The sequence below is a fragment of the Salminus brasiliensis genome, chromosome 25, assembly GCF_030463535.1.
Source record: "Salminus brasiliensis chromosome 25, fSalBra1.hap2, whole genome shotgun sequence".
Taxonomy (NCBI): Eukaryota; Metazoa; Chordata; class Actinopteri; order Characiformes; family Bryconidae; genus Salminus; species Salminus brasiliensis.
In genome coordinates this window covers 4,615,243-4,687,331 of record NC_132902.1, presented here as the reverse complement: position 1 = coordinate 4,687,331, position 72,089 = coordinate 4,615,243, and the positions used below count along the sequence as shown (strand labels likewise).

The 72,089-nt window shown below is 43.1% G+C and overlaps 2 protein-coding genes, 1 long non-coding RNA gene and 1 pseudogene across 4 annotated transcripts; 3 read left to right on the top strand and 1 right to left on the bottom strand.

The window, feature by feature from the left end:
* Positions 1 to 11,648: 11,648 nt before the first annotated feature.
* LOC140547866 (cholesterol 25-hydroxylase-like protein 1, member 1) lies at positions 11,649 to 12,503 on the bottom strand. Its single transcript, XM_072671116.1, has one exon. The coding sequence runs from the start codon at positions 12,501 to 12,503 to the stop codon at positions 11,649 to 11,651; it is 855 nt and encodes a 284-aa protein (XP_072527217.1).
* A 26,985-nt stretch (positions 12,504 to 39,488) lies between these two features.
* On the top strand, positions 39,489 to 40,313 carry LOC140547875 (uncharacterized). 2 transcript variants are annotated; one of them, XR_011978523.1, is made up of 3 exons: positions 39,489 to 39,568; positions 39,815 to 40,147; positions 40,228 to 40,313. It is a non-coding gene; the product is annotated as an uncharacterized lncRNA (long non-coding RNA). The 2 variants fall into 2 exon arrangements; XR_011978522.1 differs by lacking the exon at positions 39,489 to 39,568 and adding an exon at positions 39,580 to 39,666.
* Positions 40,314 to 40,541: 228 nt separating this feature from the next.
* LOC140547755 (B-cell receptor CD22-like) lies at positions 40,542 to 42,310 on the top strand (the record flags this gene model as incomplete). Its single annotated transcript, XM_072670891.1, has 6 exons — positions 40,542 to 40,815; positions 40,926 to 41,025; positions 41,176 to 41,212; positions 41,301 to 41,378; positions 41,458 to 41,535; positions 41,682 to 42,310. Coding segments are annotated over 6 exons (585 nt in total), but the record flags the coding sequence as incomplete, so codon positions are not given.
* An 8,349-nt stretch (positions 42,311 to 50,659) lies between these two features.
* Positions 50,660 to 70,157, top strand: LOC140547754 (sialoadhesin-like; annotated as a pseudogene).
* The last annotated feature ends 1,932 nt before the right edge of the window (positions 70,158 to 72,089 follow it).

Genomic DNA, 72,089 nt, shown 5'->3' with positions numbered 1-72,089 from the left:
CCCTGGTCTAGTTGATGAAATTAAAGATAGGGGCCACAATGACACTTACTATCCACTAGGGGTTAGATTGATATTTTTTTTTCTTTCTTTCTTTTTTCTGAGTGATGTGCTGAGCTGTAGCAGCATTGCTATGGTCTAGCATGCGAGCTGCATAAGGCATGTTGGGTTCCAAATGTGCATGATGAGCTATGAGCGGGTTTGTACGTGTTGTCACTGGGACAATAGTTGGGCTTCTTAAATAAGCCCCATCATTGCAATCCCTATTACGTCCCATCTAGACCTTCTGGTTCCCAGTTGGACTACCCAAACAGGCCCCACATGGGCATGTTATTTGGGAGATGCTCATTAGCAAATAGATCATAATAATAATCTGTTACCTCCTAAAGCACAGGAATACTGGAGAGCATCCTCACTGCTCGCTGAGTTCAGGTACAGCTTATTGTCTCTGCTGGGTTTGTTAGTTACAGGCTGTCCGTTCTTGTACCAGATGCAAGTGGGGTTGTTTGGCAGAGTGCAGGTGCTGCTACAGGTCAGTGTTACTGTCTGTCCATCTGATGAAGCTGTGTTGGAACTCACTCTCCCCTGGTGTGTGTGTGTGTGTGTGTGTGTGTGTGTGTGTGTGTGTGTGTGTGTGTGTTCTTTATAGTTCTACTGTGTACCAGTCTTCAGATACAGACATCTCTACCTGTCCACTCTCCCAGCTCTGTTCCTATATAGTCACTACGTAAGTCATGAAACTGTGGCTTCTACACTCAAGTAGTGTCTAAATGTTAAACAGAGAGTCACACAACCTATAGCTGAATATAAAAGCCTTTCTATTAGACCTATAACACACTACTTGGGTGTAGAAGCCGTAACTTCATGACTACATAGTGCACTACATAGGGAGCAGAGAGTCATTTGAGATATGGCTCAAGTAACCGGTTCTCTTTATTATTGATCATGTGATTAGCAATAAAAGCTCATAGTAAATAGAAATGATTTCTGTTTCTCCAAAATGATCTGATCTAATTTCCTTCTTTGCTGCTGGAAACTGAAGAGAATTATATACGTACTTTTGGGCTTCAAGGGAAAACTGTTTTTTGACTGAACTGTTCTTTCAAGACTGTTCTATTCTATTGATGAGAGAGAGACTGATGTAGTTTCATTAGAGTTTATTAGATGTTGCTGTTTCCTGCAGAATGAAATGGTTAAGATGTAAACAGAGTCATTCAGAGTGGTTTGGTGTGAAATGCTCTGTTCTAGAGAAACTTACAGAGTCAGAGCTGTTCACAGTGGAGGTGATAGAAACCAGACGTCTGAAGGGTGGTATGAGTGGTGCCTACAGGAGAAACAGAGCCAAGGACTGCAACAACACAGAGAAGGGATATTGCTGCTGCTGCATGTGGTCCAAGGACCTGGAGCACGCAGACAATGATCCACACCCGGCCCTGCCTGAACCTTCAACTGCCGTGGGACCCGGGACAGAGCACACTGGGTCTCCGTGGCAACCATGTCACTCAGTGACACCACCTCCCTTCACCGGACTCCCCAGTGGGTGCAGTACTCTAAGAGGGGGACTGTGGTGAGAGGAAGGTGGGGTTGCTGGGTCGCCTGACCGTTCATGCTGGGTTCTCTACCTCTGATCACAGACAGCTGCTGCTTGTTCAGGAAGGAGCACCCGCAGCATAAGCTCAGCTCTCGTCGGCACGGGAGAGAGGACACTCGCTGATGGAGCTTTTAGAGGCATTCCACTCTTCAGACGTCTGGTTCCCATCACCTCCACTGTGAACAGTTCTGACTCTGTAAGTTTCTCTAGAACAGAGCATTTCACACCAAACCACTCTGAATGACTTTACTTACATCTCAACCACTGAATTCTGCAGAAATGTTAGAAATGATGGACGTCTCTGTTGATCATCACTGGAGCATCAGTTCTTCATTATTCTGCTGGTTTCACCTGAATATTTAAAAAAGGAGACACAAAAACCTCATTAATAATCAAACTCATTAATAATAAAGTCTTTGATCATCATAAAGTGTATTTTTCATTTGTTTAAAGATCACTTTCTTCTTCTTACCTGCTCTTGGTGATGATGTCCATGATGGATCTTTTGTCCCTTGATGACACAAATCTGTCCACCATCTTCACACAGTCCTCATGGCTCCCCAGAAATCTCAGGGTGTTTCGAGCATGGAGTCTGTGGAGGAAGAATGATAAAAGGTCATTTTCAGTGCTGGCTGGTGAAGAAAACATGCTGATGGGTTCCGTTCTGACCCAATAGGTGTAAAAACAAGCAACTGCTTACCTCACTCCCTGTGCGGAGTCCAGGGCCAGTTTGCTGATGGCGGTCAGGAACCTGCTGGTGAATTCCTTCTTGCTGGTCAGCACACGAGAAGCCCCCAACTTGTGAGAGAGCTTCTCCAGATGCAGTGCAGTGCACCTTCTCACTGCTGCATTTCTGTGGCTGGAAAGAGGAGAGTGAACACAGTAAGATACACATCCAGCGTTTACACGCAGGTGAACTCTAGACTCACCTTCTAGCAAGATCTTCTCCAAAATGTAGGAAGAGACTCAGCCGTACATCAGTGCTGCCAGTTTGTACTGTGGCTTTAGAATGACCACTGATATTGATCACATGACCACTACATTTAGTTTACAGTTCAAATCTATTAATGAATATGGAATGTGATGTTTACCTGAATCCACCAGCCAGTAGAGCGTGCAGGACCCGGCCAGGCGAGCAGGTCTGCACCATTGTGCTGAGGGCCACCTCTACGTCCTCTCGGATGAAGTGGCTGGACTCCCCAGCCTTGTGCAGAAGGACACAGCCAGTGCCCTCCACCTCCTTGTCCATCTTCCGCTGCAGGTGGGCGTATAGGTGGGACAGGGTGGTCATGGCGGCACGAGACACCATGGAGCGCAGGTTCTTCACCTGAGACAGTGGAGACAAAAGAAGCACAGTGAGCCTCTGTCTCTAACTCAACCACTGACACTTGCTTTAGCATTAATTAGAATAATGTCATTACAGAAGCTGTTGTCCAGAGTGTGTATGAAGTGTGGGTCTTACCTCCTTGATGAGGGCCAAGCAGACATCATGTAGCTCAGGCAGAAGAACCTCGGCATGGTGTTCCGCCAGAGCGCGCAGCACTTTCAGCCCCTCCATCTTCCTCTCCCTGTGTCAAAAGCAAGACATTAGAATGAGGTGAACACGTCTGGAAGGTGGTGTTATTACAGTAGGAATGAAAAAGACTGATTCAGTCAATACACTGAACATTTAACAGCAGAGGAGCAGCAGTAGATGGAGATCATTGGGAATTCTCTTCAGACACTTTATAGACTCTGATGTTTAGAAGATTCCATCACTAATTTTATCTGGATACTCTAAAGCATTTTAGTTGTATATTCTCAGGTAACTTCAGCTATTCTAACTCTAGTCTGAGCACTACTCTAAAACACATCACTGCTCCATTAGAACTGGATCAGTGGAAGGGTGGTGGGTCTACTCCAGCTCACTGAAGACATACCATTCCTCATCCTGCAGCAGGCTAAATGCCTGGCCGAGTGCCAGCTCAGGCCTGTCAAGGGGCTGCTCGCTAGTCAGGGCTGGGATCTCCAGCACCTCTCCTCTTCCCTGACTACCTTCAGCAAGGTGTGGAGCAGCCCTGTTGTTGACAGGCTCCTTTCTGGTTTCTGCTTCCCTGATCTGTCTAACCACGGACACATCTGGAGCAGCTGTTTGTCCTGCAGTGTCCATCTGGCATCCTATCCTCCTCTCCTGCCTAAGTCCAGCCTCATTCCTACCTAGGCCTACCCACCTGGGGATCTTGCTACCTGTGATTAAATAAACCTGGTTAGAGCACCTAAACTATTTTAATTCATTTTCATCATAAAATCATGAGAACAGGATTTTTCTAAGGTTAATTATCTTTCCATTCCTTATTAAATATGACTTACATATGTTTCTAATTTGTAATATAGAGTTTCTGATATATTGTGTTTCTGAGCTATAGGAAGTTTGTGAAGATGATACATGAGACTCCTGAGATGTAAATACTCTAGGTTAAAGACTATTTTTTTCAGTACTGGAACTCACCTGGTGCATCATAGGCCTTGGACCCTTTCTTATCCACCGTAGGTTGGGCAGCAGCAGGTGGAGGAACAGGTGTGTGGACCAAGGGCCGTGAAAGGAACTCCTCCAGAGTAATGGAGTTCCCATTGGTCTTGTTGCCATTGTTGTTCTCCATGTTCAGCCCCCTCAGTCTGGGAAATCTGCTGGTTTTGGCAGCAGCAGGTGGAGGGACAGGTGTGTGGACCAGGGGGCGTGAAAGGAACTCCTGAAGTGAAAAAGAGTTCCCATAGGCCCTGCTCCTGGACTTGGCAGCAGCAGGTGGAGGGACAGGGGTGTGGAGAACAGGAAATTTCAGGTCCTCTTCCACCCTGAAGGGAGACCTTCCCTGTTCTTTCACCACCTTTGGGGTCTGAACTCTGACCCTCTGCCTTATAGGAGGCAAACTGCAGGGTGGTGAAGGGTCCATGCGGGACTCCTGAACGTCTACATTTGGGTCGTCCATCATGAGTCTCATTTTCTCCATGTATTCCTGCCGCTTCCTCCTGATGCTCCCTCGAAGGGAGGGGGCAAGAATAATGGGTCCATCTTCCTCTTCCATCTTCTGTAGATCCTGATGAGAAGTTTTCTGAGATGTGCTCTCCTCCACAGTCACACATCTACTGATTACAGTACTGAGAGACCAGCCATTAAATATGGAACGTTATGTGGGCGTGACTCTATTATGACGTCACACACGGGGGCGTGGTTCTCTGCTGCCTCCACACTATTAGGAGTGAAATATTAGGAGTGTATCATCCAGGGTTGGCTGGAAACACAATGCATGTAACAGTTTTCTGTAATCAGGATAGAAAAAAGTCCAGTTCCAGAGGAAAAAGGCAGTAATCAGATTCCAGCTCCATTCTAAAAACAGTGGGATTACTAACAGAACTACAGTAAACACTCATCACTCTGCTGATTCTCTTGTCTTTCTTCATATCTAGGAGCTAAATTTGGGGCTTAAATGCAGATTTTGCTGAGATTTGATTTCTTTAATGAGAGTTTAGCACTTTCCACAGCGCGCTGTCTCCCTTCAAGCCCCGCCTTATTTTCTTAACCCCCCAATCACTGCTTAGCAACCGTTGTTCTGCAGGACTCCTTCAGCGCTGTTCAGCTCGAGCTCCTGTTTCCGCGGATAGAGTTTGAAGGTGAAGCTCCAGTTCTAGTCATAAGATGCTGCTTTTACAACATTATTTATAAAGATACAAAACCTATCCCTTTCAACTCTGACCTCATATTTACTCTGATTCAGTGATTTACTGTCCAGATATCCTCCCTGTACTTCTGCTGGGAGCTTTCTATGATCGTATGCTTTAGTCTTCTTAATGATCTCAGCTGCTGGTTCATTTAGGCATCTTTACCCATAAATGCTTCGACAGGGAAGCACAAACCGACAGGACACCAGACGCATTTCTTACATCCCAAAAAGAATATCTGGGGAAGAAAGAGGAGGTATGGTCACAACTTGATCTTGTTGTGTTTCTCTAAACTTATGAAGCTTATAAGAGGTTAAAAGACCAGTGATCAGTCCAGTGGTGAAGGTGCTGGATCTGTAAGTAATGGACCGGCTCTGCCCCCTGCTGGCACTGGTACTTACTGAGCTTAGGACCCAGAAACTCTAGCATATCTTAGAGTAGTTAGTACTGCTTACCTGTGCTTTACTGTCATTTTATCAGAGCTTATTTAAAATAGTAAAATCATGAACAGAGAAACTGTTGGAGCTTCAATTTTATTTTAAATGATAGTACAATATAATAATAATATAATTATTATTACAATATAATAATTATATAATAATAAAATAATGTAATAACCATAAACACAGCTGACATGACAAATATATCAAATATTGTGTTAACATTACAGGAAATAATAATTGTTATTATTATTATTATTAATAATAATAATAATAATCTCAACCTACCCGGGTTGTTTGGCTAGAATTTAAAGGTTCAGCCTACACTGCATGTGGACAGTATAGAGAACTGGACACCTTAATCTTTATGCATTTCTCTGTAGCAAATTTGTGTCTGATAAGTTACTCCATATAAATGCATATAGCTCCTTAACTCCATTCTGTTCAAATATACAATCAATATATAATCCAATATATATGAAATATAAATGTATTCAACACGTACATACTGTTGTTCTTTTGAAATCTGCACATCGCTCTTGTGTAAATATGTTGTGATCGTGTACATGTTGTGATTGTGTAAATATTTGTGATGTTGTAAGTGTGTAAGAGAGAAGCAGTGAGATGTAAAGGAATGATCTGACCACCTGACACTAGGCAGCATGTAAATACAATGTGGTGATGTCACAAATATGTGAATTAGCAGCTGGGATGCAACATGTAACTGAAGGTGTGTGTGTGTGTGTGTGTGTGTGATAAGTGTGATTAATGGTAATCAGTCAGATATGATCTAATGTTATCAGCAGTATTTGCAGGGACGTAGCTAACCCATTTTTACAGACAGATCAGATCTGACTTGATACCAGGAAAATGCCTTTTCTTTCTCTTAACACACACACACACACACACACACACACACACACACACACACACACACACACACACACACACACCTTCAGTTTTAAAGGAGTGAGAGAAGCTGCTGTGGCATTGGTTGGCCTGTGTGTAAAAGAGTAGTGCTGTCTGTATGTGTAATAACTAATTAATGTTGCAGAATGATCAGATATGAAGAGATGATATTATAACGTAACTGTGTGTGTGTGTGTGGTCAGCCAGTCAGCTATGAATATTCAATTCTTTTTCCAGAAAAAAGAGGCAGGTTCAGGTGAGAGTCTAAGGCCAACATGATCTTGATCATACGCTCAGAATCTGTTGATAATCATAATAATATTGAAAACTGATTATTAGAATTGGTGTGTCTGATCTACATTATTATAATGATTCTGTCAGGACACAGTCTCATGCCCTGAATCTCTCTCACTCTCATCTGGTCACCCTAGCCCACAGAAGCTCAATATTCAATAAGTAAAATGTGTCAAACTGATATGGATCTATTTATTTTTCTCTGAGATGAAATACTCATTGTTTGTTTGTTGTATTTGATAATTGGTTAGCAGCTCAAAGAGGGAGAAATGAGAATAGAGAGAGAGAGAGAGGAGAGAAAGAGCAGGATAATATAGTGTTAAAGTTATAGTGTAAAGTGTAAGAAACCTCCAACATCTCTTCTGTGTCTGATCTACTTGAACCAGCACAACACACACTAACACACCACCACCACATCAGTGTCACTGCAGTGCTGAGAATGATCCACCATCTGATCATCGAAGAACAGGTAATATATATATATAGAGAGAGAGAGAGAGAGAGAGTTTATCCTTTATTATATTTTACTTTTAATAAAATGTCTTAATACATTTGTAAACTAAGTTTTGTGAACTATTCTGATTGATAGTCCGAAATGACTTTGTCATGTAGTTTTTATGAGCTGTTCTCATTTGGTTACTCAGCACCCCTAAACCTCTAAGCCTACAATCGCCCCTGTAAAACACTACAATTATTAATGAAATAATTACCATATACAATCATTTAAAACATTTGATTTACTGTTCTCGTGCTATGATATAATAAAATAATTACAAAGAAAAAAAGTCAAAGTGCATACCAGAGCCAGTAGTCTCCAACTTGTGCCTTTGCTAAGGGGTGGGAGGTGGTGCCTTTATTGTGGTTAATAATTATTATGGATATTATTATGGTTAATAATCACTAATAATTATTATGGTTAATAATCACTACAATCTACTCACCCACTACACTGCAAACTGTACCAGATACACACCTTCCTTCCTATGTTTCTGTTTATAATCCGATCAGCAACACTTTCACCAGTCGTTACACATTTAACTACACGAAAATTACAATTTATTGTTATTATGATTAATTATTATAATAATTATTCATTATAAATAATAATAACAATTTACTAACTGTAACAATACTTGAATAGCTGTAACTTTAACACGATAAATCTATAAATAAAAATACTACATATATTAAATATTTGCTGTGTTTGTGCTATAAGATTATTAAATGACTTTCTAATATTTATTCAAAAACAATTATTTATATTCTTACAATATCAAACATATCGATATTTAAATGATATAAATACAAATTATTATTATTACTATTATTATTATTAAGATTATTAAATGACTTACTAATTATTATTTAATAATAATCACATCACCTACAAACCGGTATTATTCAGATATTACTTGTTATAGGATTCAGCTCCAGAGGGTCCTACTGATCTCCACATTTGCTAGCTAGTGAACAGCGGATCACCATGATCTGTACCAGTAACATTAGCTTGCTAGCTGACATCAGTCTAACGTTAAAGTGACCTTCATACCGTTACAGTGAGCATCTACAGCTCTATTACTGTAAATACTGCTGTCCTTCTAAACCTACATGAAGCTGAAACAGCACTATGTTCTCCGGCTGATCCTGGGGACTGGCTGTTTCTCTCTTTTTCAAATATCTCGTGATGTCCATGGTGTTCACGTTACTGTCGACTGACAGCGCGACGAGGGCATGAAGGAGGAGAAATGGGCTGTGTCCCAAATACCATGTTTAAAAACACGCGCTCTGAAGGGCTCCTGACTTATTGCTCTGCTCGCTGTTGATACTAAAAAGAGTAGACTTTGAGGAGAACTGCAGAGTGTAGGGTGTGATTTGGGACTGGGCTATGGTGACCTATAGGAGTGTAAGAGTGCAACTGCTAACATGTGAAGTGCACAGAGTGAGAAGCAGCGCTAAAGGATCTGCATCCTCCCCTCAACCCCCGCGGAGTCGCCTATGGTCAGTGCAGTCCGTGCAGCAGGTCTGAGTGTTTTAGCACGAATCTATAAATATAATAAATATATATAATCGATCTATATCGATATTTAAATAATATAAACATGAATTATTATCCGTTGTGCTCGTGCTATAAGATTATTTCTATATAATTAGATCATCTACAAACAGTTAATCAGGTGTTACTTGTTATAGGATACAGCGCTTATAAACCTTATAAGGAATAAAATGATGTCACAGTCGGCGCCGCCCGTCAGCCCAGTGGTGAAGGTGCAGGACCTGGAAGTAATGGAGCCACGAGTCGTGGGCTCGACTCCCGGCTCTGCCCCCTCCTGACACTGGTAAGCGTATACACTAGGCAAAGGTTTACGAGTTTGGACGCAAGAACCCTGCCTTAGAGAATCTAGTGTCGCTTACCTGTGCCAGTAGGGGGCGCAGTCCACAGCTTCCCTCCTGCGCCTTTGCTAAGGGGTGGGCGGTGCCGCTTTTTGATGAAACCTTTTACTATTATTTTTATCATTTAAAAAAACAATAACTACATATTAAAAGAACAACACTAATATTTATTATATAATAATAATAATAATTCATTACTTTTATATCATTGGTTGTAAGATTGTAAGGCTGTAAGATTAACATGATAACTCAATATAATCAACAAAACTAACATTTCAGATCTGTACTGTTATTTAGTCGGAGCTTATTTAAAATAGTGAAACTGGGTGTTGATATTTCAGAGCTGATCTTGTTAAAGGCAGAGAGAGTAGATGTAACCCTGTGGAGAGTGAAGCTGCTCTAATGGTGGAGTTAAAGAGAGTGTAAAGCTCTGCAGACATGCAGTGAATATTCTGCTCTACAGAGGAGAAATACGCGCCTCTATGCTGTGCTGTGCTCCTGGAAGTTCTGCTGGCTGATGGATCATTTTGTAAAACGGCTTTAAAGAGCTGACACTGTCTGGTAAGTAAGTTTACTGTGTTCTAAACAGCAAACAGCATTTTTTTCAACCCGACATCATTTCAGAGTTAAAACAGTGTTAGCTCCTTAGCTAACGATGCTGCTAGCAGCTCCACCCTAAACTGAGGCTTTCATAATGGGAGCGTTAGCATGGTGGCTAAGTGGGTAGGAGCCCATAGTGTTAACTAGTTCTCTGACTGCATGATGGGTCTGTTTAACATGGCTTAACTCAGGACTCTGAAACATGAGCCAGCATCAACTTTGTTGAGTCCTGAGTGAATTTGCCATGTTTACAGAAGCTGGAGTGATGTTAGACAGTTAGGGAGAGCTCAGTAACTCGCTGTATTTTGAGAAGTGCAGGGTGGATTATATGAAGGGCAGTTGGCTCCTAACGGGACAAGGTGTCTGCTTTGCTCATAATAACTGGATGCTCTCTTTAAAGAAGGTGTGTACACAGATCAGCCATATCATTAATACCACTTGTCTAATATGAGTTGGTCCCCCTTGTGCTGCATTAACAGATTTGAGCATTAGAGGCATGAACTCTACAAGACCTCTGAAGGGTTTCTGTGTTCTCTGGCACCAAAACATAATCAGCAGATCTTTTACATTCTGTAAGTTGTGAGATGGGGCCTCAATAGACACCCATCAATGAGCCTCAGGTGCCAATGACCCTGTTGCTGAAGAGTCACCTGGAACCTTCTGGGTCACTGGGTGAAATGAAGAAGGCTGAGAGCACTGCCTGTGTTCTCCTGCACAAGACTCAGGAATTCAGCCACTTCATCAGAGAGGACGTGAAGGTGGCATGGTGCAGAACTGCTCTCCTGGCCTGGTCCTGCGCGCTCTACTGTCTGGTGGATTCAGGTAAACATCACATTCCATATTCATTAATAGATTTAAACTGTAAACTAAATGAAGTGGTCATGTGATCAATATCAGTGGTCATTCTAAAGACACAGTACAAACTGGCAAGAACTTGGAGAGTGTAGAAGGAGTTCTTCAGTCTGAACACTAATCCCACAGTTCCCTAGCTAACACACTGTAATCCGGTTAGCTGCATAATATTATGTCCTTTATTTACAAGGGATGTAAACTACTGTAATGTTAATCATAGGGCTGCTGTATTACACCTAGTGACCAGTGCCAGCTCAGAAGGAATGAGTGGTGTAGCAGATGTAGGTGATCAGTATGAAACTTTTGGTGAGTCTAAATCAGCGAGATTAATAACAGAGACTAAAGTCAGAAATGACATTTGGGCTCCATCCAGTTCTTATCACTGCCAACCAGAATCACTGCTATCATGAAAACTAGGTGGATGTGCAGCACCACAGCCAGGCTCCTCATCATCACATCCTAGTCCTAGTTCCTGTTCTGCACCAGACACCTACTGCAGTGTGTAACACAGGATTAGCTTTGTCTTTGTCCTCACAAGCTTTAATCATATTTATATTAATAAATATTATATATTAATATTTCAGTTCTAACTGTCTGCAGTGTAGTCACTGAGGTCAAGTAAACAAAATCTGACTGAGTGCAGTTTGATCATGTTGCTGCTGAACTATGCTCAGACTTACCAAGCAAAACATCCCACAAGACCACATTTCTTAGAAAATATATTTATTAATGTTTATCCATGTTTAATAAAGAAAATACAGCATAGAATTCACAACAGAGAACGGCAGAATAAAAAGTGATAAAATAATATTTAAATATTGGTCTTTTTTAGCATTAATTGGCTTTTGTACACTAAATAAATAAATAAATAAACACGTTTAAGCGACTTTCCCATCCAACATGCTTTTCTCAGTCCTTTTCACCACATTGTTGGATGTGCCGAAAAGTCTGTCCCAGTGACTGAAGAAAGGAGCAAAGTTGCTGCTGGGCTTCTGGTGGTGAAGGTCATGAGCTAGTGCTCCTCCAAGCAGTCCAAAAGGAACAGGGTGGCTTGGGGTCCAGGGCAGGTCGTAGCCGATGTGATCCTCAACAGACAACCAGATGCTGAAGATGGTGAGGGTCCACGTAGTCAGGGGATGGCACCGTAGAAGGAGAGGGTTCAGGTTACTCCAGAAACCCACTGTCATCAGCTCCACAGCACTGAGATGTTCGGTGGACCAGGAGAAGGGCGAGATGTAGTCATGGTGGATGGCGTGGACCCACTTATACAGGTGTCCGTTCCTGTGATGAGCCATATGCCAGAAGAAGTACTGGGTATCAAAAATGATCAAGGCACCAAGACTCCCGGAGAAAAGCTCCCAGACTGTTGGAGCAAGCGCAGGCAGCTGAGGAGCTGGCATCACAGCACTGTTGATCAGAACCACTGGGACCACAAAGACCAGGTGGTTGTACAACGCCATGCCCAGGCTCCTCATCATCATGCTGGCGGTCGGTCGCCTCTTCTTTTGGATCTTGTAGCTGTAAAAGGCAGGAGCGTGCTCTCCCAGGAGGTCCAGAATCGCAAAGGGACAACTGAAGATGAAGTAGCTAGAGAAGGCGAGCATGACTGGGAAGAAAGGTGATGACACAAGGGAGTAATGATGGAACAGCAGGTAGTCCCACAGTGGCTGGAGAAGCCAGTCTGAAGCCCTGGAAGTAGGAAGCTGCAAGGCAACTTTACTGATGTTCCACATCTTGCTCTCTGCTTTGCTGTAGGGAGAACATACTGGTGTGGAAGTGCCTTCAGCCTTATTTATACTTCTGAGCCAGACAGTCTAACCTGCTCTACAGCTGCGTTACACCAGTTTTTCCTTCACAACTTTTTTCTAAATGTTGGTTTTGTGTGAGTCCAAATTGTGCAGGATTATCTTCATTTCCCAACCTTGAGACTGAACCGAGGGAGATTTACCCCTCCCGAATAGCCTCATTTTCACTCCTTTAGAATTTCAGCTGGATTCTGGCTTTTTGGGCTTTCTGTCTGGGTGCTTTCAGTCACACTTTGTGAAAACAGCTCTTTGCTGGTTTCATGTCTGACTGAGGTTCATTTCCAGTCCATATCAGACTGTCTAGCCAAGCCTCTCAAACATTGGCTAATAGCTGCTGTATCCCTGCCAAAGCTTCTTAACTCCAAAATCTCCCGAGTAGTGCTGTGCACTGGCCAGCCTTTTCAACTGGACATATCAGATTTCAGAGGCAGACCATTAAATCTAATCTCTCCATTTCTCATAAAATGATAAATCTACTGTAATCCTAAACGCTGTTTCTACCCAAATACATGAAGTCTGGTGTCGTAAAACTGGAACCATCCCACATATTATTCCACTGTTTTGAGTTTGGTGAGCGTTTTGTGATCATTTTACAGATCTTTGTTGAATCAACTTATAATAATTGAGTTTATTTGGTTGACATTAGTAAATGGACAGTGATTGGTCCATGTGAGCTTAAAAACACACAGACAGAAATAAACTTCACTGATGTTGGATTGAATCATTTGTCCCATATTGATGTTTCCCAGCAAGTCCAGTCACTGAGTCAGCTGTGCTGGGTCAGTGATATACAGTGGGGTTGTGGGTGGAATACAACCTATTTGAGTAAAACGCTCTCTTTCCTATTGGCTCCTGGTGCCACCTGTTTCCATACTGGGTGTGTCTTTCCCCCTTTACTCACCATCAATGTGCAGTAATTTCCCCCAGGCTACATTCCCCTATGTGGTCACTTGTAATCTGTGTAGTGTTCTTAGGGTCTAGTCTTAGTGGTGAAGGCTGTAAGAGCTTGATGGTGCCTGAATGATGAAGTGATCACTAATGTCAAATCTGACAGAGATTTAAAATCTGGACTTTGTTCTTGATGGGTGAAACATTACATGGTCAATCAGTTACATTAACTGTTCTCTTAAAGTACAGCAAGAACAAAATTAATTACAATAAATTAATTTAATGTAAATATATTTGAGTATATTTTGGTGTAATGTAGTATTAACTTCAACATAAACTGAAAAGGTTTATGTGTATGTAAAATGTATTTAGGTGTTTGTATATAGGTTTTAATACATGTACAGTAGTATGTTTAAAGACCAGGTTGACTTTAAATAGTTCCATTTTAGCTCAGCTAAGTAAACTTCATCAAGTAAACTTCACCCTTCTAGCCCTCTTTAAGTGTACTGATCATTAGTGTGTTAAAGTGTCATTAGTGAACACTTTAGTTCACTGTAGCTTAATAAAGCTTAACACACCTAAGTTTACATTTTTCACTAAGGACTAAATTGTGCTGGTCAGTTTTGTCTAATCATTCCAGTAGCAGCTGAACGGTTGATCATATGGCTCCAAAAGAAGTTTTATTAAGTGCCTCCTTCACAACAAACTATAACTGTTTTATGTCCAAATTCATCTTTCACTTAATTGTGGTGGTCAGTTTTTGTCTAATGCCTTTAATCTAAACGGTGAACAGAGGCTGCATGTACCACCAGCTGCCAGCAGAGGGCGACGCAGCACAGACTGCAAAACTGGTTCTGAATAAAGAAACTTTAATAGCGTCTAAACGGTTCATCATATGACTCTGAGACACGTTGCATTTTATGAGGTGCCTCCTTCACAACAAACTACAGCGCTTATATGGCTATTTTACAGTCCACTACATTGTGGTGGTCAGTTTTTTTTTTTTGTCTAATAATTTCAATATTTGAACAGGGTAAGGGATTCGGGCTATGCAGGCAGCTGCCAGCAGAGGGCGACGGCGTTTCTGCAAACAAAAAGGAAAATAAATGGTTTATCATTTCTCTCCAAAGTAAGTAATATTTTATCAAGTGTCTCATTCACAATAAACTACAACTGTTATATGACCTAATTTAACATTATCTTTTATTTGTGGTGATCAGTTTTTGTCTAATAATTTCAATAGCGTTTGAACAGGGTAAGGGGTTCAGGCTATGCAGACAGCTGCCAGCAGAGGGCGATGGCGGCACACAGTTCTACTGGTTCTGTATAAAGAGGTTTTCTCTGCAAACAAAACAGAAGAGAAAATAAAGAACTTCAGCAGCAGCTGGGTTGTATTGTATTAACTGCATTCTTCACAAGAAGCTATAAATATTATATGTCCATAACTTTCACTTAATTGTGGTGGGCAACTTTTGTCTTATAACTTCCATCGCATCAGAACGGTGAACAGAGGCTGCATTTACCGCCAGCTGCCAGCAGAGGGCGACACAGACTACAAAACTGATTCAGTATAAAGAGGCTGAATAAAGAAACTTTAACAGCGTCTAAACGGTTCATCATATGTCTCCAACAGAAGCTGTATCCGATGCCTCCTTTACAACAACCTACAACTCTAGTATGGCCATTTTCACATTCCTCTAAGTTGTGGTTCTCGGTTTTTGTCTAATAACTACAAAATAATGTGAACAGTTTAGGGGTCAGCCTGTACCGCCAGCTGCCAGCAGAGGGCGATGGCGGCACACAGCGCTGCTGGTTCTGTATAAAGAGGTTTTCTCTGCAAACAAAAAGGAAAAGAAAATCTTAAATAGTTTAACTGTTGATCATGTGTCTCTAAGGTGCCTCTTTTACAACAAAATACAACTCTTATATGCTCATCTGTACATTGTACTAATTTGTGGTGTAAAGGGTCAGCCTGTACCGCCAGCTGCCAGCAGAGGGCGACAGACACAGACTGGCGGTACAGAGCTTATCACTGCGAACAGAACAGAGAAGAAAAGAGAAGAGAATAAAAACAGCTCCAAACTAAAGGAGAAGAGAAGCAGAGCTGAAGAGAGGAGAGAAAACTCCCATCTTTATTTAAGATTCATAAAAGCTGAACAATAAAGCAGCTTCCTCTCTCATGAGAGGAGGGTTCAGTAAAATACAGCGGGGCTGTAGGGGTTAAGGGAGGATGCAGATCCTTTAGCGCTGCTTCTCACTCTGTGCACTTCACATATTAGCAGTTGCACTCTTACACTCCTATAGAAGGACAGCAGTATTTACAGTAATAGAGCTGTAGATGCTCACTGTACCGGTATGAAGGTCACTTTAACGTTAGACTGATGTCAGCTAGCAAGCTAATGTTACTGGTACAGATCATGGTGATCCGCTGTTCACTAGCTAGCAAATGTGGAGATCAGTAGGACCCTCTGTCTGTATGAAGCTGATGATCTTCGGACGGCTGAAATGTGGTCAAAGTCAAAGTATGAAAGCAAACTGGAATCAGTGACTAATAACTGGAGCCGTGTGTTGAGCTGTAAGAGGAGGTGAAGGTTTTATAGATGTTAGATATTGTGGAAGAATTCTACAATAAACTCTACAGAAATCCTGCAGTTTCTTATCGTATTACTCCATTTCTTTTAGTCAGGAATTCACTGAAATATGGAATAATAAAACACAAACTGCAGGATTTGTGTTTATTGCTGTGCTGTAAAATTCTTCTGCAGCTCTCTATAATAAGTTCACTGTCCAGAACTGAATTCTGAGGAGGTGGGTGGTGATCATCCTGACCTCACTAGCACTATTTTCTCTGAATGTAAATCCTCTCAGCAGTGCTCCAGAATCTAGTAGAAAACCTTCCCCAGACAGCAGAGACATTTACTTCTGCAAAAGCTGGATGAAGTCTTTTTAAGGATAAAGGAGAGTGAATGAACACTCAGTAGTAAAACCACAGATGACCCTGAGAATGCTGAGAATGACCCATCACCCAAGTAATACCTGCTCTGTGGTGATCTTGTGGGGTCCTGTGGGGTCCTGAACATTGAGGAACAGGGTGAAAGGAGGATAAGAAAGTGTGCAGAGAAACAGATGGACTACAGTCTGTAATTATAGAACTACACAGTGCTCCTATATGGTGAGTGGAGCTGATCTAATGGGCAGTGAGTGTAGAAACAAGGAGGAGGTGTTAGTTATGGACAGTCGGTGTGTATATATGTATGTAATGACTTAGGAAAACTAGGTTCTCTTAAACTCGTACTCGCAGAGAGACTGTAAACATCATCTCTCTCTCTGTTTCAGTCTTAGCCATGACCTCAGACCCCAAACAGACAGAGATCCCAGGAGATGAGGATGATGTTCACTACTCCAGTGTTCAGTTCAAACCTTCTCACACACAGGAAGAGTCTCCAGCCTCCACCTCCAGACCTTTTCTAGAGCCCACAGAAGAGCAGGATGTTCAGCACACACTCTTCTGCCCCCCAGTGAGTAAACCCTGCCATTATATTGACACTCATTTTGGACTGCTGTAGTACGTTATGTTTATCTAGAACGTCTCCATGTTCTACAGGGTTCTGTTGCTGTAGGCTGAGTGAGAGACACCATCCAACAGCTGTGTGCACAAAAACCACGTCTCGTGTTGATTCAGTAACGGACAGAGCATTTTATTATTAAATGAGGAGCAATTCTTTAAGCTGTTATACGGAACTGGTGGCAATCCTAACACTGCTACTTTACATCAAGTCAAAGTGTCAAAGTGTCAGTCAAAGAAATAAACTCTCAGTAGTGAATGTGTAGAGTCAACAATACTGCTAATAATGAAACTCAGACAAAGCCGTGAATGCTCCTGCTCTCTGTTCATATGGCAGCATCAGTGTGTTCTTTTATCAGGTGACAGAAACAACCCGGCTGTGTAGGAGCTGAGACAGAGGAGAGGCAGGTGGGAAGGCTGTCTGATGTTAGGCTGATGATGAACTGGTTCATCAGTGTGTTTGAAATGAGAGCTTGGAATAGACACATGGTTTCTCGCTGTTCATATGGCAGCATCAGTGTGTTCCTTTATCAGGTGACAGGTAGCAGTTTGTTATTAGCTACATTTAACATATTAAACAATTTCTTAATGAACATATTCCTGAATTCAGTCAAGACTAAAAGTCTAAATCTCAATCCCTGAATAGTTTAGTTTTTTGATGATGAATGTTTACTTGTTTAGATGTTCCTTTAGGAAGCAGAGAAAAGCCATCTGAAGCAGCCAGTTCTGTTTCCTCAGAAGAGAAGGTTTCTGCTGTTACTGCTATTGTAGTGGAGTCTGGAAGTCTGATTTTTATCTGGACGTTTGTCCGTGTTTGGTCATTACTTCACCTACATTAGCCTCATAGCTCCAGTGCTAAACCTCTATTGATGAGAGAGAGACTGATGTAGTTTAATTAGAGTTTATTAGATGCTGCTGTTTCCTGCAGAATTAAGTGGTTAAGATGTAAACAGAGTCATTCAGAGTGGTTTGGTGTGAAATGCTCCGTTCTAGAGAAACTTACAGAGTCAGAACTGTTCACAGTGGAGGTGATGGGAACCCGACGTCTGAGTGGTGCCTACAGGAGAAACACTGAGACAAGGACTGCGACAACACAGAGAAGGGATATTGCTGCTGCTGCACATGGCCCGAGAACCTGGAGCACGCAGACAATGATCCATCCCTGAGTCTCCGTGGCAACCATGTCACAAAGTGACACCACTTCCCTTCACCGGACTCCCCAGTGGTTGCCCAAACACCGGGGTGCACCTCACGTTTAACCCTAGTGGCTGGACTCTAAGAGGGGGACTTTGGGGAGAGGAAGGTGGGGTTGCTGGGTCGCCTGACCGTTCATGCTGGGTTCTCTACCTCTGATCACAGACAGCTGCTGCTTGTTCAGGAAGGAGCACCCGCAGCATAAAAGCTCAGCTCTCTTCGACACGGGAGAGAGGACACTCTCTGATGGAGCTTTTAGAGGCATTCCACTCTTCAGACGTCTGGTTCCCATCACCTCCACTGTGAACAGTTCTGACTCTGTAAGTTTCTCTAGAACGGAGCATTTCACACCAAACCACTCTGAATGACTTTACTTACATCTCAACCACTGAATTCTGCAGAAATGATAGAAATGATGGACGTCTCTGTTGATCATCACTGGAGCATCTGTTCTTCATTATTCTGCTGGTTTCATCTGTATATTTAAAAAAGGAGACACAAAAACCCTCATTAATAATCAAACTCATTAATAATAAAGTCTTTGATCATCATAAAGTGTATTTTTTTATTTGTTTAAAAATCACTTTCTTCTTCTTACCTGCTCTTGGTGATGATGTCCATGATTGATCTTTTGTCCCTTGATGACACGAATTTGTCCACCATCTTCACACAGTCCTCGTGGCTCCCCAGAAATCTCAGGGTGTTTCGAGCATGGAGTCTGTGGAGGAAGAATGATAAAAGGTCATTTTCAGTGCTGGCTGGTGAAGAAAACATGCTGATGTGTTCAGTTCTGACCCAATAGGTGTAAAAACAAGCAACTGCTTACCTCACTTCCTGTGCGGAGTCCAGGGCCAGTTTGCTGACGGCGGTCAGGAACCTGCTGGTGAATTCCTTCTTGCTGGTCAGCACACGAGAAGCCCCCAACTTGTGAGAGAGCTTCTCCAGATGCAGTGCAGTGCATCTTCTCACTGCTGCGTTTCTGTGGCTGGAGAGAGGAGAGTGAACACAGTAAGATACACATCCAGCGTTTACACACAGGTGAACTCTAGACTCACCTTCTAGCAAGATCTTCTCCAAAATGTAGGAAGAGACTCAGCCGTACATCAGTGCTAGTTGCCAGTTTGTACTGTGTCTTTAGAATGACCACTGATATTGATCACATGACCACTACATTTAGTTTACAGTTCAAATCTATTAATGAATATGGAATGTGATGTTTACCTGAATCCACCAGCCAGTAGAGCGTGCAGGACCCGGCCAGGCGAGCAGTTCTGCACCATTGTGCTGAGGGCCACCTCTACGTCCTCTTTGATGAAGTGGCTGGATTCCCCAGCCTTGTGCAGGAGGACACAGGCAGTGCCCTCCACCTCCTTGTCCATCTTCCGCTGCAGGTGGGCGTACAGCTGGGACAGGGTGGTCATGGCGGCACGAGACACCATGGAGCGCAGGTTCTTCACCTGAGACAGTGGAGACAAAAGAAGCACAGTGAGCCTCAGTCTCTAACTCAACCACTGACACTTGCTTTAGCATTAATTAGAATAATGTCATTACAGAAGCTGTTGTCCAGAGTGTGTATGAAGTGTGGGTCTTACCTCCTTGATGAGAGCCAAGCAGACATCATGTAGCTCAGGCAGAAGAACCTCGGCATGGTGTTCCGCCAGAGCGCGCAGCACTTTCAGCCCCTCCATCTTCCTCTCCCTGTTTCAAAAGCAAGACATTAGAATGAGGTGAACACGACTGGAAGGTGGTGTTATTACAGTAGGAATGATAAAGACTGAGTCAATACACTGAACATTTAACAACAGAGGAGCAGCAGTAGATGGAGATCATTGGAAATTCTCTTCAGACACTTTATAGACTCTGATGTTTAGAAGATTCCATCACTAATTTTATCTGGATACTCTAAAGCATTTTAGTTGTATATTCTCAGGTAACTTCAGCTATTCTAACTCTAGTCTGAGCACTACTCTAAAACACATCACTGCTCCATTAGAACTGGATCAGTGGAAGGGTGGTGGGTCTACTCCAGCTCACTGAAGACATACCATTCCTCATCCTGCAGCAGGCTAAATGCCTGGCCGAGTGCCAGCTCAGGCCTGTCAAGGGGCTGCTCGCTAGTCAGGGCTGGGATCTCCAGCACCTCTCCTCTTCCCTGACTACCTTCAGCAAGGTGTGGAGCAGCCCTGTTGTTGACAGGCTCCTTGCTGGTCTCTGCTCCCCTGCTCTGTCTAACCACGGACACATCTGGAGCAGCTGTTTGTCCTGCAGTGTCCATCTGGCATCCTGTCCTCCTCTCCTGCCTAAGTCCAGCCTCATTCCTACCTAGGCCTACCCACCTGGGGATCTTGCTACCTGTGATTAAATAAACCTGGTTAGAGCACCTAAACTATTTTAATTCATTTTCATCATAAAATCATAAGAACAGGATTTTGCTACGGTTAATTATCTTTCCATTCCTTATTAAATATGACTTGTATGTGTTTCTAATTTGTAATATAGAGAAATTGTGTTTCTGAGCGATATGGAGTTTATGGAGATGATGCATAAGACTCCTGAGATGTAAATACTCTAGGTTAAAGACTATTTTTTCAGTACTGGAACTCACCTGGTGCATCGTAGGCCTTGGACCCTTTCTTATCCACCTTAGGTTGGGCAGCAGCAGGTGGAGGAACAGGTGTGTGGACCAAGGGCCGTGAAAGGAACTCCTCCAGAGTAATGGAGTTCCCATTGGTCTTGTTCTTATCCTTGGTCTCCATGTTCAGCCCCCTCAGTCTTGGGAATCTGCTGGTTTTGGCAGCAGCAGGTGGAGGGACAGGTGTGTGGACCAGGGGGCGTGAAAGGAACTCCTGAAGTGAAAAAGAGTTCCCATAGGCCCTGCTCCTGGACTTGGCAGCAGCAGGTGGAGGGACAGGGGTGTGGAGAACAGGAAATTTCAGGTCCTCTTCCACCCTGAAGGGAGACCTTCCCTGTTCTATCACCACCTGTGGGGTCTGAACTCTGACCCTCTGCCTTATCGGAGGCAAACTGCAGGGTGGTGAAGGGTCCATGCGGGACTCCTGAACGTCCACATTTGGGTCGTCCATCATGAGTCTCATTTTCTCCATATACTCCTGCCGCTTCCTCCTGATGCTCTCTCGAAGGGAGGGGGCCAGAATAATGGGTCCATCTTCAGGACTGTTCGGTTTCATCTCGAAGTAATTCCTGTAGATCCTGATGAGAAGTCTTCTGAGATGTGCTCTCCTCCACAGTCACACATCTACTGATTACAGTACGGAGAGACCAGCCATTAAATATGGAACGTTACGTGGGCGTGTCTCTATTATGACGTCACAGATCGGGGCGTGGTTCTCTGCTGCCTCCACACTATTAGGAGTGAAATATTAGGAGTGTATCATCCAGGGTTGGCTGGAAACACAATGCATGTAACAGTTTTCTGTAATCAGGATAGAAAAAAGTCCAGTTCCAGAGGAAAAAGGCAGTAATCAGATTCCAGCTCCATTCTAAAAACAGTGGGATTACTAACAGAACTACAGTAAACACTCATCACTCTGCTGATTCTCTTGTCTTTCTTCATATCTAGGAGCTAAATTTGGGGCTTAAATGCAGATTTTGCTGAGATTTGATTTCTTTAATGAGAGTTTAGCACTTTCCACAGCGCGCTGTCTCCCTTCAAGCCCCGCCTTATTTTCTTAACCCCCCAATCACTGCTTAGCAACCGTTGTTCTGCAGGACTCCTTCAGCGCTGTTCAGCTCGAGCTCCTGTTTCCGCGGATAGAGTTTGAAGGTGAAGCTCCAGTTCTAGTCATAAGATGTGTCTGGGGGACACAGAGAGCCTGACAGACTGAAGGAGGCTGTTTTCTCCCCGTTTCCAAAAACAACAGCTCATTTGAAAAAGTCAGCTCTGGACTCGTCTGTGGTAAACCTCCCCATGAGCTGAACACACACACCTTAACCAGAGACAGCTGTGTTCACTCAGAGGTGAGTCGTTTGATCTGCTGTTTAGTTGCTAATTTGAGCTGCTTTGACTGAATAAGAAGCTGTGTATGAAAGCACTTGTGGAAAAAGTCGTAGAACCCAGGCGTAGTTTTAGCGGACATGCTAAAAGTTCCTCTTGCTGAAGCGCTCAAATCTTTCTTTACTTGAAATGGATGAGCTGCTTTTACCACGTTGGCTTTGCAGTAACTTTCTGAAGTAGATGAAGTAAATGAGCTCCTCCAGCTGAAGCCCAGTAGAGCAGCAGGGACATCTGATGTCTTCACTCATTGCTGCCCCCCAGTGGTCAGATCAGCTCATTACATCTATATATATATAAATACTTGAAGGAAGCACAACTGGCCTGCTCTTGTAATCATGGGCTATATAGTGTATGTGATGAGCTATGTGTGTATCTTCAGAAGCTGTTAAACCACAATACACACAACTGATCTTTGGTCCAGTCTGCAGTAAAGTGTACTGTAGGCGTGCTCTGTCTCTGAGCTGGGGGTCTAATATGTTCCCTTTAAAAGTTTGAAGAATGTTTACGTTTCTCCAGAACAGAAAATATTTATATTATTATTATTATTATTTAAATTATTATACTATATTATATATCATCTATAGAGTAGATATAGGGGGATTCCTATGTGTAATATTTATAATAACAGTAGGGGGATGTGTTGGGACAAGGTGGTAACACTGTTGAGTGTGGGGATGGTGTGAAGATGGTGAAAGAGCAGCAGAGCTCCAGTGGAGATCAGTAAATGTGAGAAGCTGCTACAGAAGATCAGCACAATCCAAGTGCTGCACAGAAGCTGAATAAACTCAACACTGATGAACTGAAATGTGTGCAGAGAACTGTGGGTACTTTACATGCTCTTCTCTGCAGTGCTGTGTGTGTGCGAGACAAAAAAGCCAGAACCTCAAACAAGAATACAAAACACACACACACACACACACACACACACACACACACACACACACACAGATGTCAGGATGATGCAATAGAGTGGTTAAACGACTGCTGTTTTTTTCATTTCAGATACTAACATCTTCTCAGGTCAGCCTTAGTAAACAGAGAGGAGTGGTGACTGTGGTGATGAGCTACTATTGGTAGATGGTGGGCAGTCAGGCTGAGTGTGTGTCTGTGATCTAGTGTTTATAGCTGTGGTGTGTGGTTTAGTGTGTCACAATCCCAACCAGCTCCCAAAACCAGCAAATGTTTTATGCAGTAAAACACCTCCAAGATGCCTCATTATCTTCCTCTTGCTGTCAGAGGATGGTGAGGTTATAATGGTTTCTTTAGAGGAGTTAATGGAGCTTAGCTCTTTTACTGAACTCTGAGTTGTTGGGTGGGGGGGTCTGCAGCTCGGCCTTGATGCCCTTCACCTCTCTGCCATCAGAACATCATCAAACAGCAGAAGCTCCATAAACTGAACACTGAAAGAATCTTACAGCTGCTTAATATTTTTATTTATATTTTATATATAAGATAAAGAGAAACAGCAATTTAATACAAATCACAGCTTTAGTCCTTAAAATATTCTAAAACATGAGGATGAATAAACTGCCACTATAAAAACACACTGATATAAACAACATAAAAGAAAATAAACAGACATTAAATTCAACCTGAAAACTGTCTCTGTATGTTTTCATAATCTGCTGCTGGAGATTTTCTCTGCAGGACACTCAGCTGCAGCTCACTGCCTGAAGCCTTCACACCCTGAAAAACACACACCAGAGAAATATTAAAACACACACCTTCACACACACACTCACACTCTAGCAATGCAGACTTACTGTCAGAGAGTCATAATCAGACGTCATGGTTGCAGGGTTTAAGGTTGTGTATGTGTCTCTGGGAGAGTCTCCAACACACTGGAAAATAAAACATCACTAAACACACTTATAGAACTAAATACACTCACCAGGAGAACACACACACACACACACACATGAGACGCACCTGTAGAGTATTATAGTCTGAGCTGATGGTGGTGGGGTTGAGAGCTGTGTATGTGGGGTCTGCAGGATTTGGGGTCTTCTAGAGAGAGATGAGGAGAACACAGCTTCAGTCTTTATTCAGTAGCAGCTTTATAGGAGGATGTAGAGAGAAAGAAAGTGAAATCCTCTCTCAGTACCTGAATATGTGTGTCTCTCTCTGCTCCTCTCCTCCTCCTGATCACACAGCACAAACACAGAGCTGCTGTGATGAGTAATAGAAGCAGAAAGACCACCACTCCCACTGTGATCAGCTTCATCACTGAGCTCTCCTCTGGACCTTCAGCATATTTACAAGTAAACCATGAACCACATCATCAGTCACAGTTACAGCTAAATCTGACAGACACAGTTACACTACAGTTACTAAACAAAATGATTTAACTAGAAAAGGGCATTTCCTGAAGAAACCACAGAATGGTTGGGCAGCTGACATGGATTCCACCTCCAGGTAGTTTCTAGGCTGTTGCTACATGGATTCAGGTCGTTTCCATGTTGTAGGTAAGTGGTTGCAAGGCCATTGCTATGGTGTTGCAGGCTGTTACTGTGGCATCCCGGATGTTTAATATGGTGTTGACAGGTGGTTGCCATGGTATCCCAAGTGATTATGCTGTTCCTAGATGCTTGTTAGGTGGTGTCTAAGGTGTTGCTAGTTGGTTGTTAAGGCGTTGTGATGGTATAGCTTGTTGGTTATTAAGATGTAGGTGGTTGCTAAGGTATAGTTGTTGGTTGCTAATGCATTGCTAGGTGGCTGCTAAAGGTTTGCTATGGTACAGGTGATGCTTGCTAAGGTGTTGCTAGGTGGTTGCGAAGGTTTTGCTACAGCATAGCTATTGGTTGCTAAGGTGTTGCTAGGTAGTTGCTAGGTTACCACAGTGGTTGCTAATGTGTCACTATGTTTTATGCGAATACTTTCAGCACAATGTTATGTTCAAAAACATTTGGCCAAACTGTGTAATGTAAATACATTTGGCTAAAATGTCTGTGTCCACAAACTTTTGGCTAAAATGTAGGGTGCCTTCAACACTTTTGCTCAACATAAATTTTGGGCCTCATCCTATTTAAAAAACTGCAGGACGAGATACACAATGAAAATCCAGCAAAAAGATAAATAGAACATAGTTGCTTTGCTATGCACAATAATAATTCGGACATCACTAATAATAATAATAATAATAATAATTCCATCTTAATAATAATAATAATAATAATAATAATGCCATCTTAATAATAATAATAATAATAATAATAATAATAATATTAATCTGTTACCACCTAAAGCACAGGAATACTGAAGAGCATCCTCACTGCTCGCTGAGTTCAGGTACAGCTTGTTGTCTCTGCTGGGTTTGTTAGTTACAGGCTGTCCGTTCTTGTACCAGGTGTAAGTGAGGTTGTTGGGCAGAGTGCAGGTGCTGCTACAGGTCAGTGTTACTGTCAGTCCATCTGATGAAGCTGTGCTGGAGCTCACTCTCACCTGCAGATCTGAAGATGCAGAACAACAGAAAGGTTTCAGGTGTTCTGAAATAAACAGCAGAACCAGCAGAAAAGAGCAACACAGTCTGATACCTGTAACATTCAGAATGACTCCAGGAGAACCAGAGAATTTCTCTCCTTCAGTGATGATTCGAAAGTAATATTCTCCAGAGTCGTTCTTTCTCACACCTCTGATTCTCTGAGAGTGCAGTTTCTCTCTTTATCTCCAATAAACTCCACTCTGCCAGCAAACTGCTGTTCTTTGCTCAGGTCCTTTGGCCCCTTGTAAGGCTCGTAAAACCAGAACACCTCAGTAAGGATGTGATCACTGGGATATGAGTAAGTGCAGGGAAAGTCCACTGATGAACCCTCCAAAACACACACTCTCCTGTCTGTGTAGGTCACACTCCAGCAGTTCCTATCAAACACACCTGTAAAAGTCACAGATTAGCATGTGTTGATGTGATTGGATCATGAAGAGTCAGTTATGAACAGCTCTAATACTCACACACTGAACTGGAGTGGATTATATCATGGCCGCTAACCGAGCAGGAGTAGCTGTCAGCAACATTAGTGCTGGTAAAAAACGACTTCTGATTTACATCAGCACTGAACACATACTGGCCATTCTTGTACCAGCTGTAATAATGAGGTCCAGAGGTCAAACTGCAGGACGTACTACAGGTCAGTGTCTGTCCAGTCTTCCCTATGTGAGTCTTGACCTGCAGGACTGAATGGAAATCTTTTGTAAACACAAACAGCACTGTTCTAATGACTGAACAGATCATCAGCTCTGCTCTGTTTACCTGTAACCGTTAGACTGACTGCAGCTGAGCTGAGGTGCGTCTCTCCTCGGTCTGTAATGATCAGGAGCTGATACTCTCCTGAGTCTCTCTCTCTCAGGTCTCTTATTGTAAGAGTTGAGCTGGAGCTGGTGGTCTCAGTGTAGTTCACTCGTCGGATGTTCCTCATTCCTCCATTTAGCTTTCTGCTTGAAGCTGAACCAGAAGACAGCTCTCATGTTGGTGTTTGAGTAAGAGCATCTCAGCTTCACCTCTGACTCCTGCAGAGCACAGATAGTCTGAGGATCACAGACCACCCTGAGACTCTCACCCACAGAACCTACATCAGAGAAATCAGATGGTGGTTATATGGGGTAAAAAGACAGTAGACATCCTCTGAAGAGTCTTCTATAGTGTGAACCTGTTTATTACCTAGAAGCTAAATGAAAATCTGAGCTGTAAACGTTAAGCTGAGTCTTTTTTTTTTCCTGGTTTACTTCAGCTAAAAACAGATGTGGAAACAGATGTGCAGAAACAGATGTGCTACAGTCTGTATAGTCTACAATCTGTATAGTGGACCTGAGTGGTGGAGCTAACTAAGTGGACAGACAGTGAAGGGACATATTAGGTGTTTCCAATAAAGTGGACAGTGAGTGCAGATGACACCCAGCAGTTGAGTTACAACAGAGTAATCCTACCTGGAATAAACAGCAGGATGATCAGTGATAGAATTCCACATTTAAAGCCCATGGTTCCTCTCCACCTGACCTCAGCAGAAACAGACAGCAGACTAATATATTAATATTTGTCTTTTCAGAACACAAAGAAGTGAATGCAAGCGTTTGAGTGTGCTTCCTCTCCAGCCAATCAGAACAGAGCTCACCAGTCATTTTTGTCAGTTTAAGACATCAGTCTTAAAGACATAGTGAAAATATTGAACAGGCTGCCCTTCATGTCTTCTAAAGTGGATTCAGAATTTTATGAATATTAGTTTGATTAAGAAATCTAAATCTGAATATATATCCAAATATGAATATATAAAAAAGCACACCTCTACAATGATGCCGATTAGCGCCTCAAAATATGTGAGTGGTAACAGCAGTGCTAACACCAGTAACACCAGTAACACCAGTGTAAATGAACTTCTAGACTAAACACGTACATTTGAAGCTTTCAGTGCATTTCCATCTATATTACCTTGCATGTAGAGGTTTTACAGTAGCTACGTTTACATCCACACTAAGTGTAGTGTCTGAGCCTCGTCTGATCTCTTGTGTAGTGTGTGCTGCACTGGATATTAACAGGCCACAGCTACAGGCCACTCAACAATACTACTGAACTGTGGCTGAAACTGATTCACTGATTCTTCTGGCCTTTGGTTTGTGTAATATTCACTTCTGTCTTTATTGCTCTTCTGAGGGCCACAACATGTCTGTACTGTCCTGAGATCATTAATCACATGTTTAGCTGTGATGCTAAAACAGTTTTCTAGCGCACACACACACACACACACACACACACACACACACACACACACACACACACACACACACAGCAGATCTCATGAAAAACAGCTTACTTACATTCTGCTGTCAAAACGTCTCTCACGTTCCTCCCTCACTGGAACAGAGCTGTGAAGAATGTGTGAGTGTGTGTGAGTGTGTGTGTGTTCTCAGACGTGGGTGATTTTTTTTATCACAAACCAACATTTTCCTTCCCTTTTCAAAGAGCTCAGACACAAAGCTTTCCTCCGGTCCTGGATCATTTCCTGCAGTTTTATACTGAATCAGTCTGTGTTCATTTCTACACCTCAACTTCATTAAAATAAGACATAAAACTAAACCAGCACAGGACGGACACACAGCCTGCACACTCTGCTCACCATGTGCTAAAACTACAATATCCATAATGCTTTGTTTGTGGGAGGAGTCTATATAAGATAATCTGTCAGTAGAATCTGGGTTTGATTGATATTGATTTAATTTAATGCTATAATGTTATAAAACATCATTTATTTGTTTTGGGGGGGGGGGGGGGGGGTACGACTACTCCAGTAATGAGTAATAAGCCGAACACCCCTCTGTAATTATTTATACTACACATGTACGACTCATTTCCTGATCCAATTCTTTCAGATTCTTTAAATGAACTGGACGTTTTGTTGGTTTAGGTGTTCATAACTTATAAGAATAGAAGATTACAGAGCTACAGTGGAAAGAATCAGTACTAAACTCTGCTTCTGTTGTCCAAGTAAACTCAACACTGTAACTGGAATATATCAGTACAGTTCACTGAACACTGACCTGACCTTAGACTTCAAGCTTAACCAGTGTGATTATCAACATTCATTACTGCTGTCTTTATAGATCTACTCTGTACCAGTCTTCAGATACAGACATCTCTACCTGTCCTCAAGTAGTGTCTAAATGTTAAACAGAGAGTCACACAACCTATAGCTGAATATAAAGGGCATTCTATTAGACCTATAACACACTACTTGGGTGTAGAAGCTGTAACTTCATGACTACATAGGGAGCAGAGAGTCATTTGAGATATGACTCAAGTAACCGGTTCTCTTCTGAAGCTGGGAGAGTTTAATATGCTGTGCTCATTTAAATATTTACTATCATTCCTTTTCTTTATCAGAATGGATTTCTCTGATTGATGCTGGAAGCAACATGAACATAATTGTGTTTAGTCTGTATGTTTTACTGACACTAGTTTTTATTCCCATGATTCTTCACTGTGTTTGAGAAGAAGTTAATATTGATCATGTGATTAGCAATAAAAGCTCATCGTAAATAGAAGTGATTTCTGTTTCTCCAAAATGATCTGATCTAATTTCCTTCTTTGCTGCTGGAAACTGAAGAGAATTATATACGTACATTTGGGCTTAAAGGGAAAACTGTTTTTTGACTGAACTGTTCTTTCAAGACTGTTCTATTCTATTGATGAGAGAGAGACTGATGTAGTTTCATTAGAGTTTATTAGATGTTGCTGTTTCCTGCATAAATCCGTGGTTGAGATGTAAGTAAAGTCATTCAGAGTGGTTTGGTGTGAAATGCTCCGTTCTAGAGAAACTTACAGAGTCAGAGCTGTTCACAGTGGAGGTGATGGGAACCAGACGTCTGAAGGGTGGTGTGAGTGGTGCCTACAGGAGAAACAAGAGAGACAAGGACTGCGACAACAGAGAGAAGGGATATTGCTGCTGCTGCACGTGGTCCAAAGACCTGGAGCATGCAGACAATTATCCACACCCGGCCCTGCCTGAGCCTCCACCAGCTGTGGTGGGACCCGGGACAGAGCACACTGGGTCTCCGTGGCAACCATGTCACACAGTGACACCGCCTCCCTTCACCGGACTCCCCAGTGGTTGCCCAGACACCGGGGTGCACCTTGCGGTTAACCCTAGTGGCTGGACTCTAAGACGGGGACTGTGGTGAGAGGAAGGTGGGGTTGCTGGGTCGCCTGACCGTTCATGCTGGGTTCTCTACCTCTGATCACAGACAGCTGCTGCTTGTTCAGGAAGGAGCACCCGCAGCATAAAAGCTCAACTCTCGTCGGCACGGGAGAGAGGACACTCGCTGATGGAGCTTTTAGAGGCATTCCACTCTTCAGACGTCAGGTTCCCATCACCTCTACTGTGAACAGTTCTGACTCTGTAAGTTTCTCTAGAACGGAGCATTTCACACCAAACCACTCTGAATGACTTTACTTACATCTCAACCACTGAATTCTGCAGAAATTATAGAAATGATGGACATCTCTGTTGATCATGGTTTCACCTGAATATTTAAAAAAAGGAGACACAAAAACCTCATTAATAATCAAACTCATTAATAATAAAGTCTTTGATCATCATAAAGTGTATTTTTCATTTGTTTAAAGATCACTTTCTTCTTCTTACCTGCTCTTGGTGATGATGTCCATGACTGATCTTTTGTCCCTTGATGACACAAATCTGTCCACCATCTTCACACAGTCCTCGTGGCTCCCCAGAAATCTCAGGGTGTTTCGAGCATGGAGTCTGTGGAGGAAGAATGATAAAAGGTCATTTTCAGTGCTGGCTGGTGAAGACAACATGCTGATGGGTTCCGTTCTGACCCAATAGGTGTAAAAACAAGCAACTGCTTACCTCACTTCCTGTGCGGAGTCCAGGGCCAGTTTGCTGATGGCGGTCAGGAACCTGCTGGTGAATTCCTTCTTGCTGGTCAGCACACGAGAAGCCCCCAACTTGTGAGAGAGCTTCTCCAGATGCAGTGCAGTGCATCGTCTCACTGCTGCGTTTCTGTGGCTGGAGAGAGGAGAGTGAACACAGTAAGATACACATCCAGCGTTTACACACAGGTGAACTCTAGACTCACCTTCTAGCAAGATCTTCTCCAAAATGTAGGAAGAGACTCAGCCGTACATCAGTGCTGCCAGTTTGTACTGTGTCTTTAGAATGACCACTGATATTGATCACATGACCACTACATTTAGTTTACAGTTCAAATCTATTAATGAATATGGAATGTGATGTTTACCTGAATCCACCAGCCAGTAGAGCGTGCAGGACTCGGCCAGGCGAGCAGTTCTGCACCATCGTGCTGAGGGCCACCTCCACATCCTCTTTGATGAAGTGGCTGGATTCCCCAGCCTTGTGCAGAAGGACACAGGCAGTGCCCTCCACCTCCTTGTCCATCTTCCGCTGCAGGTGGGCGTACAGGTGGGACAGGGTGGTCATGGCGGCACAAGACACCATGGAGCGCAAGTTCTTCACCTGAGACAGTGGAGACAAAAGAAGCACAGTGAGCCTCAGTCTCTAACTCAACCACTGACACTTGCTTTAGCATTAATTAGAATAATGTCATTACAGAAGCTGTTGTCCAGAGTGTGTATGAAGTGTGGGTCTTACCTCCTTGATGAGGGCCAAGCAGACATCATGTAGCTCAGACAGAAGAACCTCAGCATGGTGTTCCGCCAGAGCGCGCAGCACTTTCAGCCCCTCCATCTTCCTCTCCCTGTGTCAAAAGCAAGACATTAGAATGAGGTGAATACGTCTGGAAGGTGGTGTTATTACAGTAGGAATGATAAAGACTGATTCAGTCAATACACTGAACATTTAACAACAGAGGAGCAGCAGTAGATGGAGATCATTGGGAATTCTCTTCAGACACTTTATAGACTCTGATGTTTAGAAGATTCCATCACTAATTTTATCTGGATACTCCAAAGCATTTTAGTTGTATATTCTCAGGTAACTTCAGCTATTCTAACTCTAGTCTGAGCACTACTCTAAAACACATCACTGCTCCATTAGAACTGGATCTTAATTCTGAATGATCAGTGGAAGGGTGGTGGGTCTACTCCAGCTCACTGAAGACATACCATTCCTCATCCTGCAGCAGGCTAAATGCCTGGCCGAGTGCCAGCTCAGGCCTGTCAAGGGGCTGCTCGCTAGTCAGGGCTGGGATCTCTAGCACCTCTCCTCTTCCCTGACTACCTTCAGCAAGGTGTGGAGCAGCCCTGTTGTTGACAGGCTCCTTGCTGGTTTCTGCTTCCCTGATCTGTCTAACCACGGACACATCTGGAGCAGCTGTTTGTCCTGCAGTGTCCATCTGGCATCCTGTCCTCCTCTCCTGCCTAAGTCCAGCCTCATTCCTACCTAGGCCTACCCACCTGGGGATCTTGCTACCTGTGATTAAATAAACCTGGTTAGAGCACCTAAACTATTTTAATTCATTTTCATCATAAAATCATAAAAACAGGATTTTGCTATGGTTAATTATCTTTCCATTCCTTATTAAATATGACTTACATATGTTTCTAATTTCTAATATAAAGACAGTGTGTTTCTGAGCTATATGGAGTTTGTGGAGATGATGCATGAGACTCCTGAGATGTAAATACTCTAGGTTAAAGACTATTTTTTCAGTACTGGAACTCACCTGGTGCATCGTAGGCCTTGGACCCTTTCTTATCCACCGTAGGTTGGGCAGCAGCAGGTGGAGGAACAGGTGTGTGGACCAAGGGCTGTGAAAGGAACTCCTCCAGAGTAATGGAGTTCCCATTGGTCTTGTTGCCATTCTTGGTCTCCATGTTCAGCCCCCTCAGTCTGGGAAATCTGCTGGTTTTGGCAGCAGCAGGTGGAGGGACAGGTGTGTGGACCAGGGGGCGTGAAAGGAACTCCTGAAGTGAAAAAGAGTTCCCATAGGCCCTGTTCCTGGACTTGGCAGCAGCAGGTGGAGGGACAGGGGTGTGGAGAACAGGAAATTTCAGGTCCTCAGTCTGTTCTTTCACCACCTGTGGGGCTTGAACTCGGACCCTCTGCCTTATAGGAGGCAAACTGCAGGGTGGTGAAGGGTCCATGCGGAACTCCTGAACGTCCACATTTGGGTCGTCCATCATGAGTCTCATTTTCTCTATGTATTCCTGCCGCTTCCTCCTGATGCTCTCTCGAAGGGAGGGGGCAAGAATAATGGGTCCATCTTCAGGACTGTTTGGCTTCATCTCTGGAAGTAATTCCTGTAGATCCTGATGAGAAGTCTTCTGAGATGTGCTCTCCTCCACAGTCACACATCTACTGATTACAGAACTGAGAGACCAGCCATTAAATATGGAACGTTACGTGGGCGTGACTCTATTATGACGTCACATACGGGGGCGTGGTCATCTGATAAAGCTGCTGCCTCCACACTATTAGGAGTGAAATATTAGGAGTGTATCATCCAGGGTTGGCTGGAAACACAATGCATGTAACAGTTTTCTGTAATCAGGATAGAAAAAAGTCCAGTTCCAGAGGAAAAAGGCAGTAATCAGATTCCAGCTCCATTCTAAAAACAGTGGGATTACTAACAGAACTACAGTAAACACTCATCACTCTGCTGATTCTCTTGTCTTTCTTCATATCTAGGAGCTAAATTTGGGGCTTAAATGCAGATTTTGCTGAGATTTGATTTCTTTAATGAGAGTTTAGCACTTTCCACAGCGCGCTGTCTCCCTTCAAGCCCCGCCTTATTTCCTAAATCCTCCAATCACTGCTTAGCAACCGTTGTTCTGCAGGACTCCTTCAGCGCTGTTCAGCTCGAGCTCCTGTTTCCGCGGATAGAGTTTGAAGGTGAAGCTCCAGTTCTAGTCATAAGATGTGTCTGGGGGACACAGAGAGCCTGACAGACTGAAGGAGGCTGTTTTCTCCCCGTTTCCAAAAACAACAGCTCATTTGAAAAAGTCAGCTCTGGACTCGTCTGTGGTAAACCTCCCCATGAGCTGAACACACACACCTTAACCAGAGACAGCTGTGTTCACTCAGAGGTGAGTCGTTTGATCTGCTGTTTAGTTGCTAATTTGAGCTGCTTTGACTGAATAAGAAGCTGTGTATGAAAGCACTTGTGGAAAAAGTCGTAGAACCCAGGCGTAGTTTTAGCGGACATGCTAAAAGTTCCTCTTGCTGAAGCGTTCAAATCTTTCTTTACTTGAAATGGATGAGCTGCTTTTACCACGTTGGCTTTGCAGTAACTTTCTGAAGTAGATGAAGTAAATGAGCTCCTCCAGCTGAAGCCCAGTAGAGCAGCAGGGACATCTGATGTCTTCACACATTGCTGCCCCCCAGTGATCAGATCAGGTCATTACATCTGTGATTGGAAGATGTGTTGGTTGATTCTCTGCTTTGGTTTTATTATTGTTCAGATTGTAAAGCATTAATCCATTATTGTAGGCTGTGTTCAATCATCTCTTCATGTTTTAAAGCTCCATCCTCTCCCTGCTGTCACTGCAGTGTTGTAGAAGAGCAGATGCTGCACAGTGGAGGAACCAGGAAGAAATAAGCATTAAAAACTAAACCAAAAGCTGCTTCACAATTTTATTTCTGATGGTCTTTTTGTAAAACACTGTTCAGAGTAATAAATCACACAAGATGAAGCAGAAACACACAAATATCAGTAAATCTAACCAATAACAGTAAATGATAAAAACAGTGCAGAAGACTAAAAATATGAAGCTTTTTAAACAGTTTCTCGTTAAATGAAATGAATGAAATGTGCTGAACATAAAACATATGAATGTAAAATAAACTGAATTGAAGATGAGAATGAAGTGTTTCTAACATGTAAATCTGCTTTAGAGCCTCTAAAGTCTGTTAATACTGGACTCTGAATTCCTCTTTTGTGCAGTACCCGTAGAGGACAGGAGGGGGAGCCACTGTTACAGTTATTTGGTCAGTCTGGCCGCAGTCTCTGCTCTCCTCCAGTGTGTGAGAATGAGGTTAAACTGCAGCTACATTTGTAGACAGTCACTTAAACCGGACCATCTCAGCCCTGACCATGACCTCTGAACCCAAAAGGAGAGAAGTGTCAGATGATCAGAAGGACAGGGCTCTCCCAGGCATCTTCACTACCCACTACATTTAGCCTGAAGACTTCATTAGTCAGTTTGAATATGAAAGGTCAGGCATTCAATATTCAATAATGTACCAATAACAGTTTCTGTGTGGAGATGCTGACCTTGAAGCCCTGAGGCCTGAAAAGCCTTAAACTGGGCGTCTTGTGGGGAGTCAATCTACATAAACAAAGGTTTGACTCTATAAATAACTTCATTATGAATAAATGACTCTTAATCTTGGGTACAGCTCATGTAAGAAGTTCCCTCTCCAATCACAAGGCTGATGTGGCTTGTTCTGCTCACACCTTTAACTAAACGTTCTCCACCGTTTCACCTCTAAAGCTAAAGCTAACCCAACCACTCAGAACTCCCAGAATTCAGTTCAGAGTCTCTGTTCAGGTTTATCAGCACAGATTGATTTTGGCCTTCTAAAAATCTCCAGTAAAATAAAGGGATTATTGACGGTCAGTCACCTGGTAAAAACTGAGGAGTGTTTATGAACATTGATTAAAAGTCTGGAAGAGCCGAGACTGAACGTCAGTCACGTGACTGATTCTAGAAGAATACACAGCTTCTCAGCTTCAGCTAAACGGTCACTGCAGACACTCTGTGTGTTCGACTGATGTGTTGAACACGTGACTGAGAGTAAAGAAGGGTAAATGTTCTCACTCTAATGACTGGTGGTGTGAAAAGCTGCTCTCTCACCTGCTTGACTCTTTGACTTCCTGTTTCAGGACCAGTTACCAAAGATACCAGCATTAGTGAGTCAGTGTACAGCTGCATGCAGAACTTTGAGCACCCCTGGTCAGATTACATGATTTTATTGATTTTCTAACTGAAAATAAGTTCAGATTCTGTACAGAGACACTTCTGCACTTTTTAATACACACTTACTGATTATATACTGAACTGATCTCACACCTGACTGACCAGAGCTCCTAAACACAGAGACAGAGAACTGAAGTCCAGATGTACTGTCTGATGCTGGACACAGGCGAGGTCAAGCCTGAAATCCGGACATTTCTAGCTCCTACTTTAAATGCAATAAGAGAAAAGCTGATTGTACTTGAATGTATTTATAATCACTCAAGAATATAAAAACAGGAAGTGGCTAAAGGAGGAGGTGTGATGACCGCATGCACAAACAGGTCTTCAGGGTCTCGGCCTGCTTTGCTCACTAGTAAGATCAGAAGGTACGAGGACAGGGTGAGTAACAGCACACTAATCTGAGATGAACTCAGTTACAGCTGGGAGCTAAAAGAGTGAGTCTGCTTGATCATTTATTTTAGTCAGAGTTTGTTATTTTCTTCTTTATTAGTGAAATTTTCTCTAATCTACTCTCTGAATCAATCAGACCCTCGAGTATCAGCGGTCATGTCTTACCAGATGTCAGTAGTTTTTACAGCAGTAGTGATCCTCATCTTCTTAGCAGGTAAACTTTTACATTTTACTGTGTTTATGTGCTTGTGTTTCACTACAGTTACTGTGTTTAGATTAACACACCATCTGGTTAAAGGTGCAATAGAATGCATTAGAAAGCAGGAGTATTTGAAGTGGTTCTTTGGTGTGTAAATAGTAAGTATGTGACTTTGGTTGGGGACAGATGTGGTTTTACAAACCTATTTACAATCCTGTGTTTTGGCCTCAGATTAAAAAAAACTTTATGGAGGGCTTTTGAATAATTTGATAAGCTCGGCTTTGATTGGTTGTTTTTGTCACCATATGGGCTCACACAATAGCCACAGAGCATACCATACACTCTAATACCAGCACAGCTTTGTTTTTAGCACTCCGACAAGAGGATTGTAAATATTTTAGCGTCTGTACATTTCAGACAACCCTCTCGTGCCTCTAGATTGTAGACTGTAGCACTGTGGCGTTTTGAGGATGTTTGATATTTGAGTGTTCATTGGTGGAATGCATTTAAAATTGTGATTTATTTAAATATCTAACAAACAAAGTAAGTTGTGAGTCCTGGAGAACAGCATGGGTCAGAGGATAGAATCCTAATTACTGTTGCCAAATGTGTACATCATCAAATCTGCTCAAACTACAGTTAGAAATGCACCTCGGTCAGACTGCCACAATCTGAGCTGTAGATGTTGGCTAGAGTTGGCTGCCCACCTCTCTGAATGTGTGTGTGCTCACTGCCCCTAATTCAGTAGTGTGTATGTGTGTGTGTGTGTGTGTGTGTGTGTGTGTGTGTTCACTACCACAGATGAATAAAATGCAGAGGACACATTTCGCTGTACATAGTACAGTGACAAATACGTGCACCTTTACCTTTACCTTTTTTACTTTTATAAAAATGTGATCTTTCCAAATATTCAACAAAAATGAACCAATCTTCTAGAAATGCACATTATGGGTGTTTGTATTCTAACCCATGTCGAGCTCCACTATTTTACACTGTTCTGTTGCTCTGTGGTCATCACGGGATCATATCACCACCCAGCTTCACACATTACTGTGTTGTCACCCATAGCAACAGCAGCAGTACTAACCACATTGTGGCCACTCTGCCAGTCAGAGCACAAGAGTCCCCCCCCTCATATCTAAATATGTGCGTGTGTGTGTGTGTGTGTGTGTGTGTGTGTGTGTGTGTGTGTGTGTGTGTGTTTCAGGAGTTGATGCTCAGCACAGCGTAACTCTCTCCTCTCAGAGTCTCTGTGCTGTTACTGGATCTACAGTAAAAATCTCCTGCAAATATACAACACCTGATTCCTCCAGTGTCCGAGAGAGAGAGTGGATCCACAGCTCTGATGGAGAAGAAAGGGTCCTGAGCTCCACTGAAGGAGGAGTGTCTGTAAGAACAGAGCAGAATGAGTGTGAGCTGACAGTGAGGGATGTGAGAGGGAGCGACTCTGGAGTTTATAACTTCAGATTTAGAACATCAAGCAGTGACTGGATATCAGCCTCATCTGGAGTTCAGCTCACTGTTACAGGTACACACACACACACTCACAAGTCTCTGAGTCTCTGTGTTTACACATTACATGTGATTTTAAAATGTTTCTATATAATTTGTGTGTGTGTATGTGTGTGTGTGTGTTTGTGTAGATTTGCAGGTAAAGGTGGATCCTCAGACTGTAGGACCGAGGCAGGTGAAACTGACCTGTAGCTCCTCCTGCAGCCTCGGTACAAACCTGTACTACTACTGGTACAGGAACGAACAGCAATGGACATCTGGATATGATGCTTCTATTGTGCTCGACTCCACCAGACCATCTGATGAGGGCAGCTACTATTGTAAGGTGTACATCATCAGTCAATGGAAACGGTCTGCTGCAGTGTGTAAGTTTCAGTAAAAACTATGATGATCTATAATCTAGTTATTATTTTCCTTCATGTTCTGTCAGTGATCTGCAGAGTAAAGAAAGAGCTTTTAAACCATTTCACCCATTTCACTACTATGGGTGTATGAACAGATTTTTGGAGGGGACCCCCTACTTTCTTTATAAATGTATTTTGTCCACACTTATTTACCCAAACAATAAAACCATATAAAATATGAAAAAAACATAAATGTAATCATGATCATCAGCTTCTGGAGATACAGGCACATGTTCCGCTAGAGCTACTGCTTCTGTATTTAACACATTTTGTCTTTTTTTATTGAAAAGTAGTAAACACAGCCTCTGTAGCTTGGCTAACTGGGTAGTTCCTAAACAGAGCTATTACAGACAACAGTGCTGCCCAGAAAGAGAGTGAATACAAAACACTACACTGTAACAACTGCTCCTGTATGATAACTGCACTAACAACTACACGCACATAAAGAACTACTGGATCTAAAAATGTTCTCTTTATTTAAATAGTGTAATTACACTCAGTACTTTATGAACACACAGTATTCATCTACTGTACCCAACAACAGTAACATCAGTGAACTGTGCTCCTGCTGCATAAGCTGTCCTCAGACACTACCTCAGCCACTACCCTAAATGATAAAATAAATAAATAATAACACAGTTCATCTTTTTATCAAGACTTTTACATTTCCCAGATCAGTTAGTGAAGTTTGGAGTAAACCATAACATTTCTGACTGTAGTTTATCCTTTACTGTATTAATAAACAAATCTTTATAATGGAATCTAAACTAATGGAGTCACTTCACAGCAGACAGACAGACAACCCTACTCAGAGTGTAGTGCTCATCACTGGTATCATTTATTGTGTGTGTGTTCCAGGTGTGCTGGGTGAACAGTGCTGGGGTGTGACTTACACTGCTGAACGTGTGTGTGCCCTGAAAGGATCATCAGTTGATCTCTCCTGCTCTTATAAATTCCCTAGAGGACTCACAGTGACTAAATCAGTGTGGTTCATTAAAAAGCAGACTGGTGCTGAACCTGTGGATGTGAGAGAGGATGAGGAGTATCAGGGCCGAGTGCAGATCAGACAGAGCTCCCAGAATGACTGTAGTATGATAATCACTGACCTGAGAGAGAGAGACGCTCAGACCTACAGATTCAGATTCTGCACTGATGGAGGCAATTATACTGGCAGACCTGGAGTCACTCTGTCTGTCACAGGTAGAGCTGCACTCTATTAAATAAGTTTAGTTTATTAATTATTAATATTCTGTAGATGAAAAGAACACCAAACCTTGTTTAAACTCTCCTGTAGATCTGAAGATTACAGTGTCAAACACAGAGAGTAGAGGAAAGCAGCTGACCTGTAGCAGCACCTGCACTCTGCCTGACCACCCCACTTACATCTGGTACAAGAACGGACAGCCTTTATCTAACAGGTACAGCAGATGGCTATATGTGTATGACAATACTGTGGATGCAGGCAGCTACTCCTGCGCTGTAAGAGGATATGAGAAGCTCCGCTCTCCTGCTGTCTGTAAGAACCTCACTGTAAACTTCTCCCTCCTTCTGTCTGATTACAGTAAACTCATATTCAGTGATATCCAGTAGATATGAGACGCTGATGTTTCAGCATTTCTGATTGTAAAACTGATTGATTTTTAATTTCTTTTTGTTTCTTTCAGGTGTTTTTAACCAGAGCAGCTGCTGGAGTGTTTCTTATTCCACACAGACTATCTGCACTCTGATTGGCTTATCAGTGGACATCCACGGATACTACACCTTCCCTCGTCAGCAGCCTGACCCCCAGCCTGCCTGGTACATCAGACTCCACACACAGGACAGAGAGCTGAGTCCTGCAGATGGCCGAGTGGAGTTTTTCAGTGAGAGAGCGAATATGATCACACTGAGACTGAACCATCTCACACAGAGCGACGCAGCAGAATATCTCCTCCGATTTAAAGCCCCCTACTGGAAACGCACACACAGCTCTGCTGGAGTCTCTCTCTCTGTCACAGGTAGGAGCCGTGTGTTATGTTTGTCTCTCAGTGTTAATCTGTGTCTGAGCTGTAAAGACACTGATGGGAGTCTCTCACAGGCCTGCAGGTGAAAGTGGAAACTGCTGCAGAGGAACAGACAGTAACACTCATCTGCAGCAGCACCTGCACTCTGCCCAATAACCCCACTTACATCTGGTACAAGAACAGACAGAGTGAGTCTCACTGCAGATCTGCCTCCTGCTCTGTAGCTGTGGTCAGTGGAGCGGTCAACTACACCTGTGGTGTTGAAGGCCACGAGAGCCTCCTCTCTCCTCCAGTGTGTGAGTGGACATTTTTACACTCATTAATAATCTAATCTTCTATCACATGTTAATACTAATAACTGTAGCATGATTATTTACCAACTTTCCAATCAGACTGTCCCAGAAACACCAGAGCAGTGCTGCTTCCCTCTGGAGAGAGAGTGGAGGGAGAGTCAGTTACTCTGAGCTGCAGCAGTGATGCAGACCCTCCTGTTCTCTCCTACTCCTGGTTTAAGCAGAGAGCAGCTGCAGACACACCGCTGACAACAGGCCAGAATTACAGCATCACCAACATCAGCTCCCAGCACAGCGGACTCTACTACTGCACCGCTCACAACCAGCTAGGACATCACAGCTCTACACCCGTTCATCTGGATGTGAAAGGTAAGCAGCAGTCTGCAGTGACTGTGTTCAGTCAGGATGTGTAATTACTGGTGAATTACATGTTGTTCTCCTGATCAGATTGAATGAACTGATTCTGTTCAAACACTCAGCTGAGTTGTTGGAGCAGCGTGCTGTTTGGGGAGCTGTTTGGGGAGCTGTTGGAGTGGTCCCTGTTCTGCTTCTCTCTCTCACTGCTGTTCTGTGCATTAAGTGAGTGACAATATTGTTTATATTTATCTCTGAATCTCTGAAACTGCATTAAACATCATATTAACCTCAACTTTAACCTCAAATACAAGCTTTTATGATCTACAGAACTCAAAACTCTAACTGGCCTTTTTGTTTAATCTGTGTGATCAGGAGGAGGAGAGGAGCCAAGAGAGACACACATATTCAGGTACTGAGAGAGGATTTCACTTCCTTTCTCTCTACATCCTCCTAAAAGCTGCTGCTGAATAAATTGTGTTTTCCTCATCTCTCTATAGAAGACCCCAAATCCTGCAGACCCCACATACACAGCTCTCAACCCCACCACCATCAGCTCAGACTATGATACTCTACAGGTATGTCTACAGTTTTTATGCCTGTGTGTGTGTGTGTGTGTTTTACACTGCAGTGTTTAGTTTTCTTTTTTGTCTCCAGTGTGTTGGAGACTCTCCCAGTGACACATACTCAACCTTAAACCCTGCAACCACAACGTCTGATTATGAATCTCTGACAGTAGGTCTGCAGTTTATGTATTTGCTTGCAAATGTGTGTGTGTGTGTGTGTGTGTGTGTGTGTGTGTGTGTGTGTGTGTGTGTGTATGTGTGTGTGTGTGTGTGTTTCTGTAGTTGGAATATATATCAGGGTGTGTGTGTTTCCAGGCTATTCGTCCTCATTGAGAGATGAGAAATGCTCCAGAAATGAAGGATAAACGGCTGTGCTACATCACTGTATTCTCCACCATCAGCAGCACCAGCAGCACTTAAAGACACACACAGAGAGGAGTTTGGTGATCATAACAAAGCAGATTCTGCTTTAAAGGAACAGTCCACTAGTTTGTTACCTTTGTTCCCAGCTTGTTTCCCAGCTGATCTTTCCTGCATTGTGTAAATAACTGTTCCAGAATCAGTCAGTTCTGCCAGTTCAGTAGAAACAGACTCTGGATGCTTTGAAACATGTTTGTATCTTATTGACATTTAATGTTTATGATTCAGTTTATTGTGGATGGATTGTTTAGAACATTGCATTAAAATCTGCCCTTTTTAAGCAGGTCTGAAAAACTGAGGTTCTGCTCAGATGAATGTTCATTAAATCAGGTGTGTTAACAGAGGTGGAGTGATGGTCTCTGTGGTGCTGTAGTTCTGAGTTTTAGTATTACTCTGAGGACATACTGGTGTCTATAAACACTGACATGCTGAAACAGTAGTGGAGTGTGGAATTCCGTGTTTGGTCATTACTTCACCTACATTAGCCTTTTAGCTCCAGTGCTAAACTTCTATTGATGAGAGAGAGACTGATGTTAGTTTAATTAGAGTTTATTAGATGTTGCTGTTTCCTGCAGAATTAAATGGTTAAGATGTAAACAGAGTCATTCAGAGTGGTTTGGTGTGAAATGCTCCGTTCTAGAGAAACTTACAGAGTCAGAACTGTTCACAGTGGAGGTGACCTGACGTCTGAAGGGTGGTGTGAGTGGTGCCTACGAGAAAAACAGAAGGGATATTGCTGCTGCTGCACGTGGTCCAAGGACTGGGAGCACACAGACAATGATCCATCCGTGGCCCTGCCTGAGCCTCCACCAGCTGTGGGACCCGGGACAGAGCACGCTGGGTCTCCGTGGCAACCATGTCACACAGTGACACCGCCTCCCTTCACCGGACTCCCCAGTGGTTGCCCTGACACCAGGGTGCACTCTAAGAGGACTCTAAGAGGGGGACTGTGGTGAGAGGAAGGTGGGGTTGCTGGGTCGCCTGACCGTTCATGCTGGGTTCTCTACCCCTGATCACAGACAGCTGCTGCTTGTTCAGGAAGGAGCACCCGCAGCATAAAAGCTCAGCTCTCGTCGGCACGGGAGAGAGGACACTCGCTGATGGAGCTTTTAGAGGCATTCCACTCTTCAGACGTCTGGTTCCCATCACCTCCACTGTGAACAGTTCTGACTCTGTAAGTTTCTCTAGAACGGAGCATTTCACACCAAACCACTCTGAATGACTTTACTTACATCTCAACCACTGAATTCTGCAGAAATGTTAGAAATGATGGACGTCTCTGTTGATCATCACTGGAGCACCTGTTCTTCATTATTCTGCTGGTTTCATCTGTATATTTAAAAAAGGAGACACAAAAAACTAATTAATAATCAAACTCATTAATAATAAAGTCTTTGATCATCATAAAGTGTATTTTTCATTTGTTTAAAGATCACTTTCTTCTTCTTACCTGCTCTTGGTGATGATGTCCAAGACTGATCTTTTGTCTCTTGGTGACACAAATCTGTCCACCATCTTCACACAGTCCTCGTGGCTCCCTAGAAATCTCAGGGTGTTTCGAGCATGGAGTCTGTGGAGGAAGAATGGTAAAATGTCATTTTCAGTGCTGGCTGGTGAAGAAAACATGCAGATGGGTTCAGTTCTGACCCAATAGGTGTAAAAGCAAGCAACTGCTTACCTCACTTCCTGTGCGGAGTCCAGGGCCAGTTTGCTGACGGCGGTCAGGAACCTGCTGGTGAATTCCTTCTTGCTGGTCAGCACTCGAGAAGCCCCCAACTTGTGAGCGAGCTTCTCCAGATGCAGTGCAGTGCATCTTCTCACTGCTGTGTTTCTGTGGCTGGAGAGAGGAGAGTGAACACAGTAAGATACACATCCAGCGTTTACACGCAGGTGAACTCTAGACTCACCTTCTAGCAAGATCTTCTCCAAAATGTAGGAAGAGACTCAGCCGTACATCAGTGCTGCCAGTTTGTACTGTGTCTTTAGAATGACCACTGATATTGATCACATGACCACTTCATTTAGTTTACAGTTCAAATCTATTAATGAATATGGAATGTGATGTTTACCTGAATCCACCAGCCAGTAGAGCGTGCAGGACTCGGCCAGGCGAGCAGTTCTGCACCATCGTGCTGAGGGCCACCTCCACATCCTCTTTGATGAAGTGGCTGGATTCCCCAGCCTTGTGCAGAAGGACATAGGCAGTGCCCTCCACCTCCTTGTCCATCTTCCGCTGCAGGTGGGCGTACAGGTGGGACAGGGTGGTCATGGCGGCACGAGACACCATGGAGCGCAAGTTCTTCACCTGAGACAGTGGAGACAAAAGAAGCACAGTGAGCCTCTGTCTCTAACTCAACCACTGACACTTGCTTTAGCATTAATTAGAATAATGTCATTACAGAAGCTGTTGTCCAGAGTGTGTATGAAGTGTGGGTCTTACCTCCTTGATGAGGGACAAGCAGACATCATGTAGCTCAGGCAGAAGAACCTCGGCATGGTGTTCCGCCAGAGCGCGCAGCACTTTCAGCCCCTCCATCTTCCTCTCCCTGTTTCAAAAGCAAGACATTAGAATGAGGTGAACACGTCTGGAAGGTGGTGTTATTACAGTAGGAATGATAAAGACTGATTCAGTCAATACACTGAACATTTAACAGCAGAGGAGCAGCAGTAGATGGAGATCATTGGGAATTCTCTTCAGACACTTTATAGACTCTGATGTTTAGAAGATTCCATCACTAATTTTATCTGGATACTCCAAAGCATTTTAGTTGTATATTCTCAGGTAACTTCAGCTATTCTAACTCTAGTCTGAGCACTACTCTAAAACACATCACTGCTCCATTAGAACTGGATCTTAATTCTGAATGATCAGTGGAAGGGTGGTGGGTCTACTCCAGCTCACTGAAGACATACCATTCCTCATCCTGCAGCAGGCTAAAGGCCTGGCTGAGTGCCAGCTCAGGCCTGTCAAGGGGCTGCTCACTAGTCAGGGCTGGGATCTCCAGCACCTCTCCTCTTCCCTGACTACCTTCAGCAAGGTGTGGAACAGCCCTGTTGTTGACAGGCTCCTTGCTGGTTTCTGCTTCCCTGATCTGTCTAACCACGGACACATCTGGAGCAGCTGTTTGTCCTGCAGTGTCCATCTGGCATCCTGTCCTCCTCTCCTGCCTAAGTCCAGCCTCATTCCTACCTAGGCCTACCCACCTGGGGATCTTGCTACCTGTGATTAAATAAACCTGGTTAGAGCACCTAAACTATTTTAATTCATTTTCATCATAAAATCATAAGAACAGGATTTTGCTATGGTTAATTATCTTTCCATTCCTTATTAAATATGACTTATATATGTTTCTAATTTCTAATATAAAGACAGTGTGTTTCTGAGCTATATGGAGTTTGTGGAGATGATGCATGAGACTCCTGAGATGTAAATACTCTAGGTTAAAGACTATTTTTTCAGTACTGGAACTCACCTGGTGCATCGTAGGCCTTGGACCCTTTCTTATCCACCGTAGGTTGGGCAGCAGCAGGTGGAGGAACAGGTGTGTGGACCAAGGGCCGTGAAAGGAACTCCTCCAGAGTAATGGAGTTCCCATTGGTCTTGTTGCCATTCTTGTTCTCCATGTTCAGCCCCCTCAGTCTGGGAAATCTGCTGGGTTTGGCAGCAGCAGTTGGAGGGACAGGTGTGTGGACCAGGGGGCGTGAAAGGAACTCCTGAAGTGAAAAAGAGTTCCCATAGGCCCTGTTCCTGGACTTGGCAGCAGCAGGTGGAGGGACAGGGGTGTGGAGAACAGGAAATTTCAGGTCCTCTTCCACCCTGAAGGGAGACCTTCCCTGTTCTTTCACCACCTTTGGGGTCTGAACTCTGACCCTCTGCCTTATCGGAGGCAAACTGCAGGGAGGTGAAGGATCCATGCGGGACTCCTGAACGTCTACATTTGGATCATCCATCATGAGTCTCATTTTCTCCATGTACTCCTGCCGCTTCCTCCTGATGCTCTCTCGAAGGGAGGGGGCAAGAATAATGGGTCCATCTTCAGGACTGTCCGGTTTCATCTCTGGAAGTAATTCCTGTAGATCCTGATGAGAAGTCTTCTGAGATGTGCTCTCCTCCACAGTCACACATCTACTGATTACAGTACTGAGAGACCAGCCATTAAATATGGAACGTTACATGGGCGTGACTCTATTATGACGTCACACACGGGGGCGTGGTTCTCTGCTGCCTCCACAATATTAGGAGTGAAATTTTAGGAGTGTATCATCCAGGGTTGGCTGGAAACACAATGCATGTAACAGTTTTCTGTAATCAGGATAGAAAAAAGTCCAGTTCCAGAGGAAAAAGGCAGTAATCAGATTCCAGCTCCATTCTAAAAACAGTGGGATTACTAACAGAACTACAGCAAACACTCATCACTCTGCTGATTCTCTTGTCTTTCTTCATATCTAGGAGCTAAATTTGGGGCTTAAATGCAGATTTTGCTGAGATTTGATTTCTTTAATGAGAGTTTAGCACTTTCCACAGCGCGCTGTCTCCCTTCAAGCCCCGCCTTATTTTCTTAACCCTCCAATCACTGCTTAGCAACCGTTGTTCTGCAGGACTCCTTCAGCGCTGTTCAGCTCGAGCTCCTGTTTCCGCGGATAGAGTTTGAAGGTGAAGCTCCAGTTCTAGTCATAAGATGTGTCTGGGGGACACAGAGAGCCTGACAGACTGAAGGAGGCTGTTTTCTCCCCGTTTCCAAAAACAACAGCTCATTTGAAAAAGTCAGCTCTGGACTCGTCTGTGGTAAACCTCCCCATGAGCTGAACACACACACCTTAACCAGAGACAGCTGTGTTCACTCAGAGGTGAGTCGTTTGATCTGCTGTTTAGTTGCTAATTTGAGCTGCTTTGACTGAATAAGAAGCTGTGTATGAAAGCACTTGTGGAAAAAGTCGTAGAACCCAGGCGTAGTTTTAGTGGACATGCTAAAAGTTCCTCTTGCTGAAGCGTTCAAATCTTTCTTTACTTGAAATGGATGAGCTGCTTTTACCACGTTGGCTTTGCAGTAACTTTCTGAAGTAGATGAAGTAAATGAGCTCCTCCAGCTGAAGCCCAGTAGAGCAGCAGGGACATCTGATGTCTTCACACATTGCTGCCCCCCAGTGATCAGATCAGGTCATTACATCTGTGATTGGAAGATGTGTTGGTTGATTCTCTGCTTTGGTTTTATTATTGTTCAGATTGTAAAGCATTAATCCATTATTGTAGGCTGTGTTCAATCATCTCTTCATGTTTTAAAGCTCCATCCTCTCCCTGCTGTCACTGCAGTGTTGTAGAAGAGCAGATGCTGCACAGTGGAGGAACCAGGAAGAAATAAGCATTAAAAACTAAACCAAAAGCTGCTTCACAATTTTATTTCTGATGGTCTTTTTGTTCAACACTGTTCAGAGTAATAAATCACACAAGGTGAAGCAGAAACAGATAAATATCAGTAAATCTAACCAATAACATTAAATGATAAAAACAGTGCAGAAGAATAAAAATATGAAGCTTTTAAAACAGTTTCTCATTGAATGAAATGAATGAAATGTGCTGAACATAAAACATATGAATGTAAAATAAACTGAATTAAAGATGAGAATGAAGTGTTTCTAACATGTAAATCTGCTTTAGAGCCTCTAAAGTCTGTTAATACTGGACTCTGAATTCCTCTTTTGGGCAGTACCTGTAGAGGACAGGAGGGGGAGCCACTGTTACAGTTATTTGGTCAGTCTGACAGCAGTCTCTGCTCTCCTCCAGTGTGTGAGAATGAGGTTAAACTGCAGCTATATTTGTAGACAGTCACTTAAACCGACCATTTCAGCCCTGACCATGACCTCTGAACCCAAAAGCAGAGAAGTGTCAGATGATCAGAAGGACAGGGCTCTCCCAGGCATCTTCACTACCCACTACATTTAGCCTAAAGACTTCATTAGTCAGTTTGAATATGAAAGGTCAGGCATTCAATATTCAATAATGTACCAATAACAGTTTCTGTGTGGAGATGCTGACCTTGAAGCCCTGAGGCCTGAAAAGCCTTAAACTGGGCGTCTTGTGGGGAGTCAATCTACATAAACAAAGATTTGACTCTAGAAATAACTTCATTATGAATAAATGACTCTTAATTTTGGGTACAGCTCATGTAAGAAGTTCCCTCTCCAATCACAAGGCTGATGTGGCTTGTTCTGCTCACACCTTTAACTAAACGTTCTCCACCGTTTCACCTCTAAAGCTAAAGCTAACCTAACCACTCAGAACTCCCAGAATTCAGTTCAGAGTCTCTGTTCAGGTTTATCAGCACAGACTGATTTTGGTCTTCTAAAAATCTCCAGTAAAATAAAGGGATTATTGACGGTCAGTCACCTGGTAAAAACTGAGGAGTGTTCATGAACATTGATTAAAAGTCTGGAAGAGCCGAGACTGAACGTCAGTCACGTGACTGATTCTAGAAGAATACACAGCTTCTCAGCTTCAGCTAAACGGTCACTGCAGACACTCTGTGTGTTCGACTGATGTGTTGAACACGGGACTGAGAGTAAAGAAGGGTAAATGTTCTCACTCTAATGACTGATGGTGTGAAAAGCTGCTCTCTCGCCTTCTTGACTCTTTGACTTCCTGTTTCAGGACCAGTTACCAAAGATACCAGCATTAGTGAGTCAGTGTACAGCTGCATGCAGAACTTTGAGCACCCCTGGTCAGATTACATGATTTTATTGATTTTGAACTGAAAATAAGTTCAGATTCTGTACAGAGACACTTCTGCACTTTTTAATACACACTTACTGATTATATACTGAACTGATCTCACACCTGACTGACCAGAACTCCTAAACACAGAGACAGAGAACTGAAGTCCAGATGTACTGTCTGATGCTGGACACAGGCGAGGTCAAGCCTGAAATCAGGACATTTCTAAGTCCTACTTTAAATGCAATAAGAGAAAAGCTGAATGTACTTGAATGTATTTATAATCACTCAAGAATATAAAAACAGGAAGAGGCTAAAGAAGGAAGTGTGATGACCGCATGCACAAACAGGTCTTCCGGGTCTCGGCCTGCTTTGCTCACTAGTAAGATCAGAAGGTACGAGGACAGGGTGAGTAACAGCACACTAATCTGAGATGAACTCAGTTACAGCTGGGAGCTAAAAGAGTGAGTCTGATTGATCATTTATTTTAGTCAGAGTTTGTTCTTTTCTTCTTTATTAGTGAAATTTTCTCTAATCTACTCTCTGAATCTATCGGCTACTGATCAGACCCTCGAGTATCAGCGGTCATGTCTTACCAGATGTCAGGAGGTTTTACAGCAGCAGTGATCCTCGTCTTATTAGCAGGTAAACTTTTACATTTTACTGTGTTTATGTGCTTGTGTTTTACTACAGTTACTGTGTTTAGATGAACACACCAGTCTGGTTAAAGGTGCAATAGAATGCATTAGAAAGCAGGAGTATCTGAAGTGGTTCTTTGGTGTGTAAATAGAAAGTATGTGACTTTGGTTGGGGACAGATGTGGTTTTACAAACCTATTTACAATCCTGTGTTTTGGCCTCAGATTAAAAAAAACTTTATGGAGGGCTTGTGAATAATTTGATAAGCTCTGCTCTGATTGGCTGTTTTTGTCACCATATGGGCTCACACAATAGCCACAGAGCATACCATACACTCTAATACCAGCACAGCTTTGTTTTTAGCACTCCGACAAGAGGATTGTAAATATTTTAGCGTCTGTACATTTCAGACAACCCTCTTGTGTCTCTAGATTGTAGACTGTAGCACTGTGCCGTTTTGAGAATGTTTGGTATTTGAGTGTTAATTGGTGGAATGCATTTAAAATTGTGATTTATTTAAATATTTAACAAACAAAGTAAGTTGTGAGTCCTGGAGAACAGCATGGGTCAGAGGATAGAGTCCTAATTACTGTTGCCAAATGTGTACATCATCAAATCTGCTCAAACTACAGTTAGAAATGCACCTCGGTCAGACTGCTACAATCTGAGCTGTTGATGTTGGCTGGAGTTGGCTGCCCACCTCTCTGGATGTGTGTGTGCTCACTGCCCCTAGTTCAGTAGTGTGTATGTGTATGTGTGTTCACTACCACAGATGGGTAAAATGCGGAGGACACATTTCGCTGTACATAGTACAGTGACAAATATGTGCACCTTTACCTTTACCTTTTTTACTTTTATAAAAATGTGATCTCTCCCAATATTCAACAGAACTGCAGCAATCATCCAGAAATGCACATTATGGGTGTTTGTATTCTAACCCATGTTGAGCTCCACATCCACTATTTTACACTGTTCTGTTGCTCTGTGGTTCTCACGTGATCATACCACCACCCAACTTCACACATTACTGTAGCAACATAGCAACAGTAGCAGTACTAACCACACTGTGGTCACTCTGCCAGTAAGAGCACATGGGTTTCCCCCCTCATATCTGAATATGTGTGTGTGTGTGTGTGTGTGTGTGTGTGTGTGTGTTGCAGGAGTTGATGCTCAGCACAGTGTAACTCTCTCCTCTCAGAGTCTCTGTGCTGTTACTGGATCTACAGTAAAAATCTCCTGCACATATACAACACCTGATTCCTCCAGTGTTAGAGAGAGAGAGTGGATCCACAGCTCTGATGGAGAAGAACGAGTCCTGAGCAAAGATCCAGAATTCTCAGCGCGAGTTTCTGTAAGTACATGGTGGAATGGATGTGAGCTGACAGTGAGGGATGTGAGAGTGAGCGACTCTGGAGTTTATAACTTCAGATTTAGAACATCAAGCAGTGACTGGATATCAGCCTCATCTGGAGTTCAGCTCACTGTTACAGGTACACACACACACACACACACACACTCACACAGAGTCTCTGTGCTTTCACATTAGATGTGATTTTAAAAATGTTTCAATATAATTTGTGTGTGTGTGTGTGTATGTGTGTGTGCTTATGTGTAGATTTGCAGGTGGAGGTGGATCCTCAGACTGTAGGACAGAGGCAGGTGAAACTGACCTGTAGCTCCTCCTGCAGCCTCGGTACAAACCTGTCCTACTACTGGTTCAGGAACGGACAGCACCGGACTTCTGGATATGATGCCTCCATTGTGCTCGACTCCACCAGACCATCTGATGAGGGCAGCTACTATTGTGAGGTGTACATCATCAGTCAGTGGAAACGGTCTCCTGCAGTGTGTAAGTTTCAGTAAAAACTATGATGATCTATAATGTAGTTATTATTTTCCTTCATGTTCTGTCAGTGATCTGCTCTAAAGAAAGAGCTTTTAAACCATTTCACTCATTTTACTACTATGGGTGTATGAACAGATTTTTGAAGGGGACCCTCACTTTCTTTAAAAATGTATTTTGCCCAAACACTTATTTACTCAAACAATAAAACCATATAAAAGATGAAAAGATGACGTGTAAATGTGATCATGATCAGCAGCCTCTGGAGCTACAGGCACATGTTCCGCTAGAGCTACTGCTTCTGTAACAGTGTTTGAATTACAGGGAAGTGAAGAAGACATTATTTATAACAGTACACAGTCTAATGCAAAAGTTTGGACACAAGTTTGGCTAATTAACACATTTTGTCTTTATTTATTTTGTTGAAAAGTAGTAAACACAGCCTCTGTAGCTTGGCTAACTGGGTAGTTCCTAAACAGAGCTATTACAGACAACAGTGGTGCCCAAAAAGAGAGTGAATTCAAAACACTACACTGTAACAACTGCTCCTTTATCATAACTGCACTAACAACTACATGAACATAAAGAACTACTGGATCTAAAAATGTTCTCTTTATTTAAATAGTGTAATTACACTCAGTACTGTATGAACATACAGTATTCATCTACTGTACCCAACAACAGTAACATCAGTGAACTGTGCTCCTGCTGCATAAGCTGTCCTCAGACACTACCTCAGCCACTACCCTAAATGATAAAATATATAAATAATAACACAGTTCATCTCTTTATCAAGACTTTTACATTTCCCAGATCAGTTAGTAAAGTTTGAAGTAAACCATAACATTTCTGACTGTAGTTTATCCTTTACTGTATTAATTAACAAATCTTTATAATGGAATCTAAACTAATGGAGTCACTTCACAGCAGACAGACAGACAAAGGACAACCCTACTCAGAGTGTAGTGCTCATCACTGGTATCATTTATTGTGTGTGTGTATGTTCCAGGTGTGCTGGGTGAACAGTGCTGGGGTGTGACTTACACTGCTGAACGTGTGTGTGCCCTGAAAGGATCATCAGTTGATCTCTCCTGCTCTTATAAATTCCCTAGAGGACTCACAGTGACTAAATCAGTGTGGTTCATTAAAAAGCAGACTGGTGCTGAACCTGTGGATGTGAGAGAGGATGAGGAGTATCAGGGACGAGTGCAGAACAGACAGAGCTCCCAGAATGACTGTAGTATGAGAATCACTGACCTGAGAGAGAGAGACGCTCAGACCTACAGATTCAGATTCTACACTGATGGAGGCAATTATACTGGCAGACCTGGAGTCACTCTGTCTGTCACAGGTAGAGCTGCACTCTATTAAATAAGTTTAGTTTATTAATTATTAATATTCTGTAAATGAAAAGAACACCAAACCTTGTTTAAACTCTCCTGTAGATCTGAAGATTACAGTGTCAAACACAAAGAGTAGAGGAAAGAACCTGACCTGTAGCAGCACCTGCACTCTGCCTGACCACCACACTTACATCTGGTACAAGAACGGACAGCCTTTATCTAACAGGTACAGCAGATGGCTATATGTGTATGACAATACTGTGGATGCAGGCAGCTACTCCTGCGCTGTAAGAGGATATGAGAAGCTCCGCTCTCCTGCTGTCTGTAAGAACCTCACTGTAAACTTCTCCCTCCTTCTGTCTGATTACAGTAAACTCATATTCAGTGATATCCAGTAGATATGAGACGCTGATGTTTCAGCATTTCTGATTGTAAAACTGATTGATTTTTAATTTCTTTTTGTTTCTTTCAGGTGTTTTTAACCAGAGCAGCTGCTGGAGTGTTTCTTATTCCACACAGACTATCTGCACTCTGATTGGCTTATCAGTGGACATCCACGGATACTACACCTTCCCTCGTCAGCAGCCTGACCCCCAGCCTGCCTGGTACATCAGACTCCACACACAGGACAGAGAGCTGAGTCCTGCAGATGGCCGAGTGGAGTTTTTCAGTGAGAGAGTGAATATGATCACACTGAGACTGAACCATCTCACACAGAGCGACGCAGCAGAATATCTCCTCCGATTTAAAGCCCCCTACTGGAAACACACACACAGCTCTGCTGGTGTCTCTCTCTCTGTCACAGGTAGGAGCCGTGTGTTATGTTTGTCTCTCAGTGTTAATCTGTGTCTGAGCTGTAAAGACACTGATGGGAGTCTCTCACAGGCCTGCAGGTGAAAGTGGAAGCTGCTGCAGAGAAACAGACAGTAACACTGATCTGCAGCAGCACCTGCACTCTGCCCAATAACCCCACTTACATCTGGTACAAGAACGGACAGAGTGAGTCTCACTGCAGATCTGCCTCCTGCTCTGTAGCTGTGGTCAGTGGAGCGGTCAACTACAGCTGTGCTGTTGAAGGCCATGAGAGCCTCCTCTCTCCTCCAGTGTGTGAGTGGACATTTTTACACTCACTAATAATCTAATCTTCTATCATTCTACTAATAAGTGAAACATGATTGTTTACCAACTTTCCAACCAGACTCTCCCAGAAACACCAGAGCAGTGCTGGTTCCCTCTGGAGAGAGAGAGGAGGGAGAGTCAGTGACTCTGAGTTGCAGCAGTGATGCAGACCCTCCTGTTCTCTCCTACTCCTGGTTTAAGCAGAGAGCAGCTGCAGACACACCGCTGACAACAGGCCAGAATTACAGCATCACCAGCATCAGCTCCCAGCACAGCGGACTCTACTACTGCACCGCTCACAACCAGCTAGGACATCACAGCTCTACACCCGTTCATCTGAATGTGAAACGTAAGCAGCTGTAGAATGATGATCAGTTTGGATTACACCCTCTCTTTGATTTAGGGATTTTGTAACATGGCTGATATACTGTATAGTTGTAGTGGGATGTTTTACATACATTTATCATGGACATGAATATCATGACAAACATCTTTAGCAGAAAATATGTTTTTTTATTTGTCCACCTGCTTTATTTTTTTATCAACACAGGGTCATTGGCTTATGAATTATTTGGTGTTAAATGTCTTTTAATTTGCCTAAACCAATACCTCTTAACTTCCTGTTGGTGATCATGATTGTCTACAGCTGGTAGCTTCTGTCTCCAGGGTTTGGTTGAAAGCAGTCATTGATTTGGTCAACACACAGTACATGGGTGTGTAAGTCCAAGGAGCTCTGTGCAGATCTGAGAAAGATCTTATGTAGACTTACACAAGTGCAGATTCCGAGATCATCAGTTTAAACAATTATAGGTAAGAACAGCTTATTGGAAGGTGTTGTCACTAGGGTCTGTAAGAAGACCCAAACTGTCACCATCAGCTAAGACGAAAACGGTTCAGATGGTCAGAAACAACATAAGAACCATCAAGGCACAGGCCTGCCATTAACTGGAAGCTGCTGGAACAGCAGGTTTTACATTGGACTTATAGGTTGCAGTGCACAAAAGAAGGCCCTGCTCCTAAATCAACACCTTTAAAGCTCTTTGCAGCTGAACCACACAGACAAAAGAAAAGCCTTCTGGATTTGATTGTTCACAGTGACCAGAAGCTTGTTTGGAAGAGTAAAGCTGAGCCGTTAAACACCAGAGCATCATTCTCAGACATTTTTTTCTGCAAGTATAGCACTGGTATATTGCAAAAAGTGAATGGAATAAAGACAAAGGCAGACTAACCCTCTTCAGCAAGACGGTTGAAACTTGACGCTGAGCCCAAACACATTAGTGTAATTGATAAAGCAGACTCTGACCTTAACCTTGGGTTCAATTCTGATAAGAGAAGTCAAATATCCACACAGAATTCTGCTAGAAGCTTGTTGATGGCTACCCAAAGCGTCTGGTCATGGTGCAACTTGCTAAGGGACATCTGACCTAATATTAGATAAAACATGCTGAGTGTATGTAAACTACACAGCTGTGGATCATAACTGTATATGTTAGCACTTCTGTCAAATATTTAAATGTGAGAATTACTGAAGGAGAGGAAACTACTGACCCACTACTGACTGTATAATAAAGTCCACCCGAATCTCACTGTGTGACTTATTGCTCTTTTAATAAAATCTAAATACACAATAAAGGCATAAAAAACAGTATGGGTGAAATATTTAGGTGGATAGATAGAGGGCCTTAATTACATTGATAAAATGCACATAACAGCTGTAAACACATTTATATTGAAGCGTTGGTCTTTGGGTTTAGAAGTCATAAACTAGCAGTTTCAGGGTCAGAGTGGAAAATTTGTATTAAATTATTTTCTTTTTCGATTTTTTTTTTTCTTCTCTGTAATTTATGATGTGGTTCATGGTTTATTTCTGAAGGTCCAGAGGTGAGCTCAGTGCTAAATCTGGTCACAGTGGGAGTGATGGTGGTCTTGGTGGCTCTGATACTCATCACAGCAGTTCTGTGGTTGTGGTATGTGAACTATTAATTAGATAAATGTGTGAACATGAATTTCATTAAATGAAAGCTTTAACTTCTGTCAACACTGCTGACTGTCTCTCAGGAGGAGAAAGTCTGAAGAGCACAGGAGCACTGAGGAGAGTGAACAGGTGAATACGTTAGAGAGGAGAGACTAAACATCATCAAATGTAGCCTATTTTCAAACCTCTCTCTCTCTCTCTCTCTCTCTCTCTCTCTCAGTGTGACTCTCCTCCTGTGTATGGTAACATTTCAGTCCTAGCCATGACCTCTGACCTCACGCGGAAAGAGGACTCAGGTGAACAGGACGACGTTCACTACTCCAGTGTTCAGTTCAGACCTTCTCACACACACAGGGAATCTCCAGCCTCTACTTCCAGACCTTTTCTAGATCCCACAGAAGAGCAGGATGTTCAGTATGCTGCTGTGAACTTCAGCACACACACTGCTGCCCCCCAGTGAGTAAACCCTGTCATTACAGCTTTACTCATTCTGCACTGCTTTAGTACCTAATGTTTATCTAGAACGTCTCTTCATCTCTTCTTCTACAGGGTTCTGGTTGCTGAAGCAGTCAATGACCAGACTTACAGTCAGATCCACAAACATACATCACACAATAAAACACCGGTCTAAAGTTTAGATCAGAGGGGTTTTCTCAGGGGTTTTCTGAAGACAGCAGAACTGAAAGTAACTCGTCTACAGATGTCAGGCTTCGTCTGACATTCCTCTAATGAACTTTTAATGAAAGGCTCATACAATTAGGATGACGATGATTGCAGCATTGTCCTCCTCGTCCTACAGAGCAGCAATCCAAGTGCTCCATCAACACAAGTGTACAGATTAACATCTACAAGAAAAACCACAAGAACCCAAATAAAGAACACAGTTCTCTACTTAATCTTCTTCTACTCCATTACTTTCAGCTCCCATCTCTCTCTTTTTGTAGTTTAGCTCATCTTATTGTCTGTTGTTAATCTCTGGCCTGGTCAGAAGTGTCTTTAGTGGTCACCCACTTCTCTCACTGTTTAAAATTACATGACTGGTCTTAAGGAGTTGTCGGATGATGAACTTGCACAGCTTCTATTATTGAGGACAGGACCAGAAGTACCCCTCCATAAACTCTTAAACCAGCTGTATCAAGCTGTCATTACAGGCTAAAACAAGAAGACGCAGCAGAGCTTAGCCAGCAGCATATGGCCTCCTGTTTATAATATTGATAGTTTTGATGTTATAATATTGACAAACAGCCTTACAGAGTATTACAGTCTGATAATTCTGACAGTAGGTGAACTTTGTTCACTGAGGTTTAGATAGAAATTGCTGTTTGTAGCTAAAGCCTCTCTGTTCATTCCCCTCAGACCAGCTTGAGTTTCTCAACTGGTTTCTGATACTGGTTTCTGATACTGGTTTCTGAGGACATGCTGGTATCTAACCAACTACAGTGCTCTCTGTTAATCCAAAATGTTAATAAACCTCAAACATGAATGTTTAAGAAAGTAAAAGTGAGGTTTTGGGCAACTATATTGTGCAGAATTTTTACGCAGCTAAATAAAAACCCATTTTCCCATCTCACTTATTTATTCAGATCTGTTCAACTCAAAACTTTACAATATACATTTCTGACACATAAAAATCAGTGACAGTATAGCCACCCAGAGAGAGTAGATGTAACCCTGTGGAGAGTGAAGCTGCTCTAATGGTGGAGTTAAAGAGAGTGTAAAGCTCTGCAGACATGCAGTGAATATTCTGCTCTACAGAGGAGAAATACGCGCCTCTATGCTGTGCTGTGCTCCTGGAAGTTCTGCTGGCTGATGGATCATTTTGTAAAACGGCTTTAAAGAGCTGACACTGTCTGGTAAGTAAGTTTACTGTGTTCTAAACAGCAAACAGCATTTTTTTCAACCCGACATCATTTCAGAGTTAAAACAATGTTAGCTCCTTAGCTAACGATGCTGCTAGCAGCTCCACCCTAAACTGAGGCTTTCATAATGGGAGCGTTAGCATGGTGGCTAAGTGGGTAGGAGCCCATAGTGTTAACTAGTTCTCTGACTGCATGATGGGTTTGTTTAACATGGCTTAACTCAGGACTCTGAAACATGAGCCAGCATCAACTTTGTTGAGTCCTGAGTGAATTTGCCATGTTTACAGAAGCTGGAGTGATGTTAGACAGTTAGGGAGAGCTCAGTAACTCGCTGTATTTTGAGAAGTGCAGGGTGGATGATATGAAGGGCAGTTGGCTCCTAACGGGACAAGGTGTCTGCTTTGATCCAAACTGTGAGATGTTTCAGGTGTCTGTGGCTGATAAAGTCCTGCTCCTAACTGATATACAGTAGAAATGCTCCACTAAATGACCAAAACATTATTTCTGCTACTTTTTACCTGTGCTGCTCAAATACATACTACCATAAAGAAGAAAAAGCCTGACATCATGGTGTTTGACCAGTCTGACATAGAAGTGAACTGTTTGTAATTTGTCTAATCTGAATGTTGTTTGGTTTGGTTCCCTTCGGGAGAGAATCAGGAGGAAGTGGCAGGAGTACATGGGGGAAAATGAGCCTCATGATTAATGGCCTAAATGTCAGACATTAGTTCAGGATGCCATTTTCAGACGGATCTGTTGCTTGATCCATGATCATGATCAGCCATAAAACCAAACTGGCATCAGTGTGGGTGACCCTTCACCACCCTGTAGTTTGCCTTCAATAAGGTAGAGAGTCCTATGCCAAGTTCATGCCCCAAAGATAGGGGTAGTGAGGAAAGCTCTTCCTTCAAGGTTGAAGAAGACCCCTGTCTCCCCACCTGCTGCTGCCAAATCCAGCAGCTTTTCATCACTGATAATTCTGAACAATAAGGTTAATGATGGAAACAGGGCCTATGGGAACTCCTTTCACGCCCCTTGCTCCACACACCTGCCCCTCCAAGATCCCCAGGTGGGTAGGCCTAGGTAGGCAGAGGATGTGTCCAGTTAAAGCTGACGTGTAGCCTGAAAAACTTAAATGTATCCTAAAACAAGTTCTTCTGCTACAGCAACAGGTAAACAAGTTACACAAAACAGCTGATACACATTTCTGAATGTACAGATCATTGAGAAATTGAGAAACTGCTGATGTACACTATGTGGACAGAAATATTACTCATTCATGGTTTATTTGGTAATCAATGGTATTCAAAAAGAGTTTATGAGATATTAAAACAGCACTGCTGAGGTAAATTTGTGTATGTTAGCAACAATATTAAGCATATTTATCTCCTAACATGTACTATATACTAATCTCAACAGTGCGAGTTGACCTGCAGTTGGAACGGATACACACTCCCCACAACGAAGCTACTGGTAAATTTCTCTTTCAGCTGTTAACAGAAGAATATCTATAGTGACCAAAAACACCAGCTGGTCCAACTGGACAAGTGATCTTTAACAGCCCTCACAGCATTTTACTTGAGGCAGGAAGTTGTAGATGTTGAAGCCTGTGTCTACTGATAGTTTTACAGTGTTGTTTGTGGTAGAATTCCTGTTTCTGTTTAAGGAACAGTAGCTTCTCTGCTTATGGATGTGAAAGGAGATAGGTCGACTCTACAGAAGGTAATGTTAGCTTCTTTTCTGTAACCCAGCCTAACTGTCAGCTCCATACTCCAGATCAAAGCAGACCTGGAAACAGGTAAAGGGCCATTACACAGAAGTCGCTGAGCTGGTGGACTTGTGTGCTGGATGTGGTGCTCAAGGAGGCTGAATGTAAAGACCGCTGTCTGCAACAGCACAGCCATCAGCCAGGAGCCCTTAAACCACATATCAGAGCAGTTCACAGCCATGTTTAGGTGAAAAGCTTTTCTACACTGGAGAAGGCATGGATGAGATGGAGTTCACAGAAGCAGACAGCATGAATGACCTTGTGTCTGAGTACCAGCAATACCACAAGAGAGGAGGAGGGAGATTTTGAGGATGAGGAAGAAAAGATTGTGGTGTAGGTTTAGTATCTGTTGTGGTGAGTGAAGGGGAACTGACCACCAACCACACAGGTTCTCAGATCCTTCAGGTCCACTTCACTGTCCACCATTGTTCTCTTATGACATTGCATGGCCCTGAGGAGAAACACCCAGACCACACACAGCTGGAGAGGGCTGACAAAGCCATCTGACCTTTCTCACTCTTTCACTGCTCAGATGCTGACATAAAAACTCTGCACAGAGAGCAGCCGGGTGAGTGAATTTTGCTCTGAATACTGCTGGAACTTGAGTGTATATATACTGAGTTGACAGTTTATTAAGTACACCTACCTTCTACACTCACTAGCCACTTTATCAAATATTATTTGAGAGATGGTCCAATTGAACAATGGTGTTGCTGGGGTTCAGCTTCACCAGCAGTACTTCACATTGTTCCCATCTATTCATGTGTAGCCATCCTTTAACCCTTTATCACTGGATAGTTTCTGACCACAAACCTACTCTTGGCTCAGTATTTTAGGATGGAGGACCCACTTTTACCCTGGCAGTGACACAGATTTGTGTGAAAACCCCATCAGCACCACTGAGCCAGATGGAGTTGTACCAGTACCATACACACTATCAGTGTCACTGCTGGGGTGAGAATGAACCACCACCTAAATAATGTCCTACAGTCTTACTGATGGTAAATTAAGCATGAAAACAACTTATCTAATAAACTAATAATCTCAGTGTAAAATCAGTGTAGGTTTGTGAATGTAATTCTTTAGATTATGAGTTATATTCAATAGTATAAACACCCCCCTGGTTAAATGGTGTGTTGCTGATTTGATGATCTGAGGTAAAGCCAGGTAGCCGACTGCAGAACAGCAGTACTACAGAGCAGTCACTGTGTCACATTCAGCAAAACACCAATTTTCTTTAATCTCAGTGTTTTATATAGAAAACTGAGCTTGTCTGTGACTAGATTTCCCTTTATATTTAGCAAGGTAGCACTAGCACTGCTATGCTAACGTTAGCTGAGGTAAAGCTATACAGCCATATTTATAACCCGACAACCATAATTCAGATTTCTATGTCACATATATGCAAATGGGGTTTGTAATACTTAAATTTTAAGGAAAAAATAACTTTACATGTAGCATAAATTCATATTAGTCCCTATTTAGTTATCTAACTGGTAGCTCTGTAGCTAGGCTAGGCTACAGCTACAGGTGCTGAACCGTTAGCTAGCCGTTTAATTCTCCACATCAGCTCAGTATGAAAAGCTGCTGCCTCATTAGATCAGTGATTTTACAGCAGGACTCCTTCACATCCACACACTCCTACAAACTGTAAACCCCTTTACTGAAACACAATGGCAATGGTCAAAAGCCGATCTGCACTAAGAGCCCTTTGAGCTTCAAGTATGGCCATCCCTCAAAATCCACGGAAGACGAGCGTTCAGGCTTTTTTCTGTCCTGGCACATCCTTTATCTGGTTGAACAAACTTCCCCTGGGTGTCTGAACGGCAGAGTCGCTCGCTGTCTTCAAACGCAGACTGAAGACCCACCTCTTCCGAGAATACTTGGGCTAATAGCGGATTGGTCACCTTATTGACTTGTGTTTAGTAGTGTCTAAACTTAGAGGTATTTTTAGCCTATTCAAACTAGCTGAGGTTATTCTTGGGTAAATAGCAAAGCACTTTTGTAAGTCGCTCTGGGTAAGAGCATCTGCTAAATTCCTTAAATGTAAATGTAAATGTTCTCATTGCTGCGTTTCTGTGGCTGGAGATGGGAGTGAACACAGTAAGATACACATCCAGCGTTTACACACAGGTGAACTCTAGACTCACCTTTTAGCAAAATCTTCCAGCCATACATCAGTGCTGCCAGTTTGTACTGTGTCTTTAGAATGACCACTGATATTGATCACATGACCACTACATTTAGTTTACAGTTCAAATCTATTAATGAATATGGAATGTGATGTTTACCTGAATCCATCAGCCAGTAGAGCGTGCAGGACCCGGCCAGTAGAGCAGGTCTGCACCATCGTGCTGAGGGCCACCTCTACGTCCTCTCGGATGAAGTGACTGGACTCCCCAGCCTTGTGCAGAAGGACACAGGCAGTGCCCTCCACCTCCATCTTCCGCTGCAGGTGGGCGTACAGGTGGGACAGGGTGGTCATGGCGGCACGAGACACCATGGAGCGCAGGTTCTTCACCTGAGACAGTGGAGACAAAAGAAGCACAGTGAGCCTCTGTCTCTAACTCAACCACTGACACTTGCTTTAGCATTAATTAGAATAATGTCATTACAGAAGCTGTTGTCCAGAGTGTGTATGAAGTGTGGGTCTTACCTCCTTGATGAGGGCCAAGCAGACATCATGTAGCTCAGGCAGAAGAACCTCGGCATGGTGTTCAGCCAGAGCGTGCAGCACTTTCAGCCCCTCCATCTTCCTCTCCCTGTTTCAAAAGCAAGACATTAGAATGAGGTGAACACGTCTGGAAGGTGGTGTTATTACAGTAGGAATGGTCGAGTGCCAGCTCAGGCCTGTCAAGGGGATGCTCGCTAGTCAGGGCTGGGATCTCCAGCACCTCTCTTTTTCCCTGACTACCTTCAGCAGAGTGTGGAGCAGCCCTGTTGTTGACAGGCTCCTTGCTGGTTTCTGCTCCCCTGCTCTGTCTAACCACTTTGGGAGCAGTTGTTTAGCCTGCAGCCTCGCCCTGACTCTCTGTCCTTGTCTCATGCCTAAGTCCAGTCTCACTCTGGACAGCTCTGTTAGGTACAGGCGGCACATCAGCTTCTACTGGATTCTTCTTCTGCCTACTTTGGCCTACCTAGGGATCTTGCTACCTTGATTATATTTTTAGATTTTAGATTTTTATTATAAAATAATAGAAAACAGGATCACAAGAACCATAGCTAATCTTCTTTCCATTCTTACTAAATATATCTTGTATATATTTCTAATATCTAATTTAAAGACTTTGTTTCTGAGATATATGAAGTTTGTGGGGATGCTACATAACTCCTGAGACGTAAAGACAAATAGACTATTACTTTAAAGGTACTGTAACTTACCTGGTGCATTGTAGGCCTTGTTCTCATGAAATGAACTCCTTGAGAGAGTTCCCATAGCTCCTCTTTCCATTCCATTTCCACCCCTTAATACTGGAACCCTGCTGGATTTGGCAGCAGCAGGTGGAGGGACAGGGGTCTGAAGAACAGGAAATTTTAGGTCCTCTTCCACCTTGAAGGGAGACCTTCCTGTTCTTTCACCACCTATGGTGCTTGAACTCTGACCCTCTGCCTTAGCGGAGACAAACTGCGGGGTGGTGAAGGGTCCATGCAGGACTGACCCACACTGATGCTGGATTAATTAGACGGCTGAACACATTAATGGATCTAGCCACTGATTTGTCTCATTTTCTCCATATACTCCTGCCGCTTCTTTCTGATCCTCTCTCGAAGGGAGGGGGCAAGAATAATGGGTTCATCTTCAGGACTGTTTGGTTTCATCTCTGGAAGTAATTCCTGTAGATCCTGATGAGAAGTCTTCTGAGATGTGCTTGTTTAAGATGTGAAGTGTTTCTAGCATGTAAATCTGCTTTAGAGCCTCTAAAGTCTGTTTAACTAGCTTATACTCTGAATTTTTCTTTTCATCCAGGTAAAAACATACCCTATACTAATTAGTCAGCTGGTTAAGTAGGTAACTCTTGACCAGAATAGTGCATATTTTAATCTCATTGTCAACTATTTTCTTCATGCTGGTGACCATGACTGTCAGACCATCAGACCAGACAAGTAAGACCATCTAATTCAAACAAAACATTCCTCATACTGTCAAGAGCTAAGCTGTTCGCCCGACTCAACCAGCTTGACCATCTTATCCTGGTCAGTCTGTTTTTTCCCATCTGTTTCTAAGGGCAGCACAATGATGTGTGAAGTCATCATTAATATCTGACTACATCATCTCATCATTCAGGTATACTTCCCAAGACCAAGTTTATCTAAATAGTAGCACTTCAGACCAGACCAGACTCTGATCATCACTTACAGCATTAATTATGGGTTAGCGTGTACAGACTTGCAAGTGATGGTGGATTCTGTGGCTGTATGGCAGAAAGAGATGAAGGTGAGCTGTAGCTCCACCTGCAGCTCTGCTGTTAGAGGAATGGATTATAGAAGCAATCAAGCTTACTGAACTCCACCTGTCCATAGAAGAGGACAACAGGAAGTTCAAGTGGCCGACAGCTGGGCTCATCATTGAGATTGTGTTTGCGCTGACTGTAAAAAGGGCTTGCTATTCAGGCACACCCACTTCTTTGGTTTGAGTTCTTGGTTACTTTAAACTGTATTTGTAAGCTTTTTATTTTCCTCTGACGCTGCAGCAGCACCCTTCTGTGGCCGAGTTTGGCCATTTCTTGGGAGCGGGGAGCAGGGAGGAGGGAGCAGGGAGCGGTTGCATTATGGGCTTTCTGATTTAGTTTAAGCCGAGACACCCCAAATATTTATGAGCTCTGTTACCTCCCTCACTGCTCATTTTTCCTTCCTCTCAGTGAGGAGAGCAGCTGGTCAGGCTGAGATTCGTTACCGCGTATCGAGAATGGATTTCAATACCACAAGTAAAAAAATGGTCCAAATAGGAATTGAAAATGTCAGATTCACACTGCTGTGAACGTAGTCTAATGAGCAGACATGTCTTCAAAAGAAAGGCCAGGCCTGAATTCAATAATGTACCAATTGAACAGTTTCTGTGTGGAGATACTGACCTTCAAATTTACAGAAAACAGAGGAAATTTACTGTGAGGTAAAGACCAGCAGTGCCTCACGTTATACTAGAGAATGACCTCATACTGAATGAGTCCTGAAATAAGGCCTCTTGCAGGGCAGCTGTGGCCTGTAGCCAGCTGCTACTCTGGGCACATGTGCTCACTGTTCCCCAATGTGTGTTAACTGCAGGGAGGGGTTAAATGTAGAGGACAAATCCCAATGTGTGCAGCACATCTAAACTCTATTAGTAGATTTCCCACCACTGTAACCCTTCATGTTCATCTTTCAGTAGAGTATAATGGGTGGTGGTGTGTGTGTGTGTTTGAGAGATAACTATACAGAAGTTGTGTAAGAGTTATGAATTGGTGTATTTAGTTTCTATCTGCATGGATTCAGTCTAATAGTCTACAGAATTGTTATGTGGCAGCCTGTATAAAGTGCCTCCTTGCTGATTGCAACTGAGAGCAAAGAAAAAGGGAAGGAAACTAGAAAAAAACTTTTTCATTATTACACACACACACACACACACACATACTGTTGCCACACTCTGCACTGCAGACTAAGTTTGACAGCTGTGAGAGACCCTTACAGAAGAATGTAAGTAGTAAAGACGTTTTAACCATATCTGATTAATCTTTGTTTAATATATTAATGTAGTATAGTTATGTAAATGGCTCAGGATCTCATTATTCTGTCAATCATAAAGCTGTATCTCCTTTTCAGTGTCTTGATTTTCAGACGAGAGAAAATTATTTCAGAATTACTGAAATCAAACATCCTACCTTCTAGTGGCCTAAATAGTCATCCTCTGTTTGCCAATGTGTAAAACAGTAAGAGACGCTGTATGAAGTTAATTTACTCTGGATTAGTCTAATGTGGCTGAAAGTACAGTACAGTATGCATGTGAAGTGGTTAAGGTTCTTGTAGGAATCCTGTAGAACCTCACTGGTGTTTCTGTTTAGATTTTTTCACATTAAACACATGAGGCTCTGTCCCAATTCTTCTCCTGAGCCCTACTCTTAAGGAAATTAATAATAGAAAAGCTTTCAGCAGTGCCCCCTTGTGGAGAATATCCTGTTAATCCAGACAGAGGGAGTAAGAGTGAGAGTTACGAGCCACATTCATGAAGTAAACCTGTAGTTTAAAACGATAGACTGGTTTAAATGCTGCAGCCTAAAAGCTAAACCATCGAATTGTACCTTTAACCCGTTCTTTTACCCGACTTTTAAGAGAGTGATGCTGCCATGTCTTTTCTAACATCTGGAAATGCTACAGCAGCAGTGATCCTTATCTTACTGACAGGTAAACTTTCACATCTTATTAAAATACTGATAGAATTCCAGCTCTGAGTTCAGTTCTAGAGGATTCCGCTTCCCTCCACAATCACACCTAGTTCAGCTCAGCAGTTAACTGCTGGGTTTAGGATACATTGCTTTTAAACACACACAAACAAAACAGGGACGGGGTGAGTGATTAATAATAGCACATCTGTTTTATAATATATTCAAATTTTGCTGACTGTAGAAATAAGCTGTTGGTAGAACTGGAGAGGTGTCAGAGGTATTGTTCACTACACAAACTGCAGATCTCACACAGAGACCAGATATGTTCATTCTAGCAAAACTGTGTGAAGCTCTGTGTTAAACTGTTTAATCACTTCCTCTGTGGTGTTTACCGGTCAACTCCACATGTCACAATGTTGTCCATAGCAACAGCAGCAGTACCTAACACTGTGGTTACTCAGTCAGTTAGACCGTGAGAGATATCACTTGTGTGTTTGTGTGTGTGTGTGTGTGTTGCAGGAGTTGATGCTCAGCACAGTGTAACTCTCTCCTCTCAGAGTCTCTGTGCTGTTACTGGATCTACAGTAAAAATCTCCTACACATATCCAACACCTGATTCCTCCAGTGTTAGAGAGAGAGAGTGGATTCACAGCTCTGATGGAGGAGAACGAGTCCTGAGCAAAGATCTAGAATTATCAGCGCGGGTTTCTGTTAGTACATGGTGGAATGGGTGTGAGCTGACAGTGAGGGATGTGAGAGTGAGCGACTCTGGAGTTTATAACTTTAGATTTAGAACATCAAGCAGTGACTGGATATCAGCCTCATCTGGAGTTCAGCTCACTGTTACAGGTACTCACACATCAACACACACTCACTCAGAGTCTCTGTGCTGTCACATTAGATGTGATTTTTAAAATGTTTGGATATGATTTGTTTGTGTGTGTGTGTGTGTGTGATTGCGTGCATGTGTAGATTTGCAGGTGAAGGTGGATCCTCAGACTGTAGGACAGAGGCAGGTGAAACTGACCTGTAGCTCCTCCTGCAGCCTCGGTACAAACCTGTACTACTACTGGTTCAGGAACAGACAGCACCGGACTTCTGGATATGATGCCTCCATTGTGCTCAACTCCACCAGACCATCTGATGAGGGCAGCTACTATTGTAAGGTGTACATCATTCAGTGGAAACGGTCTGCTGCAGTGTGTTTCAGTAAAAACTATGATGATCTATAATCTAGTTATTATTTTCCTTCATGTTCTGTCAGTGATCTTCAGAGTAAAGAAACCATTTCACCCATTTCGCTACTATGGGTGTATGAACAGATTTTTTGGAGGGGACCCCCTACTTTCTTTAAAAATGTATTTTGCCCACACATTTATTTACCCAAACAATAAAACCATATAAAAGATGAAAAAACAGAAAACATAAATGTGATCATGATCAGCAGCTTCTGGAGCTACAGGCACATGTTCCGCTAGAGCTACTGCTTCTGTAACAGTGTTTAAAATATAGGGAAGTGAAAAAGACATTATTTTAGTTTGGCTAATTGACACTTTTTTTAATTGCGAAGTTGTAAACACAGCCTGAACAGTGCTGCCCAGAAAGAGAGTGAATGCAAAACACTACATGGTAGTGTACTACAACTGCACCTGTATGATAACTGCACTAACAGCTACATGAACATAAAGAACTACTGGATCTAAAAAAAATCTCTTTATTTAAATAGTGTAATTACACTAAGTACTGTATGAACACACAGTATTCATCTACTGTACCCAACAACAGTAACAACAGTGAACTGTGCTCCTGCTGCATAAGCTGTCCTCAGACACTACCTCAGCCACTACCATAAATGATACAGTACATAAATAATAACACAATTCATCTCATTTTTACGTTTCCCAGATCAGTTTAAAGTAAACCATGACATTTCTGACTGTAGTTTATCCTGTATCCTACTGTATTAATAAACAAATCTTATGGAATAATAATGAAATCTAAATCATTGGAATCAATTCACAGCAGACAGACAGACACAAGACAACCCTACACAGAATTTAAAGTATGTAGAAAGGAGCAGACTGAGCAGATATCATAAAGTAGATGAGCTTCTAGTGTAATTTAAACAGTCCTAAGGACAGCCCAGCAGTCCTTCCTCCTGACTGTAACTGTGTGTGTGTTCCAGGTGTGCAGGGTAAATAGTGCTGGGGTGTGGCTTACACTGCTGAACGTGTGTGTGCCCTGAAAGGATCATCAGTTGATCTCTCCTGCTCTTATAAATACCCTGGAGGACTCACAGTGACTAAATCAGTGTGGTTCAGTAAAGAGCAGACTGGTGCTGAACCTGTTGATGTGAGAGAGGATGATGAGTATCAGGGACGAGACAGAGCTCCCAGAATGACTGTAGTATAAGACCTACAGATTCAGATTCTACACTGATGGAGGTGAACACACTGGACAACCTGGTCAGTCTGTCACAGGTAGAGCTGCACTACATACAGTCAGATTGCTCTCTGCTTAATAGAAGATCTGAAAGATAATTTTATAAATCAGCACATTTTACTGCTGCTCACTTACTGCTAACTGAACACATCTGTTAACTGTCAGGTTTAGTTGTTTGAACAGGGAATTGATCAGTCTGCTCAGGGCTGTGACCCTCCAGCACCAGACCTGATTACTTTTCCTACAAATGACCAAAGAACATCAAGCCTTGTTTAAACTCTCCTGCAGATCTGAAGATTACAGTGTCCGACACAGAGAGTGGAGGAAAGGAGCTGACCTGTAGCAGCACCTGCACTCTGCCTGACCACCCCACTTAAATCTGGTACAAGAACAGACAGTGAGAGTCTCACTGCAGATCTGCCTCCTGCTATGTAGCTGTGGTCAGTGGAGTGGTCAACTACAGCTGTGCTGTTGAAGGCCACGAGAGCCTCCTCTCTCCTCCAGTGTGTGAGTGGACATTTTTACACTCTGAATTAAGTCATCTACAGTAAGTTTTCATATGATGTATGATGATAATTCAATGACCAACACCTAAACCGCAGTGACCAGTATGCGATTAACATGAATACATCAGCTGTCTGACCCATCTCAACTAATAAAGGTAACACCTGAATCTGATCTATTTCCAATCAGACTCTCTCAGAAACACCAGAGCAGTGCTGGATTCCTCTGGAGAGAGAGAGAGGAGTCAGTGACTCTAAGCTGCAGCAGTGATGCAGACCCTCCTGTTCTCTCCTACTCCTGGTTTAAGCAGAGAGCAGCTGCAGACACAACGCTGTCAACAGGCCAGAATTACAGCATAACCAACATCAGCTCCCAGCACCGCGGACTCTACTACTGCACCGCTCACAACCAGCTAGGACATCACAGCTCTACACCCGTTCATCTGGATGTGAAAGGTAAGCAGCAGTCTGCAGTGACTGTGTTCAGTCAGGATGTGTAATTACTGGTGAATTAGCTGTTGTTCTCCTGATCAGAATGAATGAACTGATTCTGTTCAAACACTCAGCTGAGTTGTTGGAGCAGCGTGCTGTTTGGGGAGCTGTTTGGGGAGCTGTTGGAGTGGTTCCTGTTCTGCTTCACTCTCTCACTGCTGTTCTGTGCATTAAGTGAGTGACAGTATTGTTTATATTTATCTCTGAATCTCTGAAGCTGCATTAAACATCATATTAACCTCAACTTTAACCTCAAATACAAGCTTTTATGATCTACAGAACTCAAAACTCTAACTGGCCTTTTTGTTTAACCTGTGTGATCAGGAGGAGGAGAGGAGCAGAGAGAGAGACACATATTCAGGTACTGAGAGAGGATTTCACTTTCTTTCTCTCTACATCCGCCTATAAAGCTGCTGCCGAATAAAGACTGAAGCTGTGTTCTTCTCATCTCTCTCTAAAAGACCCCAAATCCTGCAGACCCCACATACACAGCTCTCAACCCCACCACCATCAGCTCAGACTATGATACTCTACAGGTACATCTACAGTGTTTGTGTGTGTGTGTGTGTTTTACACTGTAGAGTGTTTAGTTTTCTTTTTTTGTCTCCAGTGTGTTGGAGACTCTCCCAGTGATACATACTCAACCTTAAACCATGCAACCATGACGTCTGATTATGACTCTCTGACAGTAAGTCTGCAGTTTATTTATTTGCAAGCAAGTGTGTGTGTGTGTGTGTGTGTGTGTGTGTGTGTGTAACAGGTGTGTTAACAGAGGTGGAGTGATGGTCTCTGTGGTGCTGTAGTTCTGAGTTTTAGTATTATTCTGAGGACATACTGGTATCTATAAACACTGACATGCTGAAACAGTAGTGGAAAATCCGTGTTTGGTCATTATTTCACCTACATTAGCCTTTTAGCTCCAGTACTAAACTTCTATTGATGAGAGAGAGACTGATGTAGTTTTATCAGAGTTTATTAGATGTTGCTGTTTCCTGCAGAATTAAATGATTAAGATGTAAACAGAGTCATTCAGAGTGGTTTGGTGTGAAATGCTCTGTTCTAGAGAAACTTACAGAGTCAGAACTGCTCACAGTGGAGGTGATCAGAACCAGACGTTTGAAGGGTGGTGCGAGTGGTGCCAACGGGAGAAACGGAGCCAAGGATTGCGACAACACAGAGAAGGGATATTGCTGCTGCTGCACGTGGTCCGAAGACTGGGAGCACGCAGACAATGATCCATCCCCGGCCCTGCCTGAGCCTCCACCAGCCGTGGGACCCGGGACAGAGCATGCTGGGTCTCCGTGGCAACCATGTCACGGAGTGACACCGCCTCCCTTCACCGGACTCCCCAGTGGTTGCCCTGACACCAGGGTGCACTCTAAGAGGGGGACTGTTGTGAGAGGAAGGTGGGGTTGCTGGGTCGCCTGACCGTTCATGCTGGGTTCTCTACCTCTGATCACAGACAGCTGCTGCTTGTTCAGGAAGGAGCTCCCGCAGCATAAAAGCTCAGCTCTCGTCGGCACGGGAGAGAGGACACTCTCTGATGGAGCTTTTAGAGGCATTCCACTCTTCAGACGTCTGGTTCCCATCACCTCCACTGTGAACAGTTCTGACTCTAAGTTTCTCTAGAACGGAGCATTTCACACCAAACCACTCTGAATGACTTTACTTGCATCTCAACCACTGAATTCTGCAGAAATGATAGAAATGATGGACGTCTCTGTTGATCATCACTGGAGCATCAGTTCATTATTCTGCTGGTTTCACCTGAATATTTCAAAAAGGAGACACAAAAACCTCATTAATAATCAAACTCATTAATAATAAAGTCTTTGATCATCATAAAGTGTATTTTTCATTTGTTTAAAGATCACTTTCTTCTTCTTACCTGCTCTTGGTGATGATGTCCATGATGGATCTTTTGTCCCTTGATGACACAAATCTGTCCACCATCTTCACACAGTCCTCGTGGCTCCCCAGAAATCTCAGGGTGTTTCGAGCATGGAGTCTGTGGAGGAAGAATGATAAAAGGTCATTTTCAGCGCTGGCTGGTGAAGAAAACATGCTGATGGGTTCAGTTCTGACCCAATAGGTGTAAAAGCAAGCAACTGCTTACCTCACTTCCTGTGCGGAGTCCAGGGCCAGTTTGCTGATGGCGGTCAGGAACCTGCTGGTGAATTCCTTCTTGCTGGTTAGCACACGAGAAGCCCCCAACTTGTGAGAGAGCTTCTCCAGATGCAGTGCAGTGCTTCTCCTCACTGCTGCGTTTCTGTGGCTGGAGAGAGGAGAGTGAACACAGTAAGATACACATCCAGCGTTTACACACAGGTGAACTCTAGACTCACCTTCTAGCAAGATCTTCTCCAAAATGTAGGAAGAGACTCAGCCATACATCAGTGCTGCCAGTTTGTACTGTGTCTTTAGAATGACCACTGATATTGATCACATGACCACTACATTTAGTTTACAGTTCGAATCTATTAATGAATATGGAATGTGATGTTTACCTGAATCCACCAGCCAGTAGAGCGTGCAGGACCCGGCCAGGCGAGCAGGTCTGCACCATCGTGCTGAGGGCCACCTCTACGTCCTCTCGGATGAAGTGGCTGGACTCCCCAGCCTTGTGCAGAAGGACACAGGCAGTGCCCTCCACCTCCTTGTCCATCTTCCGCTGCAGGTGGGCGTATAGGTGGGACAGGGTGGTCATGGCGGCACGAGACACCATGGAGCGCAGGTTCTTCACCTGAGACAGTGGAGACAAAAGAAGCACAGTGAGCCTCTGTCTCTAACTCAACCACTAACACTTGCTTTAGCATTAATTAGAATAATGTCATTACAGAAGCTGTTGTCCAGAGTGTGTATGAAGTGTGGGTCTTACCTCCTTGATGAGGGACAAGCAGACATCATGTAGCTCAGGCAGAAGAACCTCGGCATGGTGTTCAGCCAGAGCGCGCAGCACTTTCAGCCCCTCCATCTTCCTCTCCCTGTGTCAAAAGCAAGACATTAGAATGAGGTGAACACGTCTGGAAGGTGGTGTTATTACAGTAGGAATGATAAAGACTGATTCAGTCAATACACTGAACATTTAACAGCAGAGGAGCAGCAGCAGATGGAGATCATTGGGAATTCTCTTCAGACACTTTATAGACTCTGATGTTTTGAAGATTCCATCACTAATTTTATCTGGATACTCCAAAGCATTTTAGTTGTATATTCTCAGGTAACTTCAGCTATTCTAACTCTAGTCTGAGCACTA

What these genes read in the sequence shown, in the direction of transcription:
- LOC140547866 (XM_072671116.1), bottom strand. Translation starts at nt 12,503, where the DNA reads ATGTGGAACATCAGTAAAGTTGCCTTGCAGCTTCCTACTTCCAGGGCT.